Source organism: Lolium perenne, chromosome 3 (genome assembly GCF_019359855.2).
Source record: "Lolium perenne isolate Kyuss_39 chromosome 3, Kyuss_2.0, whole genome shotgun sequence".
In the NCBI taxonomy this organism is placed as follows: domain Eukaryota; kingdom Viridiplantae; phylum Streptophyta; class Magnoliopsida; order Poales; family Poaceae; genus Lolium; species Lolium perenne.
The window spans coordinates 180,831,084-180,903,013 of NC_067246.2; the positions used below are offsets into that span (position 1 = coordinate 180,831,084).

At 43.2% G+C, this 71,930-nt stretch overlaps 2 protein-coding genes and 1 long non-coding RNA gene across 5 annotated transcripts; 2 read left to right on the forward strand and 1 right to left on the reverse strand.

The window, feature by feature from the left end:
- The first annotated feature begins 8,571 nt into the window (after positions 1 to 8,571).
- Positions 8,572 to 24,682, forward strand: LOC127342753 (uncharacterized). 2 transcript variants are annotated; one of them, XM_051368764.2, is made up of 31 exons: positions 8,572 to 8,737; positions 8,833 to 8,955; positions 9,967 to 10,124; positions 10,994 to 11,038; positions 11,184 to 11,262; positions 11,339 to 11,412; positions 11,574 to 11,680; positions 12,682 to 12,867; positions 13,166 to 13,369; positions 13,470 to 13,665; positions 13,758 to 13,832; positions 13,922 to 14,271; positions 14,359 to 14,551; positions 14,652 to 14,886; positions 14,956 to 15,286; positions 15,842 to 16,022; positions 16,115 to 16,255; positions 16,339 to 16,600; positions 16,712 to 17,194; positions 17,538 to 18,001; positions 18,465 to 18,601; positions 18,775 to 18,956; positions 19,065 to 19,463; positions 19,543 to 19,668; positions 19,751 to 19,816; positions 20,267 to 22,050; positions 22,124 to 22,403; positions 22,701 to 22,934; positions 23,279 to 23,791; positions 23,888 to 24,020; positions 24,200 to 24,682. In XM_051368764.2, the coding sequence occupies exons 1-31, from the start codon at positions 8,669 to 8,671 to the stop codon at positions 24,454 to 24,456; spliced, it is 8,067 nt and encodes a 2,688-aa protein (XP_051224724.1). In that variant the 5' UTR covers positions 8,572 to 8,668; the 3' UTR covers positions 24,457 to 24,682. The 2 variants fall into 2 exon arrangements, with proteins under 2 accessions (XP_051224724.1, XP_051224725.1); XM_051368765.2 differs by lacking the exons at positions 8,572 to 8,737; positions 8,833 to 8,955 and adding an exon at positions 9,178 to 9,210.
- A 1,617-nt stretch (positions 24,683 to 26,299) lies between these two features.
- On the forward strand, positions 26,300 to 27,412 carry LOC127342754 (uncharacterized). Its single transcript, XM_051368766.2, has 3 exons — positions 26,300 to 26,723; positions 26,815 to 26,952; positions 27,039 to 27,412. The coding sequence occupies exons 1-3, from the start codon at positions 26,407 to 26,409 to the stop codon at positions 27,313 to 27,315; spliced, it is 732 nt and encodes a 243-aa protein (XP_051224726.1). The 5' UTR covers positions 26,300 to 26,406; the 3' UTR covers positions 27,316 to 27,412.
- An 18,772-nt stretch (positions 27,413 to 46,184) lies between these two features.
- LOC127342755 (uncharacterized) lies at positions 46,185 to 52,822 on the reverse strand. Of its 2 annotated transcripts, none has more exons than XR_011755605.1 (7): positions 49,295 to 52,822; positions 48,521 to 49,050; positions 48,166 to 48,434; positions 47,854 to 48,066; positions 47,665 to 47,771; positions 47,431 to 47,547; positions 46,185 to 47,203 (listed from the first exon to the last, which is right to left on the reverse strand). It is a non-coding gene; the product is annotated as an uncharacterized lncRNA (long non-coding RNA). The 2 variants fall into 2 exon arrangements; XR_007876863.2 differs by having other exon boundaries at positions 47,679 to 47,771; positions 49,295 to 52,821.
- Positions 52,823 to 71,930: the final 19,108 nt, after the last annotated feature.

Consider the following 71,930-nt stretch of genomic DNA (forward strand, 5'->3'; position numbering starts at 1 on the left):
TTGATCCTTGAAAACTTCCTCCACACCAAACTTAGAACAACTCATTAGAGGGTTAGTGCACAATCAAAATATACATGTTCAGAGGTGACATAATCATTATTAACACTTCTGGACATTGCACAAAGCTACTGAAAGTCAATGGAATCGAAATATCCATCGAACATAACAAAACTGGCAATGCGAAATAAAAGGCAGAATCTGTCAAAACAGAACAGTTCGTATTGACGAATTTTATCGAGGCACCAGACTTGCTCAAATGAAAATGCTCAAATTGAATGAAAGTTGCGTACATATCTGAGGATTACTCACGTAAATTGGCATAATTTTCTGAGTTACCTACAGAGAATTTTGCCCAGATTCGTGACAGCAAAGAAATCTGTTTCTGCGCAGTAATCCAAATCTAGTATGAACTTTACTATCAACGACTTTACTTGGCACAACAAAACACTAAACTAAGATAAGGAGAGGTTGCTACAGTAGTAAACAACTTCCAAGACACAAATATAAAACAAAGTACTGTAGTAAAATAAACACATGGGTTATCTCCCAAGAAGTTCTTTCTTTATAGCCATTAAGATGGGCTCAGCAATTTTAATGATGCACTCGCAAGAAATAGTATTTGAAGCAAAAGAGAGCATCAAGAGGCAAATTCAAAACACATTTAAGTCTAACATGCTTCCTACGCATAGGAATCTTGTAAATAAACAAGTTCATGAAGAGCAAAGTGACAAGCATAGGAAGATAAAACAAGTGTAGCTTCAAAAATTTCAGCATATAGAGAGGCATTTTAGTAACATGAAAATTTCTACAACCATATTTTCCTCTCTCATAATAACTTTCAGTAGTATCATGATCAAACTCAACAATATAACTATCACATAAAGCATTCTTATCATGAGTCTCATGCATAAAATTATTACTCTCCACATAAGCATAATCAATTTTATTAGTTGTAGTGGGAGCAAATTCAACAAAGTGGCTATCATCAAATATAGGAGGCATATTGTAATCATAAAAGAAAATTTTCTCCTTAATGCTTGGGGGACTAAAAAGATCATGCTCATCAAAGCCAGCTTCCCCAAGCTTAGAATTTTCCATAGCATTAGCAACAATGGTGTTCAAAGCATTCATAGTAATAACATTCCCATTAACATGCATATAAAGTTCCATGGGTTTTTTAATTCTCTCTTCAAACACATCATGTCCTAATTCAAGATAAAGTTCATAAAGATCCCTCATATTTTTGTTGTTTTCCATTATGCTTAACTAGTGAAATAAAAACATGCATGATATTAAGTAAAGTAAAACAAGTAACTAATTTTTTTGTGTTTTTAATATAGCAAACAAGATAGCAAATAAAGTAAAACTAGCAACTAATTTTTTTGTATTTTGATTTAGTGCAGCAAACAAAGTAGTAAATAAAACTAAGCAAGACAAAAACAAAGTAAAGAGATTGGGATGTGGAGACTCCCCTTGCAGCGTGTCTTGATCTCCCCGGCAACGGCGCCAGAAAAATTGCTTGATGGCGTGTACAGCACACGTCCGTTGGAAACCCCAAGAGGAAGGTGTGATGCGTACAGCGGCAAGTTTTCCCTCAGTATGAAACCAAGGTTTATCGAACCAGTAGGAGCCAAGAAGCACGTTGAAGGTTGATGGCGGCGAGATGTAGTGCGGCGCAACACCAGGGATTCCGGCGCCAACGTGGAACCTGCACAACACAAACCAAGTACTTTGCCCCAACGAAACAGCGAGGTTGTCAATCTCACCGGCTTGCTGTAACAAAGGATTAGATGTATAGTGTGGATGATGATTGTTTGCAGAAAACAGTAGAACAGTTGCAGTAGATTGTATTTCAGTAAAGAGAATTGGACCGGGGTCCACAGTTCACTAGAGGTGTCTCTCCCATAAGATAAACAACATGTTGGGTGAACAAATTACAGTTGGGCAATTGATAAATAAAGAGGGCATGAGCATGCACATACATATTATGATGAGTATAGTGAGATTTAATTGGGCATTACGACAAAGTACATAGACCGCTATCCAGCATGCATCTATGCCTAAAAAGTCCACCTTCAGGTTATCATCCGAACCCCCTCCAGTATTAAGTTGCTAACAACAGACAATTGCATTAAGTATTGCGCGTAATGTAATCAGTAACTACATCCTCGAACATAGCACCAATGTTTTATCCCTAGTGGCAACAGCACATCCATAATCTTAGAGATTTTTGTCACTTCCCCAGATTCACGGAGACATGAACCCACTATCGAGCATAAATACTCCCTCTTGGAGTTACAAGCATCTACTTGGCCAGAGCATCTACTAGTAACGGAGAGCATGCAAGATCATAAACAACACATAGATATAAATTGATAATCAACATAACATAGTATTCTCTATTCATCGGATCCCAACAAACGCAACATATAGAATTACAGATAGATGATCTTGATCATGTTAGGCAGCTCACAAGATCCGACAATTAAGCACAATGAGGAGAAGACAACTATCTAGCTACTGCTATGGACCCATAGTCCAGGGGTAGACTACTCACACATCACTCCGGAGGCGACCATGGCGGCGTAGAGTCCGCCGGGAGATGATTCCCCTCTCCGGCAGGGTGCCGGAGGCGATCTCCTGAATCCCCCGAGATGGGATTGGCGGCGGCGGCGTCTCAGTAAGGTTTTCCGTATCGTGGCTCTCGGTACTGGGGGTTTCGCGACGAAGGCTATTTGTAGGCGGAAGGGCAGGTCAAGGGGCGTCACGAGGGGCCCACACTACAGGCCGGCGCGGCCAGGGCTTGGGCCGCGCCGCCCTATAGTCTGGCCACCTCGTGGCCCCACTTCGTCTCCTCTTCGGTCTTCTGGAAGCTTCGTGGCAAAATAGGACCCTGGGCGTTGATTTCGTCCAATTCCGAGAATATTTCTTTACTAGGATTTCTGAAACCAAAAACAGCAGAACAAAGAATCGGCACTTCGGCATCTTGTTAATAGGTTAGTTCCAGAAAATGCATGAATATGACATAAAGTGTGCATAAAACATGTAGATATCATCAATAATGTGGCATGGAACATAAGAAATTATCGATACGTCGGAGACGTATCAGTGTGCATAAGAAATCATTATTATTTGTGTTTGTGAAGTTACACAACTTAGTATTTTCAGGAGTACCCATTTTCAGGAGTAGATAAAGTAAATACGAGTAACTAATTTTTTGTGTTTTTAATATGGAGATCAAGATAGTAAATAAAGTAAAGCTAGCAACTAATTTTTTTATATTTTGTTTTAGTGCAGCAAACAAAGAAGTAAATAAAAGTAAAGCAAGACAAAAACAAAATAAAGAGATTGGAGGTGGAGACTCCCCTTGCAGCGTGTCTTGATCTCCCCGGCAACGGCGCCAGAAAAAGAGCTTGATACGCGTACAACACGCGTCCGTTGGGAACCCCAAGAGGAAGGTGTGATGCGTATAGCAGCAAGTTTTTCCTCAGTAAGAAACCAAGGTTTTCGAACCAGTAGGAGCCAAGAAGCACGTTGAAGGTTGATGGCGGCGGAGTGTAGTGCGGCGCAACACCAGGGATTCCGGCGCCAACGTGGAACCTGCACAACACAACCAAATTACTTTGCCCCAACGTGACAGTGAGGTTGTCAATCTCACCGGCTTGCTGTAACAAAGGATTAGATGTATAGTGTGGATGATGATGTTTGCAGAGAACAGTAGAACGAGTATTGCAGTAGATTGTATTCGATGTAAAGAATGGACCGGGGTCCACAGTTCACTAGTGGTGTCTATCCCATAAGATAAATAGCATGTTGGGTGAACAAATTACAGTTGGGCAATTGACAAATAAAGAGGGCATGACCATGCACATACATGTTATGATGAGTAGTGTGAGATTTAATTGGGCATTACGACAAAGTACATAGACCACTATCCAGCATGCATCTATGCCTAAAAAGTCCACCTTCAGGTTATCATCCGAACCCCCTCCAGTATTAAGTTGCAAACAACAGACAATTGCATTAAGTATGGTGCGTAATGTAATCAACAAATACATCCTTAGACATTGCATTGATGTTTTATCCCTAGTGGCAACAGCATATCCACAACCTTAGAACTTTCTATCACTGTCCCAGATTTAATGGAGGCATGAACCCACTATCGAGCATAAATACTCCCTCTTGGAGTTACAAGTAATGACTTGGCCAGAGCCTCTACTAATAACGGAGAGCATGCAAGATCATAAACAACACATAGATAGATTGATAATCAACATAGCATAGTATTTTATATTCATCGGATCCCAACAAACGCAACATATAACATTACAAATAGATGATCTTGATCATGTTAGGCAGCTCACAAGATCCAACAATGATAGCACAATTAGGAGAAGACGACCATTTAGCTACTGCTATGGACCCATAGTCCAGGGGTGAACTACTCACACATCACTCCGGAGGCGACCATGGCAGTGAAGAGTCCTCCGGGAGATGATTCCCCTCTCCGGCAGGGTACCGGAGGCGATCTCCTGAATCCCCCGAGATGGGATTGGCGGCGGCGGTGTCTCTGGAAGGTTTTCTGTATCGTGGCTCTCGGTACTGGGGTATTCGCGACGAAGACTTTAAGTAGGCGGAAGGGCGGAGTCGGAGGGCTGACGAGGGCCCTACACGCTAGGGCCGCGCGGGCCCCTCCTGGGCCGCGCCGCCCTAGTGTGGCGGCGCCTCATCGCCCCACTTCGGTTCCCTTTCGGTGTTCTGGAAGCTTCGTGGAAAAATAGGCCCCTGGGCGTTGATTTCGTCCAATTCCGAGAATATTTCCTTACTAGGATTTCTGAAACCAAAAATAGCAGAAAATAGCAACTGGCTCTTCGGCATCTCGTTAATAGGTTAGTGCCGGAAAATGCATAAATATGACATAAAGTATGTATAAAACATGTGTGTATCATCATAAAACAAGCATGGAACATAAGAAATTATCGATACGTTGGAGACGTATCAGTGCTCTATATTCTTGTGCCTATCTTGCTTATCTAAGTTGTTATGTTGCACTTAGTTGAGCCTAACATATTTAGGTTTTGTGCTTGTAAAATAAACGTTAGTTTAATTCCGCATTCTTACAAGCCAAATCCGTAATTGTTTTCAAAACGCCTATTCACACCCTGTACTAATCATTACCACTCACTAATCCTAAATCATCGGGGTTAGATCACGCTTAGACCGATTGCATCTCATACTTATGCATTATTGCATCCTTGCCAATCTTTTAAACATCGTCCTTACCGGACGATGATGCTATTTCAGAATTTGGAATTATTGCGTATCGAAGACCTTGCCTGCATAATCTTCCAGTCAAGAAAGGCAAGTTCATCCCTTGCTCATGTCATTTGAGTATTTTTACCAAATTACTTGCAAAGTACTATGTTTATCACTATTGCATAAAAAGCAAAACCACTATTTTCATAACTATGAATATGACTATGTGGTGGGCAATGGAACCATGGATTGTGTTGATATGGTGGAGGTTCCATTGCAAGGGTTTATATCCATCTAGGATTAAACAACAAATGTCATTCAGTGATTCTTGTGCCGTAATACCCGTGTTAACCATAAGATCTGGAGTGGGACGGAGTAGTCAATTGTATTTCCACCTCTTATACATCAACGGATGCGCTTTACCGTAGACACTTGTATTCCGAGGGACAAGCGGTGAGGTTGGGGAACCCTAAGTCCCCACGGCATAGTCCGTAGACACTTGTATCCCGAGGAGCAAGCGGTGAGGTTGGGGAACCCTAAGTCCCCACGGTTATTGCGGTCTATGATGGGTTGCATCTCCCGGCGAAGGAGTTCATGGTAGATAGCCCAGAACTGTTGTCGTGGTCGGGGGCCATCCTTAATTGGTATAAGTACACCGGCTAGGACCCAGGATCGGAGTTTGCAACAAAGGGTGGGTGTACGAGGTAGCGGAGGAATATGATTGACTAAGACCTTATACCGGGCCTCACACCAAAGGAAGTGTGGACGGGTCGCCCCCGGTTGGCACCAAGGTTAAGATCTCTTATGGGTAAAGCAACACACCTCTGCAGAGTGTAATGAATCGTGACCTGTCACTCCCTGTTCCGGGATATGGAACTGCGAACGCTGCCGGAAAGGAACTCCATGAAGTTCTAGTAAACCGGTGAACGCTGACGGACATAGTTCTTCTGAATAAAAGCAACCTTTTGAAGAAATGGTTATAAAAACCTGCATTGGTATTAGACTTTCTGGTCTAATGCTGTAGCTAGTGCATTAAACACCTCTTTTCTATAATGAACTTGTTGAGTACGCTCGTACTCATCCCACTATTAAATCCCCTGCTTAGATATGGAGGCATCGAAGGAGGATCTACAAAGCAACTCGAAGGCCGAGGAGTCAACAACTACTTCAAGAGACAGGACCCTGTCAGAGGAGTCAGATACCATATCCAACAAGGAGAAAACCTAGATTAGCAATATAAAGGAACTAGCTTCCTAGACCTAGCTCCTACTTAGTTAGAATCTATTCATAGCCTCTATAGCTAGTCAAATACTCTACAAATAGAGTTCGTGATAAGACTAGACTACGAGTCGTTCTTCTGGAGTTTATTGCAGTTTTACCTCATTGTAAAGTAGGAGGCTGTGATGATCTTATGTAACAGAGTCAATGTTGTAATTCTATAGACATGCCTTGGACCCACATATGTTTCTGTTGTACCACTCTGAGTGATGTAATACTAGTAGAACAGTGTTTCATTGGTGTTATGTCAGACTTGCATACTACACCATGCAGTGGTATGTCGGGTCATCACATAGAGCTATTGAACAACCACATTTGTAGATCCGATCGGGGAACTACTAGACTCAGTAGAGGCGTGTCGTCGGAGGTGCCAAAATGCGGCATATTGCAATGGAGGAGGCCTTAACCGAGGTGGTAGGGAAATGGGGAGTTGGAATCCCAAATGGGGAGCTCCTATAGGCCGCTTCACGCGACACATGAGGCTTGTGCCGGCTGAAGGGAACCACTCGTTGGCCGAGCCCATCCACGAGTTCTGCATCACGCCTCCTCATCGATCGTCCACCGTCGTTGTCCTAACCGCCATCCCCCACCGCCCGTGACGCCTCGTCCAGGCCCATCCGCCGCCTTTGTGGCGAGGTGGTCATGTGGCCTCGGCCGCCTCGGGCTAGGGACGTTGCTATGGAGGTCGCGAACCCTCGCCGCGGGCACCCTCGCTACCGCCGCTCACCGTTCGACTCATGGCCAGGGGAAGCGCGCCGTGGTCCTATCTCGGGATGGGCACCGCCGACAATGACCGCCTCACCTACGACATCTCCCGAGCAGAGCACTTACCAATCTGTAGAGTGGGCATGCCGCCGGCGGGGTGCGTTCCACTGCTTGGCCTTGTATGTTGGTTCTTTATATATCGCCGCCCGTGGTGGCCCCACCGCAGCAGAGTGGGGACCAAGCGGAGACGGATACGTCCATGATCTGCTCACCGAGACACGAATCGGTGACATCTCGATGCAGCCATGGTAGGATTCGTGCATCTCACCGCCCTTCGGTTCCACAGGTGGAGGCCTCATGCTCCTGCCTCAGTCAACCTTCCCGGCGAGTTCGCCCATGGACAGATCTCGGAAGTCCCCGGGCAACCAGTTTGCGGGTCAACGGTGAACACCGCCAGTTCAGACTCTTTGTACACATTGTCTCCGCCCCTACATTTCCTGCATATGCCCACCGAAGAAGACCAACATGATGAAAATAATAGAAGATATAAAGGAGATAGATACCGATGGGGGGCCCTATGTCCACCTAACGGCGAAGCGACAATAATTAGGCCACATCATCACCGAGAGTGGGGCCGCACAAGTTCAAACGTTGTGTGTCGATGATGAACGCTATTGTGGTAGAAATATGGTATTTTTTTAAATCAATACCACATATATTCATAGTAGTAATAAATAGTACATGGTAGAGATACATGAACTGACTCCAACGATTAGAAAATAAAATTTAAAAGATAGTAACATATCTTCAAGGTCTTCAAATTCTTTCTTCCTTCAGAACACAATCTTGTACTCTTCTGAAGGCAGCCAAAGATAGATAACGAACCATAGACCTGTAAATACCGATGAAAGTTCTCCCATAATTTTTAGCCGCAATGCCAAGGCTGAGTGCACGCACGCAACCATTAAAGTATTCATTCAACGATGCCATCTCCACCGAGGGAAACCAACAAGAAGATGACTACCAGAATCTTAACATAATCTACTGAAAACACTACTTTTATTGAAAATTCCACGTATACATCGGATTCCCCACTCCTTCTCATGCCGGCGGCCGGAGGAGGGTGGTAGAAATATGGTACTCCGTAGTTCCTTATAATTTACTCACGAGTCTGCTATAAAATGCGAAATCAAACCCCCTGAGGTCCATTTATTTAAAGAAAAAAATCTGTTGTGGTCGGGCAGATAGCCCATGCATTAAAGCCCAGACATAAAGCCCGCGTAGATGCCATCTCGTCTTCTTCCTCACCGCCGCCTCAAAACCCTAGGCAGCTCCTCCTCCTCGTCGCTTAAACCCCCCGCCCCCAAGCGCCTCCCTTCCCCCCTCCTCCTTGTAGCCACCGCCTCGCCCTACCTCGACGGCCGCGGCCATGGCGACCCCGTCGTACGCGGCCGTGAAGTGCCTCAACACCTCTTCATCCAGCCGCAAGCGCTTCGTGGTAAGAGCATTCGCCCCTTCCCTCTTTGGTTCCACTCCCCAGGAAATTCGATGTGTCTTTACGGCTGCTAAGGAGGTATACGTGGCTTTGTGCAGTTCAAGAGCTTCTCGCAGCGGGTGGAGGAGATCGACATCGATGTGTACCGTAGCCTCCACGCGGTCAAGGCGGAGCCCTCGAGCGGCTCCTCGTTTCTCCTCGATGCTCTCGTCGAGTGGAGGGTATGCACTTTCGTCTTCCTCTCGCTTCATTGAATTTATTTCTGAATGTGTGAAATTCTCTCCTGGAGCAACGGGGAAGCTTAATTTGGTGCCTAGAGCATTAGGAAAGCTTAATCACTTTTATTCGTAGTTCATTAAAATCCAAACCATCTTCTTATCTGGACTGCACACAGAAAATTTATTTATATAGTGAGCGAAAATATCCTAGTCCTTATGCCCCTGTTCAATTCCAGATGATGATGCTTGAAACTTCAGGTGTGATTCTGGACTTCCTTATTTCAAAGAGACGTCCTTACTCCTTAATTTCCTAAGCCATTTATGCAAGATGTTCTAATTTCACAGTATGTCCTTAATCTTCCAATCTGTCGATGCCAATATGTTTAAGATTATGCATGTGGCCAATTGAAGTGTGGAGAGCTCAGCTACTTGATTTGTCGGATTGCTTGATGCCTACTATAGAGTTAGCAAGCTGTATGTTGGAATAGAAGGTTTTCATATTCTTGAGCTGTACGGATGTTCGCGGTTTTGAATACTCTTGTGGTTCTTTATCGATAATGAATCTGGAATGCTCAATCCACATCCATATTTTCCATGGGGTGTTGAAGAACTGTACTTAAATTAATTCTTAAGGTTGGTGATATGTTAACTTCATAGGATTCTTTTCAGATCATTTAGAACTGGTGTGATGTGGAGACCATTCCTGAACTTTTTTTCAGCTGCTGGTTGTGTCTTTTAAATGTGTGAAATTCAGGTTTGTATTATTATGAGCGAGAAGTTGCTGTGACGGTGATGTTTGCGCACTCATACTTGGTTGTTGGCTGCTTTCATACTTGTTGTTGGCTGCTCATGGAATGATCTGTAGTGGTCTATAATTGAGTTTCTAATACATGGAAAGGTTTCTGAGTTGTATTGTATCTAGCCTCTGTGGAAGTTTATTCCTTGATGTAAATGTGGAGTGATTCTCAAATGTTCTGTTACCTTTCTAATTTTCCTATTGTTCATGTGACTCAGGAGCTGAATACTGCAGAAGACTTCATCTCTTTTTATGACGAGATGATACCGTTGGTACAGACACTACCACAGATCGTTTTGCACCGTGAAAAAATATTTTCTGCGCTGCTGCAAAGAGTAAACATGGCGGCACGATTATCCCTCGAGCCAATACTCATGTAAGTGGGCCATGGTTTCATGAGTGAGTGATTTCGTGCTACTAAAATATGTGCTGTCGTCGCCTTTCCATGTGAATGTTCGGGTTACAGAATGAATTGACTGGTATCACACTGTCTACATCTCATTTGGCCTCTAAGTTCAGATGTTTCATTTTAGATTTTTTTGGAAAGCTTTCCTCTAATTAAAGAATTTATAAATGAACTCAAGTCGATATCCTAATTGATCACCTGCCAAGAGTTACTACAGTAGAGTTGTTTTGGACCTTTCTGTTTATAGTTTTATCTAGTATGGGTTGTGTATAATATCATGTGTATGCATACTCTGCTATAGAAGTTAGATTGAGTTTCCTTAAGGGCTATGTGACATTTCTGGATCATTTGAACTGTTACAAGCACGAATGTTGCGAGATTTGGATCATGTCTGCTGAATTCCCGCGTCATCAGTGGGTTCGTAGAAATATTGCTGTCCACAGTCAATCAGCCGAACTTTATCCTCTTCCTTATTATGCCAAGTCTAGCAATCAAGGATCTCAAACAGAGTGTCAGCTGGGCTCATACCAAGATTGCAATGTGCTTCTCCTTTTATGATGCAATATAATATTTAAAATTTCCTCATACGCTACACCTCAAGTAAACTTTCACCTAGAGCACCCCTAGTTTGGTTCTGGGCTCATAATTCTGTTTTAATTTTGAAATTTACTGTGGGTATATTTTAATTCGTAGTCTGGACTTCATTATTTTGTACTACTATTAGAGTTAAGTTATTCAAATTCAAATTCTATGTTTTTTCTACGTTCTCATTTTTTCCGGTATTAATTACCATTTTAGCTATTATTTGCGGTCTGAAGTGTTTTGCTCTCCACATGCAGGTTAATTGCAGCTCTCGCCAGGGATATTCTAGAGTATTTTTTGCCGTGAGTTTCTAATTTAAACTAACTGCAGTATTCATCCAGCATGATTGTTTACTTATGGCTTTATACTTGTGTACAGTGTTCACCTTCGTGGGTATTTTTTTTTACTTAACAGGGTTTGAACTTCTCTCCGTTCTGTTGATTGCAGGTTTCTAGCAAGACATGCTGATGCTATATCGGCTCTCCTTGGTGATGGAGGTGATCGTGACCCTGAAATCCTCGAGCAGGTAGAACATCTTATTATTCTGATTTTATCATCTTGTGGTTGAGTAGCAAAAGTCATAATGATATATCGTATTTCAGGTCTTCACATCTTGGTCATGTATAATGATGTACTTGCAGAAGTATCTAGTAAAAGATGTTGTTCAGATTCTCAGGTTAGTTATTTTCTGAAAGAAATGAGGTCTACATATACTTTTTAAATTCTGACTCATTTCGTTATCTCTTTACCATGATAGAGTAAACAAATTGCACTCATCATTTTTCCTTTTCGTTTCCACAATCTACCTTAACTGCAAATTCCTTATCATCTCTGAAGGACCACAGCTCCACTGAGATTTTTCCCGAAGGATTATGTGAGAGAATTTATGGCTGAATCTGTTTCATTTTTGCTGAGGAATGCACCCAGCAGTCAGTTATCACAAGGTATTGTTCTATTCTCACTTCTGTCCTTTTCTGAACTGGATGTTTAACAGAGGGAATACTCCCATCTGGGTCGCTAGTCTTCTTTGCGGCTTTTGAACACTTCATTTGCCATGGTCCAAAGCCATTTGCTTTTGAGGCGTTGCCCAAAACAGACCTTCTCAATAACCTGTCAACGGCTCAAATAGGACTACAGCTTTTGTTTGAATGATTGACTTAGACCAAAACTGAAAGCAATTGCTCAAGCCTAGTGAGTAAAAGAGACTACATAACAGTTGAGGCTTAAAGAAGGCCTTGCCTGAGGTTTCAGATGATCTTGCCCCTTCTCTCAATCACCCTTCTTTTGTGTCACTTTTCAGTCTGTTTCTTTTTTATTTGAATATTTATTCTTCTATGGATTATTTTGCTTGACTGAAGAATATTGGCAATGCATTTGCCTGCCTACACTAGTACACTGCGACTATTAGTCACTGTGACTATTAGTGTGCATGTGCAACACACGATTTTTCTTCTATGAGCTAACAATAATCATTCTCGTGGTTAGTTTTGCTCTCATGTGTCATGACAAACCTCATCGTGGATCCCATGGAGCGACTTGCGATTACATTTGTCAATGCAAGTCCCAAACAATAGAAATAGATTGTTTAATGAGATTGTTTTGCTAAATTTTAAGACCACAAAGAAACACCAGTTGGTATTGACCACATATATTTCCACATCTTCTTTCAAACAAGAAGGCCCACCCACTGTTTGACATCAAATACACTGTCGATTTGGTGAGCTGCAGGACTATTATGTAAGAGTCATATATAGAACATTTTCTCTGTGCAATTCATATGATATGTTTCAACCCACCAGTTCAGCTAGACACTCCAAGTATATATTTTTGGGTTCGGAAGGGGGGAGGTGGGGAATGCTGCCTGCTATAATGGGCAGCCTTGTCTGAGGTATACTATATTCTGTTATATTGACTACCTTCATTTCCCCTCCACTGTGGTTGTTAGGTTTAAGGAAAGCTCTACTTGAGGCTGCTAAAAATTCATCACCTATACGGATAGATGGGGTGACTGCTTTGCTGTGGCACGTCATGAGAGGAACTTACACAAAGCTTCACTCAAGAGCTGGGAAAGTCATGAAGTTCTTGTTGACAAAGTCAGTCCTCACCACAGTCGACGATAAATTCCCAGATGGTCAGACAACTTTTTTAACTGAGATGTACTATTGTAATGTTCATGCCTGTTAGTTGCATTGCCTTTTTTAAAAAAACTTTCATTCAGTACTTCATTCATCCTAGATGTTAATTTTTTTGGCAACCTCATTATCTTCTCAGTTTAACTGAGCAATATGCATCTATTATTGATTCGTTCATCATATTTGTCTATTTTTCTAACCATGATGTGCTAACTAAAATATACTTTTATGGATTGCTTTTTCGTGCATTATCATTATAGTTCAATAATGTAATGATTGCCTTAACACAATATGCAGGTTCTTCTACTATCCGTGAGGTCATAACTGGCGTGATTCAAAGATTATGCAACGAAGTGGATCAGAAAGAGTTGGCACTGGTATATACTTGTTTATTTGAAGAAATCAACAGCTGTATTAAGGATGACTGCTTGGAGCACTTGAAGCACTTGATCAATTTTTTTACATTTACTCTAGAAAACAGCAAGCAGAATGATGCCCTTGGTAGGCATTTGTCTCATCCGTATGCTTTTTTTTTTACTGTTTTGAGTTCTATCGTTATTTCTGATTACAATATCTTACCTGTAATTTATTCTTTTTCCAGATAAGGCTGACATGCTAGAACTTGTTAAGTTGCTAATCTGTAAGTATGTCAGGCCTAGTAGCAGCACAGAAGAGGCTTCTTCATTTGAAGTTCTTGGGAGTATCTTGGACTTCCTTCTTTGTGTTTTGGATGTTCCAGTTATTTCTTGTAACTTATCCATTGTATACGCTCCAGTATTTGAACTAACCAATTTGAGGTAAATTATTGCCTGTAGAACCCATGGTATTTTTTTAAATATTTGCAAATGCAGTCTAGCACCTCTCATGGTTTTAATTCTGATGTTTTCAGTGCGGTTATCTTTATAAAGAAACTTTTGGCAAAAAGCCCACTGATTATACAAGCTTTCGAAAGCAAGATACTGAGGTATGTGTCAGTAGTTGCTGTTACTTTTAAGTGTACTTATGTACAATTTCACACATCAAGGTTTGACCCTTCATTTTGATGAATTGTAGTGCAATGGATAATTTTCTTGAGACTTCACCTGAGGAAGTTCTCTATATCCTTCTGCATTTATTTAAGGGAGCTACCGATGGAATAACTCATGGCATTGATGGTAGTCATCTTGACCGGGAAAAGAAAGTTTACAAGTTCTGTGATTCAAAAATCCGCATGTGGATAGAGTTACTAGATAATATAGTCAAGACTGGTGACCATTCAGGCAATCAAGTCAGTGTAAAGGAAGCTGCTATACTATGGGGATCTATTCGCTGCTACTCAAATGTTAAAGATGCCTCTCAAGATAGTTTAACAATGCTGAATAAGTTAATTTGCAGCCTTGATCAGATTCTTGAAGTGGAAGAAGGTGATTGCACTTGATGATTCCTAGTACTTCCTTACAATAACCATCCGAAGTCTTCTAAAAATGCACATTTTTTTTGTCAACATGCAGATAGCATTAGCGGTCTGCCGAAGGATACCTGGAGCAGTCTACTTGGTGCTGCATTATTAACTTACCATGAGTTACTGTTGGTTAACGGCAGTAAAAATTCAGAATTAAGTCTTTTCTTGCCTCTTGCCAAGAGGCACAGCACATGTCCACAAGTACTCTCTGCTGTAGCTGAATATTTGGATTCCCTACTTGGGTAAAGTTAATTCTTCTCTCTAATTCTTCTTTCTATTTTTTTACTTAATTTGACCATCTGTGATGGTTATTCAGTTCTATTTGTTTCTTTATGTGAGCAGAGCAACTTCCCTGGAGATGACAAAAGAATTCGAGCCACAGAATCTTTTGAATTCATTCTGTATCTTTGGTGCCAACTTGAGCAGTCCAAATAAGAATATCAGGGTTTTAACATTGAGGATTTTATCCTATTACGCGAAGATGGATCAACGCCTAGGCTCAGATGATGAGCGGCCACATAAGAAGCGAAGGACAGAAGATTCTGCAGAGGAAGCTGTTGACACCAAATACACTAACGTATGTTCTGGCAGCTAATATTTTACTTGCTAATTTTTGTTCTTACTCTTACATCTCTCTTGATATCAGGTTGTGGACACTCTGTTCGCTGTTGAATCAACTCCAGTTTCAGTATCTACTAGCCGGAAAATTGCTATCTATGTTTCTCGGATACAAATGAGTCTGTCTTCTAACATGGTTCATGATGACTACATACCTCTTCTCTTGCATGGGATTGTTGGGATCTTATACAATAGATTTAGTGATCTGTGGCCACCAGCACTGGATTGTCTTGGTGTCCTTATTAAGAAGCACAAGGAACTAGTCTGGAGTCAGTTTATCGAGTTTATCGCCATTCACCAATCAGAGGGGCTGACAGTGAGAAGCCAAGAGAAACTGGAAGCTGCAACCCACCCACAGTGTATGTCTCTCAAATGTTATGTTTGTGCTATTCTTCTGCAAACGCACTCCTATGCTCCATTCCATTACATTTGTTCTCATTCACTACATGCCACATTTAAGTTACTCTTGCCCATCTCGTGTACTGCTGTATTTCTGATGCTATTACGTTGAAGAGGACAAATAGCAGGGAGCAACTTTGTATTGCTTGATTTAACTGTTGATGAGTATGTCAACCTTTCTTTAGATTATCTATTTGCGCTCACCCTGCAACTTGCTGTTTTGCTTGCCTTTCGTTGGAACAAATATTGTGCCTGTGTCTTGGTATACTCCACAGACAACTTACTTTTTAAGCTTTCACTTTGCTTTTCCTAGTATTTGGCCTTAGGACACCAAACTTGTGAAATGATGCTTGGTGAATTGATTGAGCATTATGGTCTTTGGATGTGAATGAGCATGTCACAGACTTTTTGTTTGTTATTATGGACCTATGGCTCAGTAATTGTCTTGAAGTCAACTTCATGTACTTCAGCTGATTCTTGTATTGCCATTTCTTACTTCATCTTTGGTTTTGCAGCTATTTTTGACTGCTTCAGCTTATATCTTGCTACGGATTATGATTACACACCTCTTGAGACAATTGCCACACTATTGCTTAAAGCCCTACAGAAGATACCTGATGTTGCGGAGTCTTGCTCTCGACATCTTGTACCATTATTTCTAAATTTCATGGGCTATAGCGATGGCAGCATCACTAGGTATTGATAAAATGCAATTTTTCTGCAGCGCAGACTTGAATATTTAATGTTCAATCCTTGTTGATGCCTTTTTTTAATCATGATTTCGACAGTGTTGATTCATATATGTCTGACAAATGTAAAGGCAAACAATGGAAAATGATTCTAAAAGAATGGCTGAACTTGTTGAGACTAATGCGCAATGCCAGATCGTTGTCCCAGAGCAAGATTATTCAGGAAATATTAACTGAAAGGTTTGTAAATTTGTAGTGCTGCTAATATAATATTAGGTGAGATGTTGCATGATTATTTGTGATTAATTGACATTTATTTCCAGGGTCCTTGATGAGAGTGATCCTGACATACAGGCAAAAGCACTGGATTGCATTTTGAACTGGAAGGATGAATTCCTGACCCCATACAGTCAGAACCTTAAGAATCTGATCGATTTAAAAACTCTCCGTGAAGAACTCACCACGTGGGCAGTTTCACACGATTCTGTATCTATTCAGAATTGCCACAGAAGTCGTGTTGTTCCTTTGGTTATCCGTGTGTTAACACCTAAAGTAAGGAAACTGAAGCTGCTTGGTTCTCGAAAGGTTGGTATCTTAGCTGATTGTCTTGGACCACACTGTTAAGAATAAACAAATACTTTTGTAATTTAACCTATGTGTAAGTTAACTTCTATGTAATTTGCATTGTTTTGCCAGCACACAGGTGTTAGCCATCGAAAGGCAATTCTCCGTTTCCTTCTGCAGTTTGATTCAAATGAGCTTCAGCTCTTTTTCTCGTTGCTTCTGAAGTCCTTGGTCCCTGGGAGCCTTCAACTTGAAAAGTTCTCTTGTCAGTCTGGCAATCTGCTTGGAAGTACTTCTGATATCGTGGGAATGTCAACAGAGATCTGTCTAGAGAATCTTACATGGAAAAGGGCAAATGGTTTTCTTCATTTGGTTGAAGAAATTTTTGGTAGTTTTGGTATGGCACATATAAGTCCATTTCTTAATACTATATTGATCATTGTTGTTCGCTTGCTGGAGAGTTGCATGCGGAATCTCAGAAGGAACAGCGATGAGGAATATCCTCATAAACAATCAAATCACCCTGACAATGAGTGTTCCTTGAGCCAGGACGCTGGCAATTCCATAGACCTGAAAGAATGCTCAAAAGAGATGACAGTAGCAGATGACAGTGAGGTGTGTCACATCATGATAATATCTCCTGAAAACGATACGCAGTTCTCTTACCTTTAAGATTGTTTTAGTTATTGCATATATGTATCATATTGTTTAACAAAACTACCAAATTTATGTGTTCACAGTGATTTGCCTAATTCAAGCTATAGAAGTATCTGAAATTTTAGGAAAAAACTAGTTAAACATATTTAGCAGATCCCACTAAGTGTAGCTACTGTCTGCTTGATGGTTCTATGAAGTCTTATGGGAAGTTCTTATGGTGTTATTATTATTTTTTCAAGGTAATGTTGGCAAGTCGTGCATATCTTCTCTGAACTAATCCCTGTCAATCTCTTTTATGCAGGCAAGTGCCTCAGTCAAGCAATTAAAGGATCTTAGGTCCTTATGTATTAGAATTGTTTCCTTGGCGCTTGGTCAGTATGAAAGTCATGACTTTGGAGAATACTTCTGGAATACGTTTTTCGCTTCTGTGAAACCTCTAATTGACTGCTTCAGACAAGAGGCTTCCAGTAGTGAGAAGCCGAGCTCATTATTTTCGTGTTTCATGGTAATGAGTCAGAGCCCAAAATTAGCACCACTATTGGGGACAAATAACCTTGTACCAGCCATATTTTCTATTTTAACTGTGAGGACTGCATCCGAATCTATCACCTCCTATGCACTTGAGTTCATTGAGAATCTATTGAGGCTGGATAATGATTTGGAGCCACAAGAAGATAACTCGGTGTTGAAAATTCTTGTTCAACATATGGATGTTCTTCTCAGTAGTCTCCATGATTTTGTTAATTATCGCAAAGAGCTTCACAGGTATATGCTTTTGTTTAGGTTGAGTCTGACAAATGGTACTGAATTGCTCACAATGTTATCTGTAAGTAGTTTTATATGCATTAAATGTAAACATTATTGTATCAATCTATCTATTTTATGGTTAAGCATCTCTTGTGAGTGGTTATGGCCTTTAAAGTTATCTTCTCACTTTCTCAGCGGCCTTCCTTCCCTTGATGTGGTTGATTTTTCTTTTTCTTTTGTGAACTCTTCTCTGCTACATCTTATCCTTATTTTTGGAGAGAAACTATGTACTTAAGAAAAAATCATTGTACTGCTAAAGCCATTTTGGTGCAAGCATCTCGTGAGTTCACATGTTAGTGGAAGATAGATATTAGCCACATCAACTTTGCATTGTTTGGGAGATTCTGTTTCTTGCTTGGGGATGCTTCAGACTGAGGTTACACATTTTTGGAGCTTATGTTTTTGAGCTTGTTGTCTACAGGAGATCTGGGAGATGGCTTGGGCAACGTGAACTTAGGCTGTTTAAACTATTGCTAAACTACATCACAGACCCCTTAGCTGCAGAGCATGTTGTAGACCTGGTCCTTCCATTTTTCAGTAAGAAGGATTTGAACTCTGGTAAGCCTATATTCTAGTCAAGTTTGTCCTATGCACACGCCTAATTTGTATTTCAACATGCATAACTGGAACATGATATTACTCATTATTTTTCATCTCGCTTGCAACACTGTAGGCTTCTAGCAACCTAGACACGTTCTGCCCTCTTATGTCTTGTGTCTTTTGTATAACAGATGAGTGTCTCGAAGCTCTACATGTTGTAAGGGGAATAATACCAAATCTACGGCATGGTGTATCGGTAAAGATTGTAAATGCACTCAACCCATTGCTTGCGACTGTTGGACTCGAGCAGCGGCTATGTATCTGTGATATCTATGATGGGCTGTCAACGAATGAGTTCTCGATGCGCTCTCTGGTAATTGTTTTGTTTACTCCTGACGTCGTGTCTTCTGTGTCAACTTTTCCAGTACCCTGTTCCTACCTATCTACAGTCCTCAGTTGTGATATTTGGTCCTTCTTACAGGCTCGGTTACTGCGAGATCTGAATGCGGTTTCAACCTCAGAACTTGGTGAACTGGATTATGATATGAGAATCAAAGCATATGATACGGTTCAGCCGCAGTTGTTTCATGGCATGCAAGAAGAACATATGGGTGCCATATTATCTCACTGTGTGTATGATATGTCATCCGAAGAGTTAATTTTCCGGCAAAGTGCGTCCAGGGCTCTTCAGTCGTTCCTGGGTTTCTCTGCATCAGTTATGAACAACGACCTTGAATGCTCAATTGGAACAACCACTCTTGAACGTGGAGAGAATAATTCCAGCAATGTTTGCACAAAAGGCCGTATTCAACAAATATTAGAGAGGACCTACCTTCATAATATGGGTTCAGCTATGTGTAAAGATATATCAGTTCAAAAGGTGTAAATTCTGTCAAGTTGTTGTACCTTACTATATGCTACTCACCAAAAAGAAGAAATTAATGCTGTTGTAATTTCAGGAGTGGATAATTTTACTTCGCGACATGGTCTATAATTTTGATTGTGTACCATCCTTAAACTCCTTCAGGCCTCTCTGGAAGGAAGATCTGGATGAAGATTTTTTCCACAACATAATTCATTTACAGGTAAATCTACTTAATCCATTCTTCCCCAAGCCCAAATAAAGAACAATTGTTCTTATTTGCATGGTCGTATCCACTAATGCAGGCTGGCAAAAGATCCAAAGCGTTATCTCTTTTCAGGCAGGCAATGAAAGATACCAGCTTTTCAGAGGTAAATACTGTTAAATTATTGCCAACTTTTTGTTTGTGGAATACGTGCCAGATTAAATTAATAACTGCTGTAGAGTTTAAAGTTCAGTCTGCCATTGGCTATATCTTTTGCTATTGATTGCCGCAATATGTGTTTGGTGTTGCATTTCATCCCATTTAGTATGCATCAGCACATTACTCCGTGGTGCAATGTTGCACTCTCTCGCTTGGTACTATCTCGTGGATTATATCTCCTTTGCACATTATTCTTTGGTGCAATGTTGCACTATCTCGCTTGGTACTATCTCGTTGATTATATCTTCTTTGCTTTATCAAGCTAAATATCGTTCGTTAGGTCTCACCCATTGCATCATTCAGTATTAGCTGGCGACCAAACTTAAAATGGATTGAGCATCTGATTCCTGCTCTCCTTTTTTTATTGTTACATTTAATTCTTTTTCTTTCATTTTAGGATGTGACTATGAAAGTATTTGTTCCACTATTTTTTAATATGTTCTTCGACGTCAAAGCTGGGAAGGGTGAACATGTAAGAGATGTATGTTTGGATACACTTTCTTCTATTGCTGCCAAAGTGCAGTGGGAGCATTACCGAACAATACTGATGCGATGCTTCCGTGAGTTGAGTCTCAAGCCTGATAAGCAGAAGGTCATATTGAGACTATTATGTTCTGTATTGGATGCGTTCCACTTCATGAAACCCACAGCTGATGTCTCGAGTAATTCTGATGTTATCAATGAAGATTCTCTTTCTTCCGTTACATTCTCCTCAACTACAGTCTCTTTGGAGAAGCAACACTACCTGCGAAAGGTAGTCTTTCCACAGGTCCAGAAGCTATTAGGATCTGATCCTGAGAAAGTCAATGTGAGCATCAACCTGGTAGCACTCAAGATACTCAAGTTACTACCAGTGGATTATTTCGAGTCACAACTGTCAAGCATCATACATCGAGTCTGCAACTTTCTCAAGAATCGTCTTGAAAGCGTACGTGATGAAGCAAGGTCAGCTTTAGCTGCATCGTTGAAGGAACTTGGGATTGGTTACTTGCAGTTTGTGGTCAAGATATTGAGGGCGATACTGAAAAGGGGTTATGAGCTACATGTTCTGGGCTACACCCTTCATTTCTTATTATCAAAAACTGTAACTGCCGAGATGAATGGTAGCCTTAACTATTGCTTGCAAGATTTGTTGGCTGTAGTTGAGAGTGATATACTTGGAGATATTGCGGAACAAAAGGAAGTTGAAAAGATTGCCTCCAAAATGAAAGAGACAAAGAAGAGGATGTCATTTGAGACTCTTAAGTTGATTGCCCAGAGTATTACATTCAAGACACATTCTTTGAAATTAATCTTGCCCATTTCTGCGCATCTTCGGAAGCACCTCACTCCAAAATTAAGAACGAAACTTGAGGCGATGTTGCACAGTATAGCCTTGGGGGTTGAATGCAATCCATCAACTGAAACATCTAATTTATTTATATTTGTTTATGGTCTTGTTGAGGATACTAGTAAAGAGAATGGTTCTCAGTGCAAAGATAATACGGAATCTGGTCCTGGTCAAGAAAATATTCGCAGAATGGATTTGCTTGGACAGGGTGAGGGTGGCTTACAAAATTGCTATATACTTACAAGGTTTGCACTTACGTTGCTGCGTAATCGTTTGAAGAGCATCAAGCTGCATAAGGAAGATGAGCAACTATTGTCGATGTTGGATCCTTTTGTCAACCTTTTGGGAAAATGCTTGAGTTCCAAGTATGAAAGTGTCCTTTCTATTACCTTTAGGTGTCTTGCCATGTTGGTAAAACTTCCTTTGCCATCTCTCAAGGACAATGCAGATCCTATCAAGAATGTACTGATGGAGATTGCCCAGAGAACTGGAAATTCTAATGGTCATTTGGTCACATCTTGTTTGAAACTACTTGCTCATCTACTTGGAGGCTATAGAATTTCACTATCAGATGATCAGCTTCAGATGCTTGTCCGTTTCCCCATTTTTCTTGATCTCCAGACAAACCCTTCGCCTGTTGCCCTATCCCTTTTGAAGGCAGTAGTCAAAAGAAAATTGGTTTGCCATGAGATTTATGATATTGTAGTTAGGATAGGAGAACTGATGGTAACAACTCAAACAGACTCTACAAGGCAGCAATGCATCCAAATTCTGCTACAGTTTTTTCTAAATTATCCACTCTCTGAGAAGCGCTTACAACAGCATATTGATTTTTTCCTGACAAACCTGAGGTATGAACGAATCTCAAATAGGACCTGCTTTGCCATTGCATGTGTGCTAGAAGCTAACTCTGAAAATTTGCAGTTACGAGCATGCATCGGGAAGAGAAGCTGTGCTTGAAATGCTCCATGACATTCTTACCAGATTTCCCCAGAGAATTATTGATGACCAGGGTCAAACATTTTTTCTTAATCTTGTAGTTGCTTTAGCAAATGAACAGCACCAGAATGTGTCTTCTATGATCCTTAGAACAATCCAGAAGCTGTTAGGACGCATTGGTGACCAGGGAAAGAATTCAATTTTTGAGTACTCTCTTTCGTGGTACACTGGTGACAAACAGAATTTGTGGAGCGCTTCAGCCCAGGTTAATGATTATTTCTGTTTATCCTCCCAAACACTAAATGCAACAAACTTGAATTTATCTACTCTCTGTCCATTAAAGGATGTCGAAGATTTGTCTAAATCCAGATGTATCTATACACTAAAGAGTGTCTAAATACACTTAAATTTAGACAAACTTGCGACATTCTTTTATGTTAAGAGGTAGTATTACAAATGGTCCCCCAATTTGCTTTAACATTTGAGAGCATATAAGCACTTCTATCTGTTATTATTGTATTTCCCCCCCTGAAACTGGAAAAGTGGTCATTGTATTTTGCAGGTTATTGGTTTACTCGCTGGAAATCGTTCGTTAGGAATTGGTAAACATCTTGAAAGTATTTTGGCCGTTGCGAAACAAATAACGGAATATTCCGTCACTGCTTCTAGAGGAGTACAACTATACTTAACCGGTGAAACCAGTCTGCCATTTTGGAAAGAGGCTTACCACTCTATTGCCATGATGGAGAGGTTACTACTACAGTTCCCAGAGTTGTACTTCAAGCAAAATACTGAGGTATACTTACCTTTTTGGCTGTTGCATTGCTCTTATAATTGTTTGTCCAGAAGTATTGTCACATTTTGCAACTGATGTGACCCTATGTTCCTTGACTGAAAGCGAACCTCTTAAATGCAGCTGCAGTACGCATCTTTTCCATCTAGATTGGATCATGATTTTTTTACTAGCTGTTGTAGTTCTCTGATTATTGGTTATGCGGAACTATTGTCACATTCTACAACTAATGTGATGTCGTTCCTTGACTGAAAGTAAACCCTGTCCATGAATAAACAGATATTGATATTGGAGGTATTATGGCTATACTCTTGTTGTGCAACCATGACACCCTTTTTCACATGCAGGCAATGTGGATGACAATTTGCAAGCTGCTGACACATCCCCATTCCAAGTTGCGCAATATGTCCAGCTCTCTGGTGGCCTCATATTTTGCTTCAGTAGAGAAGAGGAAACGTGAGGAGAAGTTGGATGCCACATCATCATTTCTTGTCCAACCAAGCAGGCTATTCATAATAGCTGCTTCTTTCTTGAAACAGTTGAGGATGGAGCTAAGTGATAGTACAGCGAACAATCTGATCATACAAAATCTTGCATACTCAGTCTGTAACTTGCATATGTTGATTAAGCAAACAACCTCATCACATCAGTTTTGGTCTAGCCTTCGCTCTTCTGATCATGTTGCCTTCCTCGAGGGTTTTGAATTGCTTGGTTCAAAAAAATCAAAGAACACATTTCTCCTCTGCACTGCTGATGCAGCTGGATTTGACCTTAACAGAAGTGAAGAACTTACATCTTTGCTGGTTTCTTCTCTGCTAAAGAAGATGGGAAAAATTGCAATGCGGATGGAGGACACACATGTAAGCACCATACCATTAGTTCAGTCATTTTTCATCGTACATACTGTGCCTGTGATTTCAAATACTTACAAAACCGTATTTTTTCTGTGTTCGCAGATGAAGATTGTATTCAGTTGTTTCAGTTTGATTTCATCAAGACTTGGAGCCGAAGTATCACTAACCTATGCTGTTCACCTGTTGGACCCATTGTACAAAGTTGCTGAAGATTTTGCTGGAAAAGTCATTAGTGGTATGATCTTTGTTTTCGTATTGTCCTAAACTGTGGAATGGTTGCTGCGTATTTTTGTATGCATTTCGTATTATTCTGCTCCCTTTATGCTGTTGAGGTTTAGTTTCTAAGCATAAATTTGTGCTGTTGTCAAATTAAACAAACCAAGCTTTATCACTTGTTGATTTTTTGGTTTGTAGATGAGGCTAAGCAATCAGCAGAGGTGGCCAGGGACAAATTGCGTGATCTGATTGGTGTTGAGAAATTTGTGGAAGTTTACAACAGTGTCCGGAAGGAAGTCAAAGCAAAGAGGGAGTTCAGAAAGCAGGCTGAGAAGCTTGTTGCGGTCAATGACCCAGCACGCCACGCTAAGAGGAAGCTGCGAATGGCTTCCAAGCACCGTGATCACAAGAAGCGGAAGATAACAGCGATGAAGATGGGAAGGTGGCTGAGGTAGTTTTGGTGCTAAGGTCACCAGAAGTGAGTTGTATAGCGTTCACATTTGCATGGCATGTTGTTTGTGCTAGACGGCCGGCAGGAAATTTTGTATGCTAGTTATACATACATAGATACACTGTCAAGTTATCGCTTTGTCATTCCAAATCTGAGGACGACATGTATAATCCCGAACGAGCTCCTTTCCGGGTTTTGTGAATGAAATTTGGTAAGAGGCTTCATTTCAAGTTTTATTGAGTTGGAATTCATCAACTTAACATAAGCTTCGACAGAACGGGTTGCCCACTGGAAGCATGGCTTTCTGAGACAGTATTTGATTGCTGTTGGGGCATCTCAATCGGCAGCCCCACTGCCCCCAGAAGCGCTCCCAATAGCCCTACTCTGGCAAAACTAATCCATAGCTCTCTCCCTCACGGTGGCTACAACTCCTCCCAATCACCTCCACTTGCTATGGCGTTGGCCATGGCCCACCCTCTCCCTTCGCTTGCTGCTTCGGTGGCAGCAGGAGGAAGGGGGACCTTGTTCCTCCGTTCTGGCCTAATAGTTAGGGTTAGATTTTTGTCGTGCGTTGTTGGGTGGTGGGAGCGGTGCTCAGGCTAATAAATCCACCTCAATTCTACTCCCACACTAGCGATGATCATCTGCACGGCGTCTTGCAGTTGATGGCGACGTGTGCTTGTTGGTTCTTCAGATCGGTAGCTTGATCTTCTCGCCGTTCTTTAGATCTGATGAGATCAGTTTCTCGGTGGTGTTTGTTGTTGTTATCTGCGATGATATATGCTGGCGGCTGAGGTGAGGTGGTTCTTCTGGAGCGAAGATGTGGTCCGAAGGTGTTGGATATGCCGTTCTTCTCCGACTTCATCGATGGAAGGCGGCGTATCTTGGTCAAAGACAGCACGGGGATGTCCCCCAGTCAACGTGCCACAACTACATGTGCCTCGCTGTTTGCAGCATGCCTGTTCATCAACTCATGAAGCCTTATTGGTGATTGTGCTTTTTTGGTTCTTGCAATTGTGGAGTGTCGGCTGTCTCTTCCCGTGTCCGCCTCGGCGGCGCTCGAGTTGGATGGCGGCCGCTGACTACGGTGGTTGTAGGAAACCATAAGGATTGTTTTGTATTTCTCGAATTTTTTGGATTTTTTCTGTAAATTTGGGATAATCATTTTCCCCGCTTTATCTTAATTAATGAAATATATGATTGCTTAAAAAAAACAGCCCTATTCTGGCATGCACTCCCGTGCTGCCGTTGAACTGCAGGGCCGGTGAGGCGTATTGCTCGCACTGGTTCATTTTGGGTGTCGCTGCTAGCCTGCGAAGGGTGATTTCTAGACGTTCGAGCTTTAGTTAGCCAGCTAGTGGACGCCGAGTGTGTGGCAGGGTGCGTAGCCATCCATTCCTAGCATTCGACCAACCATTCCATGTACTAGCACGCTTGCGCGGTTCGGCTGAAAACGGAAGACCAGCGGCTGTCTCCTCCCTTGACCGCTGGCACCGGGAGCACGGCGTCGCTCTACCTCTGGCCTCCGCGCAGCCAGGCGAGCAGAGAAGAGCAGAGCAGGGGTTCTTGCCGTCAAAGTCGTCGGTCCACGGCGACGACCGGCGCCCTACGTGCCTTCGCAGATGGATCCCACTTGCTGCAGCTAGAGCGGATCGATGGCCGAACAGAAAGCGAGGGTACCACAGCCTCGCCGTCCGTCGCGTACGTCTTGGTCGTTGTCGTTGTCGCGAGTCCGGAGACGCGCGGCAGCGGTCGACATAGCAGCGGGTTTTCCAGGCAAAGTCTTGGCTCGTGTGCTCCCACTGCGCTTCGTGCGTCATCCGTATGAACAGGGAACCGGCTCCCCGTGCGTCATCCTGGTCGATTGCCGTTTTTATAGCTCTGAGCTGATCAACAGGAGTCACTCCATAAAGTGCATCTCAGGCTCTGGTTGGCTGGTGGACTCGCCGTCGCCATGTCCTCGTACTCGTCGCTCCTCTCCATGCGTCCCGTCGATCAGATTGGCGGGTATGTTGACGACGGCTACAACGACGCCGACGACGACTTGGTGCTTGCCGCTAGCTACCTGTCGTCCTTCGACTTCGACCTCGGCGAGGAGTATGTTTCCCTGCCGCGGGCAGCAACCGCAGCCGCCTTCCACGCAGAGCAGCAGGCGCAGGCGCCGGCGACACTCCTCGGCCACTCACCGCAAAACGACGCCGACAGCTACAACAGCGGCAAAGCAGCAAGTACGAGTTCCGATGGACTCTCCTACCAAGACAGTATCAGCAAGTAAGCGATCGAAACTCTGAAGAATCTCTCTGTTCACGAGTTCGTGATTCAGGCAGACTCAACTTGACTGTGCTGTGGTCGAATTCTCCAGGAGCTTCACGAGCGACGGCGCGAGGAGCAAGGGAAGCAGGATCGCGTTCAAGACAAGGTCAGAGGTGGAGGTGCTGGACGACGGCTACCGGTGGAGGAAGTACGGCAAGAAGATGGTCAAGAACAGCCCAAACCCAAGGTACGACTATGACGTATTCCTTACGGGATATGCCAGTTTGGCGGACGCATTTTGGTTCTCTTCTCTGAAACGCCGTTCGATCGAAGGAACTACTACCGCTGCTCCAGCGAGGAGTGCCGCGTGAAGAAGCGGGTGGAGCGGGAGCGGGACGACGCGCGCTTCGTCATCACCACCTACGACGGCGTCCACAACCACCCGGCGCCGCTGCCGCCGCGGGGGTGCGCCGAATACTCGCTGGCGCAGATGCGCGTCGAGGGTCTCGACACCGCGAAGATGCACGCCGTCGGCGCAGGGGATGGCGGCCTGCAGCTGCAGGGCTCCACGCCCGTGACGGCGCCGCGCACTGTGCAGCGTGACGACTGACAGTTAACAGGTGCTTTGATATGTACGAGAGTCAGACTGATTAATACTTACTTGTAATACGGCAGCTTTTATTTTATTCTGCTAAATATTGTATATACGATTGTACGGACGGAACTGGCGGTGGCATCTCCAACGGGAGGACGCGAACGGACCGTTTGTGTTCGTGTTCGTGCATACCGAAAATACGTTGGGCCCTGCTCCGAGGGGCGACGCGTGACCGATCCGTCCACGGCGATGTAAACGCGGCGCCGAGCGTCCTCCTTTTCTTACCCGGTCCCGCACGTGCGGGACAGCGAAATCAACCGTTTTGATTTGCTTTTTTCTCCCTTCTTTGCTACCCTAGTGCCACGCCGCCACCCAACCCCACCCGCCGCACCGTGCAGTACACGTCGTCTGCTCGGTCCTCGCTGCGCCGGAGAACAGGATTTCAGTCGGGGTAGGCCCAGGCGCGCACATGTTGCCTATTTGAGAGCCAAACTTTGCCGATTGGGCCGCCTAGCCCAAGGTGAGCTGGTTGCGGGGCATTATCCTGGAAGGAGTATCTACATATGAATGTAGAAGTCACTGATGAGATCGTGTGCAGATGCCTACATACGGATTCGATTGAGCATCAGTGGATATTGGCTGGCCGTGAAGACCTAGAGGAATACCATCTTATTTTCATGTAGACTTTAATTTTTTTGGATGTAATAACTAAGACTTCTTTGATCTTGTTTATTTTATTGTTTTAAAACATCCCAATTCATGCCGACGCGCAAATGCGTCGATACGCTGGGGGCACCCCCAGGCGTAAACGGACGCGTGAACAAAAACGGTTATTTTCGTGTTCGCCGGGCGAAGCAAACGGACGCGCGCGGATAGTTTAGGCGTTCGAAAAATGTCGCCCATTGGAGATGCCCTAAAAGTAATTGAGAACCAACCGCTGGCTGCTTTCTTCACACTACAAAGAAGCACGCCGTTGGTGCAAGTGTCGATGGATTGTTAGATTGTGATGTATCTAGGATCGGCCCCTCGCAGCCGTGGTAAAGATCTACTCTGCTTGATTGTATTATTGCTTAGATTGGTTACAAGATCGTCGGAGGCAAAGAGTAATTGGCTAAGCTAGGGTTTTGGTAAAACAAAGGTTATGTACGTTCTAAATCCTCTAGCTAGGCCTTATATAGACTACCGGCTCTGGCTAGGGTTTACAAGACGACTACCAAGTTGGTTAGGGTTCCGGGTTCATGGAAATCACAGTTAAGTTATCGACTTGTGCTTAACATTGATCCTTAGGTCTCCAATGGGCCCCGAGCCAGCCCACTATCATGGTATCATTGATGAGTACGTCATATAGGGTGCCTCATGGAGTAGAGAGGGAGAACATGTGTAACCTAGCTGGTGCAAGGGATGACGAGCATGCATTTTACCGAGGTTCAGGATCCACATGGGTGGGGGATCCCTACTTCTGCAATAATTCACTATTGGGCAACAATGTGTCAAGTTACAATTATTATATTGATTGTGCCTTTAGGCTACCCTGAAGCCTGGCTTATTGAAAGAACATCTCTCACATTATGTTTTGGAGTGTTTGATGTCAATATATGTGATACACTAATGTTTGATGAAGTGGTGCAGAGATTATATATATACATGTATATGGGTGTCTTGTGTGGAAAAAACGAGACAAAAAACAGCAGAAAGTTTTTTCACAAGCCGGATAATCCGGGCCGGATATTTTGCAATTATCCGGCCCCCCAAAATCGGCTAAGGACTTTTGGAAAAGTGGCTCAGTAATCCCCTGGACATGGGCCGGATTTTTGCCCGGAATTTCCCAGGGCCAGACTTTTTTGGGGGGGGGGGGGGGGGGGGATTATCCGGCCCCAACTTAGACCGGATTATCCGGCCCTCGAAGATCTCCAACGGTTGGATTTTGAGAGGGGGTATTTATACCCCCCTTCTTCCTCCTTCCAACCTGCTCAATCATTGCACAAAAATCTGCCAAACTTCACCACCATTAGAGCCACCTCAAGAACACAAGATTTGCAAGATCTTCTCCTCCACCCAACCAAAGCTCTTGATCTTTGGAGATTCGAAGGAGAAGACCCCGATCTACATCCTCACCGAAGCGATTTGCTTTTTCCCCTCATATGCTTGAGGGCCCTCTTGCTAGTGTTCCTATTTGGAATCTCTAGTTGTTTGTTGTTGATGTATTCTTATTGATTGTTGTGTTGTTACAGATTTGGGAGCCTCCAATTTGGTTATGGATGTGTGCCCGAGGAAATCCCTTAGTGGAAGTGGGCTAGGCCTTCGTGGCGTTGCTCACAGGAGACCTGAGTGAAGCCTTCGTGGCGTTGGTTTGGATTTTAGCAACCACACTCCTCCAAACATAGACGTACCTTCTTGCAAAGGATGGAAACTACGAGAATCAACTCCGTGTCTCCGCGTGCTCCACTCTCGGTTACCTCTATCCTATTATATCTCCTATATATTGCGTAGCTATATCTTGCTTAGTTGTTAACCTTGTCATATAGGTAAATTCATATAGTTGCATATATAGAGAATTTACCTTTGTGTCAAGCCTAAATTGAAAAATAACTAAAAATTGGTTAGCACCTATTCACCCCCCTCTAGGTGCGGCATACGATCCTTTCAATTGGTATCAGATCCTCGGCTCTTATTTCGGGCTTAACCGCCTAAGAGTATGCCGGACGATACTATTACGGAAGGAGCCGCAAATCCGGTTTCTATGGATGATCTCAAGTCGATGGAAACATCCTTGAGATCCTCCATGGAAGATCAAATGGAAAGCATGAGAAAAATGATTTCCGAGATTTTGCCGCGGGCTCCCTCCGTCATCCCAGTCATAGAGGGAAGGGACAAGAGTGGGTTAGAAAAGGGAGATGCTTCGGGCTCACCCTCCTCTACCACACCCTTGGAGAGTGATCACTTAGAAAATAGTAAAAACCCCACTACTTCTCCTAGAGCAACAAGTGAGGGTGGGAGCTACCATAATGTGCCTCCATCTTTCCGCCCCCCCTGACATTCTGGTTCCCCATCCTCATATAAACATTTGGGGCGACCCACCTAAGTTTAATGATAAATATTTCGATACCTGGAAATTTGAGTTTCAGTCTCATGTTCGCAGTGCCTCCAATGAACTTCGGAGAATCATCTTGGAAATCTTCAAGCCTTACAACCCCGACAAGTTGACTAGAAGAGAAGAGGTTGATAATCAACTCAACGACATTGCCTTGCACATGATTCAAACTAGTGTGGGGACAAAGGACTTGTCTCTTGTTCGGAATTTCTCCACCGCCAAGGAAGCTTGGGATGGTTTGGCCGCTAGTTGCATGGGAAGTGAAAGCATGAGAAGGAACAAGTATAATGCCCTTTGGAATCAAGCCGAAGGATTCATGAGGCTACCGGATGAAGATCATCAAGTCATGTATAGAAGACTTATCACCGTTGCCGATGCTTTCCAGAATGTGGGTGCCAAACACATTGATGACTCTTGGATCAAAGATAAGTATATTGATTGCATGATGTCGTTTGAACCCGTTGATGTCAAGACTCTTGTTGGGAGAGAATGCTTTTCCTCTCTCACTTCTCAACAAGCGGTGCACAAGTTGCAAGCTCTCGAGGTGCTCGAGCAAAACTCTCATGATTCTCGCAATCGAGCTATTGGGATATCAAGAGGGACCAACCTTGCCTTGGCGGTCAATTCCGTGGAAGAAGTGAACCCTCAAGAACCATATAGGACATCTTGGAGTATGTCCTATCCGGATGATTTGGAATACCACTACAATGACCACATGGCATTCCATGCAAAAACCTTTTGGGTTGATCCATCCAAGGCCAAGGAAGACAATATCAAGAGAAACAACTCAAGTGGGTTCAAGGGTTTGGGCCCAAAAACAAGAAATTGCTACAATTGTGGTGAAAAGAACCATTTCATCGCCCAATGCCCTTATGAGCATAGGGAAACTCGTGGTGGAAGGCTCATTCCCAAGGACAAGAGCAAAGTTTCAAAAGCTCCCAACAAGAAATTCTACAACAAGGGTAAGAAGGACAAGAGGCCTTTAAGGATTGTGCTAATGACCAAGGAAGAGTATTCTTCCGATGAAGTTGAGATTAGTAGTGATGAAGAAGAAACCTCAAAGGAAGTGGCCGCCATTGCCACCACCAATATTCCCTCTTCATCTCTCTTTGAATCCCCCAATGAGAACCCTCACATCAAGAATGCACATTGCTTCATGGCTAGGTCCTCCTTGGACACATCTATTGTGCTATCAACTCAGGAATAATATACCTCCGGTGATGATGATGAAGAAGATGAAACTTTGAATGGATTGGTTGCTCTTGCTTCTCTCTCCACCAACTCTTCATCACCAAATGAATCCCCCAATGAAGAAATTCACTTGGAGGAAGAAAGTTGCCTCATGGCTAAATCTTCCGAGGTATCATCCCCTAACCCCTCTATGCCTATCATATCAAATGATCTAGGAGTTGATCTTGCTAGTTTAAAAGTGAAACAGGAAATGCTTGACTTTGATGAGTTCATTATTAACTTGAAAGGTGACACTAAAAAGTATGTTTCAAACCTCATGGTTCGGCTAGCACAACTAGATGATATTCTTGAGAAAAAATGTCAAATAGAGAGAGAGGACTCTCTTGAAATTCATGCTCTTAAAAATGCCCTTGAGGAAGGACAAGAAACTATAACTTCTCTTGAAGAGAGGCTAGAAATTCTTGAAGAACCTCAAGATGAAATTAATAAGCTTACTAAAGAAAGAGATCTTGCTAGGGCTAAAGCAAAAGTGCTTAAAAAGGAAAAAAGCAAAATTTGTTGTTGATCATGAGAAACTTTTGAAGGATCTAGATGATCTAGACAAGGCTCACAAAGCCTTGAAGAGTGAATACTCACTCCTCTCCAAGTCTAATGAGCAGCTTCAAATTAGGCTTGCTAAATATGATGTGCCTAGCTCTTATACCTCTACTTGTGATCATGCAAACATTATTGAGGAAAATTCTAGGTTAAAGGATGAACTCACTAAGGCCTCCTCTCCCCAAAGTAAACTTTCTTTGGATGACCTTTTGAGTAAGCAAAGGTCAAACAATAGGAAGGAGGGCATTGGCTATAAGGCCAAGGCAAAGAATGGAAACAAGAAGAAAGCCAAGCCCTCACAAAAGAAGTTTATCACTAATGACGAAGCCCCTAAGGCCAACATCATTAATGATGATGATGCGGGAATTGCTAACCCTCACAATGTTTTATTTAAAGATTATTATGGTGATGTTTATGCAAAATATGTTGGTCCATATGATGGTTATGTTGCTTGTTCTATTTGGGTCCCAAAGACCCTTGTTGCTAACAAAAGAGGACCCATTGAAAAATGGGTACCTAAATCCAAGAATTGATCTCATGTAGGACTATGCCGCCGGAGGGTCAAAATGGGTACTTGATAGTGGATGTACAAGTCATATGACCGACGATAAGAACCTCGTCAAGGAGTTGAGGCTCAACATAAATCATATCACCGTCTCCTTTGGCGATAATTCTACATCTGAGGTATTGGGTTTTGGAAAGATTGTGGTTGCACACAACATTACTCTTGTGGATGTCATGCTTGTCAAAACCCTTGGTTACAATTTAATTTCCGTTTCCGCCCTTGGCAAGATGGGTTTCGCCGTCTTTATTGATAATGATATTGTGGTCCTCTTGTGGAGTAAGACCCTAAAAGTCGCTTTCGTTGGGTATCGCGAACATAACTTGTATGTGGTGGACTTCTCAGGGACCACCACGACAAGTGCGATGTGCCTATTCAGAAAGGCGGATGTGGGTTGGTTGTGGCATCGCCGCTTGGCCCATGTCAACATGAGAACTTTGCAAAGTCTTCACAAGGGGAACCATATTGTGGGACTAATGGAAAATGTGTCTTTTGCCAAAGATCGTGTTTGTAGGGCTTGTGTTGAAGGCAAAACTATTATCTCTTCCAAGGGGATCTTGGAGCTCCTTCATGTGGATCTCTTTGGTCCCACTACTCATGAAGTCTTGGTGCGAAGAAACATTGCTTGGTGATTGTTGATGACTACTCAAGATATACTTGGGTCTACTTTCTCAAAAAGAAACATGAGACTCAACAAATCTTCATTGACTTTGCCACCGACGTGCAACGCCAACACAACCTCCTCATAATGGCAATAAGAAGTGACAACGACTCCGAGTTCAAGAACTATACACTCAATGATTTTCTTAGTGATGAGGGGATAAGACATCAATATTCCGCTGCATATACCCCTCAACAAAATGGTGTTGCGGAGAGGAAGAACCGGACTCTTATGGATATGGCAAGATCTATGATGGCGGAGTATAAATCCCGCTATAACTTTTGGGCCGAAGCCATCTCCACCGTTTGCCACTCTTCTAACCGGCTCTATCTCCGCAAGGGCTTGAACAAGACTCCATATGAAATACTCACCGGGAACAAGCCTAATATATCATACTTCAAGGTGTTCGGGTGTAAGTGTTTCTACAAAATCAAAGGAGTTCGTTTATCTAAATTCGCCACTAAAGCTTTGGAGGGTATATTTGTTGGTTACACTGCCGAATCTCACACTTATAGAGTCTTTGATATATCCTCTGGGATTATCATCGAATCTTGTAGTGTGAAGTTCGAAGAAAATGATGGCTCCCAAGTGGGGAAAGTTGATGTATGTGCAGGTGATGAAATACCTCAAGATGCCATAGTAAGAATGGGTGTGGGATTTTTCCGCCCCATTGAGGGACACGGTATGGCGTCTCGGGAAGAACTATGCTCTACCACGGTGGAGCCCTCATCTTCTCAACATCAACAAACTCCATCTCTCGAAGCTAATGATGCACCAACCCAAGAACAAGAACAAGACCCTCCCTCTAGTGTGCAAGATCAAGGACAAGATCAACCAAGTATCCATTTGATATTTGCTCCTCACCGAATGATGTCCAAGATCAAGCACATGATGTTGAGCACTCTCAATAAATTGAGGAAGCTCAAGTTGAAGGTCAAGACGGGAACCCAAATGATCAAGTTGATCAAGTGATACCTCCAAGGCCAAGAAGAACCAAGGAGGAGATCGAGACCCGTCGTCTAGCAAGAAGAGAGAGGCAACTCGAGCGTCTTGAACACACACATGACAAGGTCCTTGGTGATGTAAGAGCAAGTGTTTCCACAAGAAGGCAATTGGATAACTTTAGCAATCATCATGCTTATATCTCCTTAGTGGAACCCAAGAAAGTATTTGAGGCTCTTGAAGATTCGGATTGGTTGGAAGCTATGCACGAGGAACTCAACAACTTCAAGCGCAATAAAGTATGGACCTTAGTGGAGAAGACAAAGGAGTGTCGCAATGTTATATGCACTAAATGGATTTTCAAGAACAAGCAAGATGAGTTTGGAAATGTTGTGAGGAACAAGGCAAGATTGGTAGCTCAAGGTTTCTCTCAAATTGAAGGATTTGACTTTGGAGAAACTTATGCTCCCGTGGCTCGCCTTGAGTCCATCCGTATCCTTCTTGCTTATGCTTCGCATCATAACTTTAAGTTACAACAAATGGATGTGAAAAGTGCATTTCTTAATGGTCCTTTGCATGAAGAGGTTTATGTTAAGCAACCCCTGGGGTTTGAGGATCTCAACTTTCCTAACCATGTCTATAAGCTTGATAAAGCACATTATGGTCTCAAACAAGCTCCTAGAGCTTGGTACGAGCACCTTAAAGAATTATTGATAGACCGTGGGTTTCATGTTGGGCTAATCGATCCCACTCTTTTTACTAAGAGGGTCAATGGGGAGCTTTTCGTTTGCCAATTATATGTTGATGATGTTATCTTTGGCTCTACTAACAAAGCTTTCAATGATGAATTTTCAAAGCTTATGACCAATAGGTTTGAGATGTCTATGATGGGAGAGATGAGGTTCTTTCTTGGTTTTGAGATCAAGCAATTGAGATAAGGGACTTTCATCAATCAAGAAAAATATCTCCAAGACATGCTCAAGAAGTTCAAGATGACCGAGATGAAGGGTGTAGCCACTCCTATGGTTTCTAAATGTCATCTTGCACTAGATCCCAATGGTAAATAGGTGGATCAAAAGGTATATCACTCCATGATTGGATCCTTGCTTTACCTTTGTGCATCTAGACCGGACATAGTGTTGAGTGTTCGTGTGTGTGCAAGATATCAAGCTTCTCCTAAGGAAAGTCACATGATGGCTATCAAAAGAATCTTTCGATATTTAGTTGATACCCCAAGATATGGTCTTTGGTATCCTAAAGGCTCAAGTGTCTTTCTCAATGGATACACCGATGCGGATTGGGTGGGGGACAAGGATGATAGGAAATCAACCTCCGGGGCTTGCCAATTCCTTGGTAGGTCCTTGGTGTGTTGGTCGTCTAAGAAGCAAAATTGTATATCTCTCTCCACCGCCGAAGCCAAATATGTTGCCGCCGCAAGTGGATGCACTCAATTGTTATGGATGAGGCAAACTTTAAAGGAATACGGTGTCACTTGTGACAAAGTGCCTCTATTATGTGACAATGAAAGTGCTATCAAGATTGCCTATAATCCGGTGCAACATTCAAGAACGAAGCATATTGAGATCCGGAATCATTTTATTAGGTATCATGTTGCCCGTGGTGATATTGAGCTATTCTATGTTCCTACCAAAGATCAACTTGCCGATATATTCACGAAGCCTCTTAATGAAGCAAGGTTTTGCTATTTAAGGAATGAGCTAAATATCATTGATTCAAGGAGTATAGCTTGACCATCTTGCAAACACACCTTTGTCTCAAAACTTTATTTGGTCTAGATGTGGGCATGGAAATAGGGGGAGTGCGGTTTAAACTATTGAGCTATCCCTCCCCCATAATGCCGATAGTAAGAAATCATTCTCTTTATATCATATGCTGATATGTGATATTCAATGACGATTATTGGTTTTGGGCCCAAGATATATCTTCGCGGTGCCAAACCATATCACTCCTACATGGTGTCCTAGGCCACCACACTCTTCTTTGTGAAGAGTTTGAGTTATTTGGATCTTAATTGGATTTTATTTGACATCTCCTTGTTCTTATGGGAAATCACTCTAGTTTGGCCTTATTTGCTCATATCTTGCAAACATGAGTGATCATGTATCATTAACAGTTCGATCATTCTAAACCCAAGCCTACACTCATCTATAAGCCATTTCCATCTTGCTCCTATGTCATGTTTTGGTAGAAACTTGGAGTTTGAGGAGTTTTGGTCGGATGATCTCGGTTGTCCCATCTTATTGGTTAATTTGCTTCTTATATGTCACGTGATATATTATTGCATCACATATGGGTTCATGGAAATAACCAACAAAAGATAGGCAGGATTTCCGGTGTTCTGGAATTTTCCAGAAAACCGGATAATCCGGCCTCTGGGCACTCCGGAAAATCCGGCCCGGCCGGATTATCCGCCCCAACTTTGGGCCGGATTATCCGGCCTGAGCAGGTTTCGATGGGATTTGAGGAGAGGCCGCGGGGTGAACGGTTCCAGAACCAGTTCCCCCATGCGCCTCTCTCTCTGCCCTCAACTCGCCAGAGCTCCTCCTCCTTGCCGGAGCCGTCCCGTCCGCTCCCTCTCGGAGTTCTTGGGTGGATCGGGTACTCCTCCTCCCTAGCTTTCATCCCCTCCAAGCGGCTCCTCCAATGGATGAGGGTATGGCTCACAATCCCTAACCCTAGGTGTTGTGATTTATATGTGCTATTTTCTTAATGGGGATGTTGTCTAGTTGTTCCAAATCATGTGTAGTATACTCAATTTGCATGTTATGAGGCCGATCTGGTTCTAGACAAGTTTTTGCTTGAGATTTCTGCAAATTCGCAGGGCCGGATAATCCGGCCCCCGCGCTAGCCGGATTATCCGGCCAGGCCGGATTATCCGCCCCTCGGGGACCCCGGATTATCCGGCCTGGAGCTATGTTGCTGCTGCAGTTTTGATTCAATCTATCATGTCTAAACTTTTACCGACTCATAGTATGTTTCTAGAGCACACTACTGTATCAATACATGACTTATGAGCATTATCTTCTCTTTGCTATCCATCTTTGTCTATAACAGGTGGTTCTCGGAGGTGCTCTAGGACTTCAAGGTCGAGTGATGAGTTTGCTCAGAATGCTCCTCGTAAGTCCACCACTCTGAGGCGGAAAGGCAAGGCAACTAGGGAGAACTACAAGTCCATGGATAGTATCTCTTATGCTGCTATCCGACAGAAGAACTGGTATGAAGACATTGAGAGGGATGATGATATTGAGGACAAGCGCTTCTGGTGCATGGAGCAGGAGTACATCTTCAAGGATATATATGAACCTATGAAGAAAGTGAGACCTATGCAAGCAATTAATGTGGACCTTCTGGCTGTGAATAATCACTTTGAGGATGCCATTTGGGTCACTGGAAGGATGGGTTTGCAGGATCTTATGAAGATACAGTGTGACTACATTCCTGATTTGATCAAGCAATTCCTTGCTACACTTGCCTTCAAGAAGGATGCAGGGCGCACTATGCAGTGGATGACTGGCTTCACCCAATGTGAGGCAACCTTACGCCGTTTTGCTTCGATTCTTGGTCTTCCCGAGGAAGGTGGTCACCGCCTTCATGGCCCTCAGAAGACGGATAAGATGGTGCTATTTGATCTCTATGACGAGTCTGGAGCTGTTGGTTATACCATGGGGCTTCTTCCTATCTATGGTCAGCTGCTCCGGTTCTTTAGAGCCACCATTGCTCCAAGTGGTGGAAACAATGATGCTATCCGTGGAGCTCTTGTGGACCTTATGCATCACGCTTTTGTGCTCGTGATGGTGATGAGGAATTGGATTTCACTCTTGATATCACGGACTTCATCTTCAATGAGATTCATGATGCCATGGTCTCCCGGACCACTATGCCCTATGCTCCATATATTCAGCTTCTCATCAACAATAATGTTGCCCTTACTGAAGACTTGGGTCGATTCCCTGCAGAGAGTCACACTGTCAAGAAAGCCTACAAGAAGAAGTCAGTTCCCTGTGCTGCACCTGCTTCTGATCTTTTTATGGGAGATGCCCGCTCTAGTGGCTATGCACCCGGTCGCCCTGTTGCTACCCCTGTGATTCAGAAGAATGTGAAGAAGCTTACTTGGTTTCAGCGCAATGTTCTGTGCATGAACATTGAGATTCACAAGGAAAACTATGAGGCCAGCCGTCAGCGCTCAGGGATTCCGCATACTCAGGCGGTCATTCTTCACAGGCTCAGTGGTGAGCAAGGACCTCTGCCTCAGCCTCCAGTTCACCCCTCTTACAGTGGGTGGCACTCTTCCCAGGTTCCATGGACTGGTCTTGAGCAGAGTATTCAGAGGGCCAGCATCGCTCGCGACTCTCCTCCAGCTGCTGACAGCGATGATGAGTATGTCTCCGAGGCGGACTCCAAGTGATCTCCATGGGGCACGTAGCATCGCGCTTTTACCCTTTTTGGCATCTCGATGCCAAAGGGGGAGAAGTGTTCTATTAGGCCTTCTCTACGGGATTTGCTTGGGTAGGGCACAAGCATATGCGTTTACCATTCCTTTATCGCTTGTGTCCTCTTTTATGTCATTTATTTGAACTATTTGGCTTGGTTTGTTCGTTCAAAACTATGTGTTATGTGTGGTTGTGAGACATTATGTTAAGGTTTTCAGAATTCTATATGTTGAGACCAAGGTTTATGATATGGTGTGGTATTTACATATATCCGGTATTATATATCTCCATATGGGTATGATCTCTTTCACCTTGTCTCATCTATATATTTGCCTATGTCTCTTGTTTGAGCTCATGTTAGATATCTCTTGTGTTGAGGCACCTCACACCTATATGTTGTGCATTTGTATTCAAATGCAAATTACTTGTATGCACACATGTAGGGAGAGTGCCTCTATGTTTTGCCAACATGCTTGTTCTCTATAGTGTTTTTTCTTGCAAATCCATATATTGTCATCAAACACCAAAAAGGGGGAGATTCACTACAAGAAAAGTTCAAATACACAATGTCCCAAAATGGTCCAGTAAGGCTCATTTTTCGTCGCCTATGGGCCTAACCCGACGATATGGGATCTGTGGTCGAAATTGCGTCAGGAAAAGTCCTACCACGTTTTTTTCGGCCATCGCGTTCGGGCGCCCTTCCGCCACGGAAAATCGGACCGTTGCAGAAGTGTTTTCAGGAGCCCGTTGAATGTTGATGTCATGCAACCTGACACGTGGCAGACGCCGTTAACTGGCAGTTAACGGCATTAACTGGTTGAAACCCCGTGGTAGATGGTAGGCCCACACGAGGCCTGCCACGCCTTAAGCGGGCCAACCCATTTAGTTTGCGGGTCGGGATAGCTCACTTAGTTTGACCGGTCAACTATATAGCTGGGCTGGTCCATTAGTTATATGGGCCAGGCCTAACCTCTAAAGTTGACTGGTCAAAATTTAAATGGGCCAGCCCACTAAGCATGTGGGCCAGGCCGAATGCACTCCTTTGACCGGTCAATAGGCAAAAGGGCCGGCCCACTAGACATGTGGGCCCCACTTTCCTGTTACCGGGCCAACCCATTTACCATGTGGGGTCCACCATAAAGCAAATGGGCCGGCCCAAGAAGTTAGTGGGCCAACCCAATTAGCATGTGGGTCCCACTTTCATGTTATCGGGCCGGCCCATTTACTAAGTGGGGTCCACCATAGATCAAATAGGATGGCCCAACAAGCTAGTGGGCCGGCCCACAAAACACAGGTGGGTCCCACTTTCCTGTTGAAGGGCCGGCCTAGTTAGTATGTGGGGTCCGCCATATAGCAAGTGGGCTGGCCCAACAAGATAGTGGGCCAACCCAATAAGCAGGTGGGTCCCACTTTCATGTAACCGGGCCAGCCCAGTTAGTAAGTGGGGTCCACCATAAAGAAAGTGGGCTGGCCCAACAGGTTGGCGGGCCGGCCCAATAAACATGTGGGGCCCTATTTCCAGCTGAGGGGCCGGCCCAGTTAGTAAGTGGGGTCCACCACAAAAGCAATTGGGCTGGCCCAACAAGTTAGTGGGTCGGCCCAATAAGTTTGTGGGGGCCACTATCGTGCTAACGGGCCGGCCCAGTTAGTATGCGGGGTCCACTATAAAGCAGGTGGGCTGGCCCAACGAGTTAGCGGGCCGGCCCAATAAGCTTGTGGGGTCCACTTTCTTGCTAACGGGCCGGCCCAGTTACCAAATGGGCTGGCCCAATAAGCACGTGGGCCCACTTTTCTGTTATAGGGCCAACCTAGTTAGTGGGTGGGGTCCACCTTAAAGCAAGTGCGCTGGCCCAATAAGTAAGCGCGCCAGCCCGTTTAGTTGCTGTTTATATGCCGGCATGATAGGCGCTTTAGGATTTTGCGGGCCGGCACATATGTGATTTCGCTTAATTGGGCCGTTTAAGGGATGAGAATTTGTGATTTAGATTGCGCACAACATAGAAAGATACTAAGAATATTTACGCAGCACATGATTTTTGTCGGATAGCCTCACTTACCACAAGCACCATAGAAAAAATGCGCGAAAGAACTATAAAAACTAACTAAATATTACATCAGCTGCAAGGCTTTGAAAAAATATTACAGAACCTGGAGAAATTGAATGGTAATTAAACCTAGCAATACAATGAAGCGATTCAGCAATCTTTTAAGTTGTCCATGCACCACCTATAACTAAAACAAAGATATTACAAGTTAAGACAACAACAATGGAAAGGCAAAGACACTACAATATTGTTTGCCAAAGAATTTGGAACTCATCATTTCCTCGTTATAACAAGATCATTGTAATGCGCACAATAAGCAAACAAAGAGTGCATGCCGCATACCAACAGTCAATATAACAGAGCACGTTAGAATGAAACAACAGACTTACTACTGTCGAGTCCCATGCAAACCAACATGTTCAGGGAGTACAATATCGGCATGAACAACATAGTAGTATGTTATAAATTTTGTAACAACGACTGAGCAAGATGAAGTTATGATGGCTACATCTACAGAGCAGGGAATGTAAACCAAAAATAGAAGTTACGATGGCAAAAGATAAAGAGGAGGGAATTGGAACCAACATGTGCCAAGTGCAATTACTTCAAATTGGCCGTGAACTAAATAATACTCCTGAACTTATAGTGAAGGGGATGCAAATCAAGATGTTTCGGGATATAAACTTATAATGAGCAACACATAGAGGATAGTTAATGCTGGAGCTTAGGATGGACCAGATATAGAATATAGTGGGATCACCTGTGAACTTGTATAAGAGGGAATGCAAACCAATATGTTCAGCATTCCATATGTGAGCGTCATGCCAAGTCATAAAACAAGTCAATAATGCAACTTTTGAAGAACAAGATGGCACACAAAATTATTATCTAGTAGTATGACAAGTTTATTTGTACTATAGGCTAGATAGCAGAGTGATAGCATGCCAAACTAAGTCCTTACTTTGTTAGCTTACAATGAACTAGATACAAAACAATGGCATCACCTGTAGTACAGGGAATGCAAGTCAACATGTTCATGGAGTAAAAAATTGGCACAAACAACATAGTAGCAGGCCATAATTTTTGTAACAACGACTGAGCAAGATAAAGTTATGATGGCTAGATCTACAAAGCAGAGAATGTAAACCAAATATAGAAGTTACGATGCCAAAAGCTATAGAGCAAGGAATGCGAACCAACATGTGCAATTACTTAAAATTGGCCATGAACTAAATAATAGCAGGATGTTACTATAATAGCTAGGAATAAAAAGATAGGAGTTATAATGGCATCACTCATAAACTTGTAGATAAGGGAAACAAATCAATTTGTTTCGGGATATAAAGTTGTAATGAGCAACACATAGAGGATAGTTAATGCTACGGCTTAGGATGGACCAGAAACGGAATATAGTGGGATCACCTGTGAACTTGTAGAAGAGGGAATGCACACCAATATGTTCACCATTCTATATGTGAGCGCCATGCCAATTAAGAGAAACAAGTTAATATTGTAGCTTTTGAAGAATCAGATGGCAGAAAAAATTATGATGGAAGTAGTTGTTGTCACGAGTTCAAATAAATTTGTACTGCAGGATGGCAGAGCGATAGCATGCAGGAACTAATAGCAGACAGTTACTTTGTTAGCTTACGACGAAGTAGATAGAAATAACAATGGCATCACCTGTAGTACAGGGAATGCAAACCAACATGTTCAGGGAGAACAAGATTGGCATGAACAAAATAGTAGCAGCCTATAATTTATGTAACAACGACTGAGCAAGATAGAAGTTATGATGGCTACATCTACAGAGCAGGGAATGCAAACTGAAATGTTCAATCGCTTAAAGTTAGCAATAAACTATAAAATAGCAACGGTCATAGCTAGGAATGAACTAAAAGAGCTTCAGACAAACAAGCATCTGAACCCAGAACATGGCGCTAAAACAAGGGACTTACATTAGGAGAACCATATGTGGGAGTCACAGCAGATCTTCCTGGGGTTGATAGATCTGGTGATGAAGTACACTACATGTGCTACTTGGGGTTGGAGACACGGCCATTACACTTCATGGTTACTCATCTCATCTGCAAAAACGTAACGGCGCGTCGTTAGCACAAACAGGTTCCCCCAAGATTAAACAAGAACTTGCAGTCAAGCAATATAAAAGCGACAGTAGAAGAGCTTAGATCATGCACGGCGCCGGTGAAGCAGATCCGGTTCATGCACAGCGGTGTCGGTGAGCAAGATCCGATGCGGTGGACGATGGATCTGGCAAAGAGGCTCTGGTGGGGTGGACGATACCGCAGCTGAAGCGACTGCGATAGACTGCTGGATGAGTATATGGTTTCGAGGTTCGGCGGGGATGATCCGGTCCGGTTGATGACAGCATTGATGAAGCGGCTCCGGCAGCCGGATGACGAGGATCGCGAGGCCTCGGGTAGGCCAGGGAAGTCCGGCGGGGATGTTCCGGTGCGGTGGTCATGGAGGTGGGACAGAGAGGGACTTGAGAAGTTCAGGTGGGTGGTCTCAGAGGAGAGACTGAAGGAAATGTATTTTTGGGAGGCTTTCCGGGGCTAGGGAGGTGGTGATCGAAAAAATGACGGGCAGACCCTCCCCACCAACCGACTTTGATGTCATCTCCATAGGGGTAGAATGGGAATTTGGAAGCGTGTGAAATTTTTGTATTTTATGGGCGGGAAATTTTGCCGCTATGAGATTTTGAATTTGGCTAAGGTCCAAGTATAATGATAAAAAATAGTCAGATCGTACTAGTACCTCTGTTCAAGGCCGAGTGCAAAATCAAATCATCATCACATTAAATATCAGTTACTATCATCGTGATCTATCTTCTTATCCCATTAAAAAACACGTCTGAAATATTTCAGGATTGGCGGGAGATTTTGCCGCCCGACTGAGATTTGATTTTGAATATGGCTATGGTCAAGTAATATAATATAATACTAATATAAAGACGATACACCTGGTTAAGTACTAATTGCTCTGCTCCGGCAGTTAAGGCTAGCAGGCACATCAAGCCATCATCATTACAAACAAAACCAGTCAAATCTAGAAGCTAGTATAGGATAAATTCACAGCAGCAAAATAAATCCAGAAAACTAAGTATAATACATAAACTGTATACAACAGCCAAAAGCAGCCAATAACAATGTTAATGTTCACGACAAACTAATCTGAAAATAATACAAGACGCAATGTATGGCCAACATGAAGATTAGGATACCCCAGGATGAATGAATATGTTCTTCATTCAACATATATTTCTTCGTCACTCCATTCTCTGATCTGAAGGAAATATTCATTGAACTCCTTCCGTCTGCAGTGTGCAGCCAATACATCCTCCAAATGGTATGACCTTTGTTCATTTCTCATACCGTAGTTTCCTAATCTATCCACACGTATTGGCCACTCATCCCAGGCCTTTATATCATCAAAGTACTCTTTGATATAACCCAAATCTGCGTAGTAGATGCAGCCAGGTCGAAGTGTTGGGTGCACTCTGGTGTTGACGGACATACACCGGATATAATGGACGAACAAGGCATGACTGCCAATGTTATTGACGGCATGGAGAGAGCGGCTCTCAGTGTCCACACGGTACACCAATGGTTGACCTTCCTCCAAATACTTGTTGTCCAACAACACAAGCAGCAGAGCACCATCCGACTTCACAAGGTAGAACTTGTTATTTCCAAGTTCTGGAAATGAAAATAGTGTATCCATGTTGACAGTGCTCGCGCGCTGCTCCAACTGGACATTGTTGGTGCACACTAATTTTCCGAACTCAAAATTGTTCACAGCTATTGCATACAATTCACCATTGAACGGGGTAATGCAACGCAGAGAATGGTGCTCGATCGAAAATCTTCCTTCTCCCCAATCTTCATCTATACCCTTAGTTGGAGTGCTCTCATCGACCCAAGCAATTTCCGCCGGGTAATCTTTGGAAACGAAGACCATAGTCAGGGACTTCATTACAGCGACTGACTTCAAAATAACATATGGCATATGCGCCTCAAACATAGTATTCAATGTCTTTGTGAGTGGGTTCAGAAGCCGTATCTTGTGCGGCTGGTTCTTCTGGGCAAGCACGATGACGCCACGGCAAAAGCTGACAAAGTAGTATCTAAGATATATTGATGAAGATAACATTCAGCACTAAGATGTTTACGATTGAAAATAAAAATAAATTAACTCTATAGATATGGAGGAATTTGAACCTTGCATGAACTTCCGTTAGATTGATGGTGACGTAGCGGGATGTGCGGAGGTGGAGGAAGGTGAAATCAGCAGCGCATGGAAGGGTGTGTTCTACCATGATCCATTCGTGCAGGTGCACGTCGTGCTCAGGTAAACCTGAGCGCCAATTTTTACAAACTTGCCTCGAAGCAGAGTATGTGTCCATGTACTCCCCGTTCGCCAGTAAGCAGTCCCCGATCTTGTGAAGTGGTCCATCAGCCCTGAGAGAGGCCCAGTTCACGGAGGAGCCGCGCTTGGATGCGCCGCCCTCGGAGGCGATGGGCTCGGGGGCGACGGCCGCCGACGCATTCTTCTTGTACATCGCCGGCAGGGAGCGCGCGTAGGGTGGTTGGTGTTTTTTCCTTCGATTTGGAGAAGTTGATGGGACGTGAGAGGCGTGGTTGCGTGCGTGAGTGAGAATGAGACTGTGTGCAGAGGGAGGGACATAAGGGCTCTGTACAGGCAACGTGACGGTTGGTCTCAGCAATTTCTCAAAAAATCTAGACGTTTGGTCTCAACACGTGCACCGCCTAACCACTGCGCACCGCGACATGCGTCTGTGGTACTACACGTCTGCACCGTTACGTGTACTCAGTTCTACCGTCGAGCCTTACACTGGAAAAATATTTGTACTCAGTTTTTCCCTTGAGTACTAATACTGGCTAGTGCAATATACTCAGTTTTACCCTCAAGTGGCTGGTCAACAGAGAATCAACAAATGGGATTAAGCTATCTAATTGAGTAATTTCATGCGCAAAAAAATAAAATCATAGTGCCTCCTACTCATGGAGTCTTGTTAAGAAGAGGAGGTCTAACACGTGGAAAACATAATAGCACACCACAAGTCCAAAATGATGGAAAGGGCTAGGCAATCCACTTAGGGCAAGTCCAACAGCTCCCCAATATTTCTCCCCCTATATCTTCCTGTAGGGGCTTCCCCTATAAATATTCTTCCCCTAAATTTTGTTCATCTCCAACAGCTCCCATGTACTATCTTCCCTATACTACATTCACCTATATTTTAAGAATATTTTGTACCTAACTTCACAAATAATAGAGCATAAATGATCTAAGTAGGCACTAACTCTATTATTACTTGTATAGGGGAGGCTTCCACCACCCCAATGTATAGGGAAGAAGGAGGGGTGGGTTGGGGATGCAGATTTATTGGGGGCATGTGTAGGGGGGCTATTGGAGGGTGTTTTCTCCTATTTCTCCCCTATATTTAGGATTGGGGAGGCTATAGGGTGCCTCTTGGACTTTCTCTTATAGATCTCAACAAAAACCACATGGAACTATATTAAACTTATGCAGTAGCCAACGCAACCAGAAGTCAGAAGTGCAGGCTGAGTCCCAAAGGCACAACACAATAAGGAAACTTGCAACCTTATATAAAAGGGGCTATGCAACCCACTTATACACACATTAACAGCCATCCTCGTGTGTGACAAGAGAAATTCAACACTGGATTCGGAGGTAGGCACATGAAGATTTACAAGGGCCAATGGGGCACCAACAATTTAAGGATGAATTGAACCACACCGTCAACAATTCAAACTCGAGACCTTGGCTCTAATACCATTTAAGTTCGAACTGATTGAAAAGGCTAGGCAACCAATTTATAAAACATCCATAGGAACAACTACCAAGTTGATCCCAGCCGCAGATAAATGCATCCACCAACAAAATAGGAAGAGTGCCTCGGTCTCAGGAAACATTTCACAATACCAAGGTACTCACATGTCAATGTCAGTGTTCATCTCCAATTATCTATGGCATTTTATTAGTCTTTGAGAGATTATAACGAACTTGATTGGCCTCCTGCAGTAGGGCATCACATGCTTCAGATCTCGATCTCAACATGTCAATTTGGTTTCTTAACACATCTGCTGCAGCTCGTTCTATTTGGAGTTGTTCCTACAGAACTTGTGCAGAGAAAGACTTGGACTTGGACTTGGACTGCAAAAACCCAACATTTCGCAGGAAAGTGTTTTTGGTGATATCTTTATTTTTAAGTATCATGGTAAATGTCTCCATACATTCTTCTAGAGTTTTTTCCATACCGTCTTTCCCGGGTTTTGCCATCTCCAATTTCATATTTGCCTGAAAAGTTTTTAGTCGTGTAAAAATAAAAGTTATTACAGAGAAACATGCAGACGGTAGATTTAATGTGTATGAACTACTTCTAATCCTACAAGTTGGTATGCCTGATTACACATCAAATACATTTTCACAAAAAACGCCTACGAGATCATATTGACATGCCCATTATTGCTCCTACAAATTGGCAAGTGTGTCGTTAAAAAATTTAAATCATAAAGAAGACTTACAATAACACTTTTTGCGAGTTCTCCTATCACATTATGTTTGTTTCTCTAGCATGCTTTGAACTGCTCTGCCAGAGTCATCTCTTTGTCTGGTCGCATCTTGTTTGCATGATCTACTTTCTGCATTTTTGTACAATCATATAGAAATCAAATAACGTGGTTGAAATGGAGGATGGAAATATAACATGCACACAGAGTTCTACACAGTTTACGAGTAACATATGTAGCAGTACAGACCAGCGGGGCATTACTTTTTGCCAGAGATGCCCAACCAAGTGAAGAGATCATGTACGGCTTGGTAAACGTTGTTTCAAGCGGTTAGCATGGTTCCTTTTAGACAACATCTGCAAAAGGAGACTAGTGAGACACTGGCGCAAAATAAGTATTCGGAATTTAATCTGGTTTCACGGTCCTCATAAGCCATACCACATTCTTTGGATCAGACCAGTGCTTGACAAGATCTCCCCACTGCTCGTCATTCATAAAGGGTGCAGGAGACGTTGTTCGAACATTGGCAGTAATCTGGCCAGTGAAGTATGTCGCCTTAAGCTTATAGCGGTCCTGGCGCAACAATTCTTTGAATATGGAAGCGATGACAAACTTAACATCCTCATTATCCTCATCAAATTCAAACCTTAACTGCTCACAATGGTCGAATGATTGGTGAGTTATATAGCATAGAAACAATAGTAAGCTACAAGAAATGGGACAAATCAATGTGGAATAATTTATCATTACCAGGAGAAGCATGAGTTACATGTAAATTATGCACTAAACTCTCGAACTGTGAAGGGGTTTCAACGTGCCGCTTCCACAATGGGAAGGTAAGAAGTTCATTCCTGATAAAATAGCCAACCTGTGATACAAGATATGAAGATTCATGCGGATGAAGTGGCCTTCTGCCACCTACAATAGATGTGATGCAAAATATTGAACCCATTCCGGAAATCTTAGCTGCAAGTTTTCTTCTACCGTTGGCCCCCTCGTTTTTATTGATCGTGGCGAACCTACCAAGTTAAGCATTACATCAAGCTATCATGGTATATAGATACATAAGGGAGCATTAAACTACAAGTCTTGAAAAAAGTATTACCATTTTTGGCGTGGGTCTCATCATCGGGAGAGGAGTTGTCTTTCGCAGGACTAAGGGTTGGAGGGAGATCATCACCACTTTGCTGGTGTTGTGGCAGCACTATTTGGACATTTGAGGATGTATCATCTGGGACTAGCATCATGTTTCCTTGGCCATTATTACCTACCACCACTCCCGATGGTGCCAATTGTTGGCTAGAATTTGCTGTGGAAACTGGTTCTGTTGGCAATTGTTGCTGAGAAACAGTATTGGCAACTGGTGGTTGTGGAATATGTGGGCTGGTACATGCTGGGGCTACTTCTGTCTGATTCGATGGTTTGTGGTTTTTACGATACCTTTACTGTTATCATTCTTGGCCTGTTCGCCACCTCGTGTCAGTGTCTTGTTAGACCTTGTAATAGGAGGAGCAGCACGAGCATCAGGCTTAACCCTTTTTTTATTACGCACTGTCACCCATCCTCCGGTATCAGCCTGAGGTTCCCGTTGAGTGTTCTTCCTCCTGTTTATTCTTGAAAAGTTCTTGCCCGAATCTGCAGATGCCTATCACACATTAGTGATATTTAAATGTACAATATTATATGATGATGATGATATGCAGATGGAATGGAAAAACAGTAAGGCAACATATGCCAAAACATATATGATGCGTTAACTAAGAAGGAAAAATTGTAGTAATGTGATTGAATATGGCATGGGTAACATATTTGGTAGGACTGGGATACAACAAATGGAAGTTGGGACAAATAATTCGATGACAGGACAGAGAAAACTCACCTTGTTGTGTTGCAGAGGATAGTCGACCAGGGCATCTTCCTGAGTCAGCTCGCCATCACAATCAGCAGGATAAAATTCTGAATCAGAGGAATGTTCTGTATCCTTTGTTAGGTAGGTGGGTGGCGTTTTTTTCACTAGACCTTGTAGAATGATGTAGTGTTAGGCCCAACGAGGCTGCAACTCGGATATTATGCAGGATAGTTTGCCTCCGTTGCTCTTCGTACTCAATCTCGAGTGGAAGACCTAACATGCATTGGCGAGAAATGCAGATGAGATTTATCATGGAACTGTGCATATAAGAACAAATTAATAGTAGCAGTGAGACTGCTCAAAAGGTGTAATGATAAACAAACTATGGCTCAAAAATAATTGATGTTCATATTGTCAAGCTTCATGCACTAGCCAACGCAACCGAAAGTCCAAACTGATGAAAAGGGCAAACAAATTATGGCTCAAAAATAATTTATGTTGGGCAACAGAGGGAAGCAGCAACAATTTTTAGGATAAGTATGAATGTCATGCTTCATGCAGTAGCCAACGCAACCAAAAGTCTGAACTGATAGAAAGGGCTAAGCAATCCACATATAGACTCAAACACATATAAGTGTTATTTCATGCCAATGGTTAACCATATGGAATGGCGTATGCTTAATATAATTGCCTAGGGTCTTACAAGTTCCAACATATCGGTCTATTGGATGAACTTGCTAGAGCATGCAATTCGAAATGGTATCAGACAAGGTCATGAGTTCAAATCCTAGCAAGTAGCAACACAGTATTCAAAATAAATATTTGCAGCCTTCCTAAAAAATATCTAATGATACATGCCTAAGGCTCGGTCTATTGAATGAGTGGTTTTATCACTTAGCACTACAAGTTGGGGATTTTTTTTATCACAAAACACCAACATTTAGGGAAATTATTTCACATAACACATTATTTGTCATTAGTTGGCTTGACAAGAGCATGACCCTACAGCGTGACACCAATTTACAGTACGTGAGCATGTTTGCTACAAACAAATGAATTTTGGTGTGAAATTTTGTAGACACTATGTGGAAATGAGAATATGAGTCACACTTGTTACATATGGTACACACAAATGAATTACCATATGAAAAATATCCATTGAAATTATAACCACACAAGAACATGAGATCTGGGTAATATATTATGTACCAGCATAAGGTTTTGATAATGTGTACCAATACAACTACCCTGGACAAAAGATTTTTTTTGAACTGTCTAGACATAAGATTTAACAACTAGTGTTGACAAACAGCTTTGTATTTAGCGTTTAACAGCAAATACCACAAAATAAAGTCTAATTGTGTTTCTCCTACTGTCACTCTTAAATTGACGGTTGCCGGAAGTCACTAATGGGCTATCAAACAGAGATCATGTATTCTGCGAAACAATTACCCCAAATGTTGGTGTTTTGTGATACAAATTTCTAGGGTTGTGGTTCTGTGATAAAAAAATCTCGAACTTTGGTGTTAAGTGATAAAACCTCATTGGATGAACCGGCTAGAGCATGCAATTCCACATGGCGCACACAGAGTTGCAAATAGAAAAAAATACAGGCAGTTTAATACTATCAATAAATTGCTCTGCTAGCTTGACTGCTATCATAACCTTTGTAAAACGTATTACCACCATCCCGAAGTTTTTACCAAAAATCATTAACATGCAAAATAACAATTTAATATCATTAAATAGATAACGAATATATTTTCGTACGGTATCTACAGAATATTATATTTCTTGATAGATTGTTCTGAAAGTTTGGTCAAACTTTACTTGGTTTGACTTTTATAAATAAGCCTTCAGGTTTGGGGTGGAGGTAGTATACTTCAAACCCCAAAAAAGTACCGCACATAAGTGATATTTGGAAAAGAAATGCGTAACGAAAGCGGACATAAGCTCTGCCTCTCCATCAGCAGATGTAAGGTTATGATCAGCAGAGTTCCGAGATAAAAAAAATACTGGCAGTTTAATACTATCAACAAATTGCTCTGCTAGCTTGACTGCTATCATAACCTTTGTAAAATGCATACTTCAAACCCCCAAAACATATCACAAAGAAGTGATTCTCGGAAAACAAATGCATAACGAAAGCTGACATAACCTCGATCTTCCTCTCGATCAGCAGATGTAAGGTTAAGATCACATATAGCTACGCGGCAAACAACTATCTACACTGATCTAATAACAGCAAGAATGCATTGCAAGAAAGCAATGAAAACTAGTGTCAGAAATCAAATGCATATAACAAAAGTGGACATGTAAATTATTCATCAACATTCGTCTGAGGCCAGGGTGGATTTACTCTTTGGTTGGGGGTGGTCGACTTTGGGGCCGCGTTTTTTGCCCATGTCGATCTCCGATGAGGTGGACTATAGAGTTGGGGAAGCGGATCCGGAGCAGATATGGCGCAGTCAACATCGGCATCGAGGAAGCTAATCCAGCTTGCTAGATAGCAAGGGAGCCGGTAAAACGTGGTCGGTCACTACGGTGGCCGGTGAGGAGGCAGTGATGGTGAGGAGGGGCGATGGGGCACAGCCGTCGTCGTGGGAGTGTGCCTGGTAGAAGCATGAGAAAGATGTGGTGTTCGAATTGTGCTCGACAGGGAAGTATCCTCTGTGGACCGATATTTATTGTGGGGCCCCGGACTAGCTGTCCGAAACACCCGTTATGCATACACATTCATGATCCCATGATCAGTGTGTCGTGAAAGCATAACCGAACTGGTATCAAATACATCATCCATTACAGTACCGAATAAAAAGATTACAACAGGTCACATGACCAATACTTACATAAGAGCCATAATGGCAGGAGATCAACAATCACAGAGCGGAAATACTTCAGACGAAAGCGTTCGCATGGCCCAAGTCATGCCATAACCCTACAGGCAACTGACTGGGAAGACGTTCCTAGCTCGCATAGACGTCGTCGACTCCTTCTTCATCTGTCGGATTCCACCAAGTCTGGCCAAGTAAATAGCCAGGGACAAAGCCATGAGTACATTATGAATTGTACTCGCAAACCACCTTAGAGAGAAGTAAAGGATATGCAATTTGGCAGTAGCAAGGAACGGGCACTATTCAAAGGTTACAAGGAGTGAGAGATAGTTTCTCTCGAGAGTATTGTAAGGGTACATTGCCCCTATGTGTGGTTTTGGTAATTAATGACAACCCCTATGGACTAATGTTTTCATTGAGTTTATATGAAGGAATACTCCATAGGTACTACTTGCTCTCCATGTGTTGGATTCAAGTATGGATGCCATGAAGATAAAGGTATACCTTGTGTATTGGCATCAAGATCATCGGCATGAATATATATATGTGATATGATCAAGAAGAAGAAACGTAAGATGGAGTTCTTATGTGGAACTCAATATTAGCCATGCTCTATCTTATGTGAGTATGAGAAGATACAAGGTTGAGTTGGGCAAGTTCAAGATGAGCATCTCAAGTGAATCATATTCTTGAAGCTTGCCATCCATTTTGTGATAATGGACTAGTGAAGATGTGCATCAATGGAGCTTTCCCATCATAGTGTATGGGGGAGCATTTGTGAGTCTTCACGAAGCAACATTGGTCAAGTGAGGTATTCCGGCTTGAGTGAGGCTTGAAGAGTTATCATCAAGATCAAGCGGGATGCACAAGGCAAAGGTATGGCCTTGCTAGGTTTTCCTTTTACCGGTCTCAAGGTGGATGTTGGGAGACCGGATTATAGGATAGATAGCCGCACTATTAAGAGGGGCTTTCGGTTGAGTAACTTGATCACATCGTCTTAGGGAGCTCAATCCTTTGCATACTTTGCATATCCTTATTGCCTCTTGGTGTTTCTCTATGTGAGGTTCTTGAGCTTGTTGCTAGCTTTACAACAAGCCCAAGTTCATCGAAAACGGAGTTCGCATGCATCTTCTATTGCGTTTTCGAGGTTGGGTGATTTTACCGGTTATTCATGATATAAGGTTCTACACTTTTATATTCATGATAAAATCCCCTCCTACAGTTTCTTGAGTTTGCACTTTCTATTGGATGGCATTTGTTATTATCTTTCCAACGAAATTTGTTTCATGTCAATCGGAGTTCGGGAGCAATAGTTATTAAAGAAAAGGTAAAAGAAGAAAAAGAAAAAGAAAAGAAAAAAGGGGACGGCTGCCGGTTGCCGTCGGCCTCTTGGGCCGCACGCCGGCCCACCTGGTCCGCACCGGCACCAACCGGACCGGGCGGCCACCGACCCACGCGCCGGCCAGCCCAGCTTCCTCCGGTCCAACCGGAAGCCGCACCGGGCCGCCTCTCCGCCTTCGGCCCGTCACGCTGCTGGCGCGCGCCGCGCGGCTCGTGGACCGGCCTTGGGCCAGGTCCACGACCGGCCGCCTGCTGCTCCTCCGGTCCAGCCAGGATCCGCACTGGGCCGCGTCCACGCGCCAAGGCCCACGCGGCCTGGCCTCTCCCCCGCGCGGCCTGAAGCATTTCGCCGCCTGTGCGCGTCATCTGCCCGCCCGATTGCTGGGCCGGTCGGACCGGGCAGGCCGCCGGCCTCCCCAGCCCAGGCTCCGGTCAACCGGCCTGGCAGCCGGCCTGGGCACTTTTTTAGCCCGATTTTAATGCGATTTTCACCCTGCTTTTTCCCCAACGGTTATTTTTCTCCTTAGACTATAAATAGCCCTTCTTCCACCTTGAACAACAACTTCTTCCCCTTTCTCTCACCTCCATTGTTGCATTTGAAGAAGTTGCTCTCTCCCTTGATTCCTCCAACCATTCTTGCTCATACTTGAGGATTTGAGAGAGGAGATCTAGATCTACACTTCCACCAAACCATTTCTTCTCTAAGTGAGGGAATCTCTTGGGATCTAGATCTTGGAGTCTTTGGTTGACTTTCCCCCTTGTTCTTCCTCTCCAATCTCATCCTAGCATTCGTTGCTTTGGTGGGATTTGAGTGTGAAGGACTTGAACACCTCCGGTGTTCTTGCTTTGCATCATTGCATAGTGTTGAGCTCTCCACCACGATTTGTTCGAGTGAGAGACCGTGAGCTTGTTACTCTTGGAGGGTGACCTCCTAGTTGGCTTGGTTGGTGTCTCGGTGATCTCTTCGTGGAAGATTGTGAAGGGACTCGGGCTTCTCCTTCGTGGAGCTTGTGAAGTGGTTGTGGAGCTTGCCATCTCCGGAGCGGAGGAAAAGCTAACCATAAGGAAAGGGCCATTATCCTTCGTGGGTGTGGTTCGGAGAATAGGGTGAGCCTTCGTGGCGCGGGGAATCCTTCGTGGGACCTCCACTCCTCCAAACGTGACATACCTTGTTGCAAAGCAAGGGAACACGGGAATACATCCTCGTCTCCGCGTGCCTCGGTTATTTCTATACCCGAGCTCTCTTTCCTTGTGATAGCCATCGTGCTTGAAGTACATATATCTTGCTATCACTTGTGCTACATATATCTTGTGCCTATCTTGCTTAGCTCTAGTTGCTATTGTTACACTTAGTTGAGCTTAGCATATTTAGGGTTTGTGCTTGTAAACTAAACGATAGTTTAATTCCGCATTCTTACAAGACAAATCCGCAAGAGTTTGTAATTGCCTATTCACCCCCCCCCCTCTAGGCGACATCTCGATCTTTCAATTGGTATCAGAGCAAGGTCTCTCCTTGTTTGAGGCTTCACCGCCTTGAGAGTAAAGATGTCGGCTAGTATAGTGCACAATGACACAATTGTCTTTAATGGCACAAATTATCTTTTGTGGAGAAATTGCTTGCTTTGTAATCTTCGGACCTTGTGTCCACATATAGAGCAATTTCTAGATGTCGGTTTTTCTCCTCCGGTGGATTCTCAAAATCTATCTTTAGAGGATGAGAAAAACTTACATCTTGAAGCTCAAGTATCTAATGAGCTTTTATTCTCCTTGAGACCCGATTTTCGTAGGTTCTTGATATATATAAAGCGAAAATCATCTCATGAGATGTGGATCAAGCTTAAGGAAATGTTTGGTGGATCCACTTCTCAATTTGTCGGTGGTGACTCCGAGGAGCTCTCTTCCCCTTCACATCATGAAGAGCTCCAAGTTGCTTCCACCTCCGGTCGTGATGAGTTATCATCTTCTTCCACTTCACCAACGTGTAGCAAGACACGAGGTAATGATATGGTGAGTGGTGAGGAAAATTGCAATGTTGATATTGTGCTCAATAGTGATGATTCTTCATCTCTATCCCATTGTAATGCTTCCTCTTTGGACTTAAACACATCTAGCATTGAAAATAACCTACATGCTTGTGTTGATAGTCCTTGCATATCATGTGTAAATTGCTTACATAAATCTCATGATGATATGCTTGCCTTGTCTTGCTCCCATAATCAAAATGCTTCTATTTCCTCTAGTTGCTTGTTGACTAACAATGTAGAGGAAACCGAACACTCTATGGATCAAGACATGTTTTCAAATAAGGATTCAAGAATATCTTCATCTTCATCCTCCGGTATGCACATGTGCCTTATGGCAAATGGATCAAAGGTATCTCCTACTTTGACTCCTAACACGACCTCTAATGATGAGAATGATGATGATGATAATGATGAAGAATATAATACCTTGGTGCATGATATGGCAATGGTTTATGCTTCTCTTCGTGGTAATAAAGAAGCTCGTGCTAATCTCGAACACTCTATGGATACCTTGTATAAATATAGGGAAACCATAGTGGAGTTGGAGTCCCATGTTGAAAATGGGGAAATGAGATTCACTCTCCTCAAGCATGAGCTTAAAGATGAGAAGCATACTAATTTTATGCTTACACAAAAAATTGAATCCTATATGCATGAAAATGAGAAAACTATTGTTGATGCTTGTGCTACTAACTCTAATTCTTGTGAAGCATCTACCTTAGAGGAGAATGTTGAGCTAAGGGCTCAACTTGAGTTGCTAACTAGCAATTATAGGGAATTGGAAGAAAGTCATAAAAAGCGCTCACGCTCTCATGATGATCTTCTAATTTCCTATGATGGGCTAAAGTTAGCTCATGAGGCAAGTATCACTAAGGTAACATCTTGTGAGCCTCATATGGATGTTAGCACAATCTCTACTACAAATGTTATATTGCCATGTGCTAGTCCTTGTAATCCATCTAGTCAAACTAGTGATACTCCTTGTGTTGGATTACTCACTTTGCCTTGTTGCTCTAACAATGAAGCTTCTACTTCCTCTAGTACTTGTATTTCTACTAACCATATAGAGGAAATCAAAGAGCTCGAGGCCCAAGTCCTTTCTTTGAAGAAAGACTTGGAAAAGCGTCATGAAGGGAAATCCGCACTTGACAAGATGCTAAGTGTGCAACAATCCCCCAATGACAAAAGTGGACTCGGATTCAACTCCAATAACAAGAACAAGTCCAAGAGCAAGAGCAACAAGAAGAAGGGCCAAGACAAAGTCAAGGATCCGGCCAAGTTGGTTTGTTTCAAGTGCAAGGTTGAAGGGCATCATGTTAGATCATGCCCATTGAAGAAGAAGAAGCACTTGAGTGAGAAACAACAAGGGAAACAGCCACAAGGTCAAGGTCAAGCTCATGCTCGACCTCAAGTTGAAGATAGGCCACTTCCCAAGAAGAATCAAGATATTGTTCCCCAAGAGAAGAAATCAATAAAGAAGAGAAAGGGGAACACTTGCTACTTATGCCGTGAGAAGGGGCACTTTGCTTCTTCTTGCTTAGGTGGTACCTTATCTAACCCTATAATTGTTGATGATGATTATTCTCTAGGGAAGGATAAGGATGGCAATGTGTTTGCCAAGTTTGTTGGAACTCAAAGTGGTTTCAAGAAAAGAACCATTTGGGTTGCCAAGCCTATTGTGACTAACCTCTTAGGACCCAACTTGGTTGGGGACCAAGAAGCTCAAATTTGATCAATAGGTGTATGTGGAGGGCATTGGAGACTTGGCTACTTCATGAAGAATTAAGGGATCTTCATACATTATATTTTTACCAAGCCAAGTCGTATGGATTATCATCTATATCTTATATCCAATGTTCCTCTTTGCGGTAACTTATACTTCAACTCTTCATATTTATTGTAAGTTACTTGCCCCTTTGCATGTTTGGTTTTGTACCAAATATTTGTGTGTATGTGTTGTGTCTTACTTACCTATCTTGTGTATTCAAGTATGTTTGTTTGACTCATCATATACTTGTGTATTGTTTTGGAGCCTAATGCATCTTGATGATATCTTATTTGGCTCTCTTTGAAGTGATTAATGGAACATCCCATTTTGGGGGAGTGATATGCTTTGTGCATCTCTCTTTCTTTAAAATGTGTGTACATGAGTACCACCACTTAGTATTGATATTGTAAGATTATCTAGTCACTATGTGGTGTGTCATACTCATGAGAAATTCAAATTCAAAATATCCATTAATCATCTCTAGTTGAATTTTATTTGCCTCTTATTTAGAAGAAATGTTTTATCACATTATGGGGGAGTAATATGTTTTGTACATATCACAAGCCTAGAAAATGTGAACATATGAGGTTATGCCACTTAGAGTTGATGCTCTTAACTATCTTGTTCCTAGGTGGCATGTTTGCTCAAACAAGCTCCATTCCTAATAAAAATCTTTTATTACTCATCTTGTGAATTCTTGTTTGAATAAGAAATTCTTGGTACGGTTTTTCCTCAAATACACATCTCTATATCTTATTTGGGACACCGCTTGCTTCAAGTTATTCTAATCATTGCCGTGCGTGATTGTTTGACTAGTTGAAGCTATCAAGAATCTTCATCCATGCATAGTGCTTAATTCTATATACTTATCCTATGCCTTTTGTTGTGAAGTTGATCCTTACTATCTTTGTCAATTCACCACCGGAAATTAGTTCCAATATACTCATTGTCTTTGACAATTGATAACCTTATATGTGGTTGAATTTATGGATCACCTTCACCTTGGATTGCTTCTTACTTTCTTATTTTATTTCCAAGAAACCTTTGTTGCTCCCATATGTCTTCCTTGTCCCTTTGAAAAATCTTTTGATAAATCCCCTTGATTCATATCAAGTGTTTGTTTTGGAATACATACCTTTTCTTTACAGTACATTGTACCATTGTGAAAAGTGAGGGTTTGGTTTATTTGTTCGAACCTTGCTCTTTTGGGGAGTTTGCTATCTCATTCCTTCTTACATATTTTATTAGCTTGAATGAGATAAATCTTTGAGCATGTTTGCTTTATTTCATCATTTATGCTCAATGGTTTCTTCTTAGTTCATTTGTTGAACTTTGTTGAACAAATCTTTTGAGATTTGCTTCTTAGATATAATTTGGACAACAAATTTGTTTTGCAACACCTCTATGCCTTATTTAATTCTTTTGGTGTTTTGTCCAAAGTATATCTTTCTTGGATCTTTAAAAGTTTTGGTGCATGCTTATATGTAATTTGTTTATACTTGTAGCATGCTTGCTTTCTTTTGATCCATTATGTAGGATATACTCCATCAAATCCTAAATGGCTAAGATGTGCATGAAATTCAAATTTCATCTAAATATGCACATGTTTATATGGAGTGTGTCCTATATATTGTGGTTAGTCTAACCATGTGGATCCAATAAGTTTGGGGACCAAGATGTACTTGAATGATGTTTTAGGTACATTGGAGATGCAATGGAGGCTTGTCTCATCTATAAGGAAGGTGTTGTCACCATATGATAATTGGAGTCAAGATAGGATGATCGATGAACTCTTATCTACTACATCAAGCCATTGCTATCTCGGTAACAAGTATCTTATTCATGCATTCTCATATAGCATCCAACCTCTTGTAGGTTGTATCTTGGCATGAAATTATTTATTTCAAAAAAATATTGCGGTTCTTGAAAACTCATTTTTAAAGTAAAACTTTTATTGTACATTTGAGTAATTTGAGAAGATGCATATGTTGGGAATATATATACATCATGTTTATGATTCACCCACCCAAATATGCCCTCTAGCAATTTATTGCATATCAATTCCTCAAAGAGCTCTTATGTGCAATATTGATGAAATTGCGAAATAAATCCATATTTATGATACTTTTTGCCTTTCTCAAAACACTCCAACTAGCTCTATTTTCCTTATTGTTAGTTGTGATGTTTTTGAGGTTTAACTTGGTTGAAGTTCATTCATATACCATAAGTGAAAATTGGAGCCATAGGCTATATATGCTTCTTAAGCAAACATCCTTTGGTATATTTTATGACTTCATCTTGGATATCTTGTCTTATCTATTTTGTTAACCTCTTGTGTGTGCATGTTTCTTTATGGATCACTTTGTCCACTTTAGAAACTCATATGCATAAGAGCGTTAATCCATCATCTTGATATCCTTGTTCTTTGCCGACCATCTTTTACCCCTTTTGTTTTTAGTGGGTTGGTAAAGAAAATTTATGAGTGCTTGGTTTATTTATTTTCTTCATGCACTCATATCTCGTAATTGTTGGACTAAAGTTGTTCTTGATAAGCATACTCTCTTTATCTTAGTTGTGTTCTAAATGATATATAGGGAGTGAGGATTCCATGTTTGTGCATATTGTATTCAAATGCAAACATTATAAATTGTGCACGAACCTTGGGGAGCTTTCTTATTTTTAGAAGCACTATATCTCTCTTATCATGATATCTTTGTTTGTCCAATTGGATCTTTGATTGCTTGCTTTATTTGTTGAAGCTCACTTCACCATGTTATCTTTATGCAATCTTTGATCCTCAATATAGTTTGACTTCCTTCAAGTATTCATCATTGGATATGTGCACTTGATTCCACTCAAATTATGAGAAGTGCACACTTTGGGGAGGAACTCACATTATATTGGCCTTCTAAATTTTTCACCCATTTTGACAATCGATGCCAATGGGGGAGAAGTTTAGAGGGTTTAAGGGAACGGTTTTATACTTAAGTTTGGTTTGTGCTTAAGTGTTTTGCCTCTCATGCATTCCATATTTATATGTCTTGCATGGTTGTATATATATAGTGGAAACTATCCCAAAGGTTAATCTTGACAATGTATGCAATGAATTCATGTTCATCACACGTGCATACATTGTGGGGGAGTTTTCTCTATATATATTGGTTCTACTCACATTCATTGAATTTGCTGTAGTTGTATGAGTAGAGCCGGTTTTGATATGGGCTAGTAGCTTTGTGTTACTGAAAGAACATTTCCCGCCCTTTTGGGTTTTGTATGTTTGACGTCAACACTATGTATATTTTTATGTGTGTTGATGTAGACAGGTACAAGCTATCAAAAATTATGTTGGATCGGTGAATTGCTTTAGCTGTTCTGAAGTTCTGCAGTTTTTCTGTGACTGGCGGAAGTTCCGGCCCCAGCAGGCGGAAGTTCCGCCCTGGCTTATTCAGCAGAAGCTCCTCAGCGCAGTTTGGCCACAGCTCCTTTCTTCCTGACCGGAAGTTCCGGTGAAGTTGGCCAGAAGTTCCGCCCAGCGGAACTTCCGCCCAACTTCCGGACAAGTTCCGGAATTCCGAGTTTGTGGCTCAGTATAGTCCAGTAAGGTTTTCGCAAGTTTTCGGAACTTGGCCGGAACTTGGCCGGAACTTCCGGTCACCGGAAGTTCCGCCCAAGTTCCGCCCCTTCTTTTGTTTTGCAGGAATCTTATCGAAGGCGGAAGTTCCGGCCCGAACGGCCGGTACTTCCGGTGGAAGCCGGAACTTCCGGCCATCCTGGCCGGAACTTCCGGTGTAAGTGAAATTCGTCCCAAACGGCCAGATCTGAAAGCTCCACCCATATAAATAGCTTTCTTCTCCAAAGGGACAAGTTGCTCAATCATTGCAAGAAAAATCTGCCAAGCTTCACCACCATTAGAGCCACCTCAAGAATACAAGATTTGCAAGATCTCCTTCCTCCCCCAACCAAAGCTCTTGATCTTTGGAGATTCGAAGGAGAAGACACCGATCTACATCCTCACCGAAGCGTTCTTCATTTCCCCCTCTCTTGTTTGAGGGATCTCATGCTAGTGTTCCTATTTGGTTCCCTAGTTGATTTGTGTTGATGTATTGTTGTTGATTGTTGTGTTGTAACAGATTTGGGAGCCTCCAATTTGGTTGTGGATGTGTGCCCCAAGAACCTTGTAAATGCCCGGTTTCCGCCTCGAGGAAATCCCTTAGTGGAAGTGGGCTAGGCCTTCGTGGCGTTGCTCACCGGAGATTTGAGTGAAGCCTTTGTGGCTGTTGGTTTGGCTTTCGTAGCAACCACACTCCTCCAAACGTAGACGTACCTTCTTGCAAAGGAAGGGAACTACGGGAATCATCTCCGTGTCATCGCGTGCTCCACTCTCGGTTACCTCTATCCTATTCTATCTCTTATATTGCCTAGCTATATCTTGCCTAGTTGTTAGCCTTGTCATATAGGTAAATTCACTTAGTTGCATATCTAGAGAATTTACCTTTTGTGTCAAGCCTAAATTGAAAAAGAACTAAAAATTGGTTAGCACCTATTCACCCCCCCCTCTAGGTGCGCGGCATACGATCCTTTCAATTGGTATCAGAGCCTCGGCTCTTATTTCGGGCTTAACCGCCTAAGAGTATGCCGGACGATGGACCATCGGAAGGGGAGACTAGGCCGGTCACCATGGAGGATATCAACTCGTTGAAATCATCCATGGATGCTCAAATGGAAAGCATGAGAAAAATGATTTCCGAGCTTTTGGCTCCTCCCCGTCCCGTGGCTCCCACCATAGAGGTTAATATCACGGATGCGGTTGTAGAGGGTGATACTTCGGTATTACCCTCCGCTACCACACCCATGGATGGTGATAACTCAAACACTGACAAACCCCCCATTGCATCTCCCAAGGGAACTAGTGGAAGTGAGAGCTACAATCGAGTACCTCCACCTTTCCAATCACCCGATATACCGGTTCCCCATCCTCATATAAACATCCGGGGCGACCCACCTAAGTTTTCCGTTAATGATTACGATACTTGGCAATTTGAGTTTAGCTCTCATGTTCGCAGTGCCTCCAATGAACTTTGGAGAATCATCGAGGAAGGCTTCAATCCTTACAACCCCAAGAAGTTGACTAGAATAGAAGCGGTTGATAGTCAACTCAACAACACCGCCTTGCACATGATTCAAACCGCCGTGGGGACAAAGGAGTTGTCTCGTGTTCGGCAATTCACCACCGCCAAGGATGCTTGGGATGCTTTGGCCTCGGGTTGCATTGGAAGCGAGAGCACAAGAAGGAACAAGTATAATGCTCTTCGGAATAAAGCCGAAGGATTCATGAGGCTTCCGGATGAAGATCATGAAGACATGTATGGAAGACTTCTCACCGTTGCCGACGCCTTCCGGATTGTTGGTGCCTCTCACATTAATGACTCTTGGATCAAGGAGAAGTACATTGAGTGCATGATGCCGTTCGAGCCTATTGATGTTAAGACTCTTGTCGGAAGAGAATGCTATGCCTCTCTCACCTCTCAACAAGCCGTGCACGAGATGCAAGCTCTCAAGGTCCTTGAGCAAAACTCTCATGATTCCCACAATCGTGCCATTGGGATGACAAAAGGGTCCAACCTTGCCTTGATGGTCAACCCCGTGCAAGAAGTGATTCCTCAAGAATCTTATAGGGCATCTTGGAGCATGACCTACCCGGAAGACTTGGAACACCACTACCATGACCACATGGCATTCCATGCAAACACCTTTTGGATTGATCCGTCCAAGGCCAAGGAGGACAACATCAAGAGAAACAACTCAAGGGGTCCCTCAAGCTCGGGCCCAAGAACAAGATCTTGCTACAATTGCAATGACAAGCGCCATTTCATAGCTGAATGTCCCTATGAGAATAGGGAGACTAATGGTGGAAGGCTCATCCCCAAGGACAAGAGCAAAGACTCAAAGGGCAAATATTCAAAGCCCCCCAACAAGAAATTCTATAACAAGAACAAGAAGGGCAAGAGGCCCTCAAGGATTGTGCTAGTGGCTAATGAAGAATACTCTTCCGATGAGATTGCAAGTGCTAGTGATGATGAAGAGGAAAGCTCAAGAGAAGTGGCCGCCATTGTCACCACCAACATTCCCTCTTCATCTCTCTTTGATTCACCCAATGAGAACCCTCAACGCAAGAATGCACATTGCTTCATGGCAAGGTCCACCTTGGACACATCTATTGTGCTATCAACTCAAGAAGAGTATACCTCCGGAGATGAAGATGTTGATGATGAAGAAGATGCAACCTCAAATGGATTGGTTGCCCTTGCCTCCCTCGCTACTAACTCTTCATCAACAAGTGAATCTCCCAATGAGGTCATTCATGTGGAGGAAGAAAGTTGCCTCATGGCTAAATCTTCCGAGGTATCATCTCCTAACCCCTCTATGCCTAACATTGCTAATGATCTAGGGGTTGATCCCGCTAGTCTAAAAGTGAAACAAGAAATGCTAGAGTTTGATGATTTCATTAGTAACCTACAAGGTAACACTAAGAAGCATGTTTCAAGTCTCATGGTTCGTATGGCTCAACTAAATGATACTCTTGAGAAAAAGTGCCAAATAGAGAGAGAAGACTCTCTAGAAATACATGCTCTTAAAAATGCTCTTGAGGAATGTCAAGAAACTATAGCATCTCTTGAAGAGAAGCTAGAAAGTCTTGAAGAACCTCAAGATAAACTTAACAAGCTCACTAAAGCTATAGATCTTGCTAGAGCTAAGACTAAAGTGCTTATAAAGGAAAAGGCCAAATTTGGTGTTGATCATGAGAAACTTGTGAAGGATCTAGATGAACTAGACAAGGCTCACAAAGCCTTGAAGAGTGAATACTCTCTCCTCTCTGAGTCTTATGAGCAACTTCAAATTAGGTTAGCTTCATATGACATACCTAGTACCTCTACTCCTTCATGTGATCATGCAAATATTATTGAGGAAAATGCTAGGTTGAAGGATGAACTTGCTAAGGCCTCCTCTCCCCAAAGTAAACTTTCCTTGGATGACCTTTTGAGTAAGAAAAGGTGAAACAATGGGAAGGAGGGACTTGGTTATAATACCAAGGCTAAAAAGGCAAACAAGAAAAAGACCAAGCCCGCACATGAGAAAGCTAATGGTGAAACCCGTAAGGGCAATACCATTAATGATGATGGTGCGGGAATAGATAACCCTCACTATGTTCTCTTTAAAGATTATTATGGCGATGTTTATGCTAAATATGTTGGTCCATATGATGGTTATGTTGCTTGGTCTATTTGGGTTCCAAAGACCCTTGTTGCTAACAAAAGAGGACCCATTGAAAAATGGGTACCTAAATCCAAGAATTGATATCATGTAGGACTATGCCGCCGGAGGTTCAAAATGGGTACTTGATAGTGGATGTACAAGTCATATGACCGGAGGCAAGAACCTCGTCAAGGAGTTGAGGCCCAACATAAATCATATTACCGTCTCCTTTGGCGATAATTCTACATCCGAGGTATTGGGTTTTGGCAAGGTTGTGGTTGCACACAACATTACTCTTGTGGATGTCATGCTTGTCAAAACCCTTGGTTACAATTTGCTTTCCGTTTCCGCCCTTGGCAAGATGGGTTTCGCCGTCTTTATTGATAAAGATATTGTGGTCCTCTTGTGGAGCAAGACTCTAAAAGTCGCATTCGTTGGGTATCGCGAACACAATTTGTATGTGGTGGACTTCTCGGGGACCACCACGACAAGTGCGATGTGCCTATTCGGAAAGGCGGACGTGGGTTGGTTGTGGCATCGCCGCCTAGCCCATGTCAACATGATAACTTTGCAAAGTCTTCACAAGGGGAACCATATTGTGGGACTAATGGAAAATGTGTCTTTTGCCAAAGATCGTGTTTGTAGGGCTTGTGTTGAAGGCAAAATGCATGACTCTCCGCATCCAAGCAAGACCATTATCTCTTCCAAGAGGATCTTGGAGCTCCTTCATGTGGATCTCTTTGGTCCCGTTACTCATGCAAGTCTTGGTGCGAAGAAACATTGCTTGGTGATTGTCGATGACTACTCAAGATACACTTGGGTCTACTTTCTCAAGACGAAAGATGAGACTCAACAAATATTCATTGACTTTGCTACCGAGGTGCAACGCCAACACAACCTCCTCATTATGGCAATAAGAAGTGACAACGGCTCCGAGTTCAAGAACTACACACTCAATGATTTTCTTAGTGATGAGGGGATTCGTCATCAATATTCCACTGCTTACACCCCTCAACAAAATGGTGTTGCGGAGAGGAAGAACCGGACTCTTATGGATATGGCAAGGTCTATGATGGCGGAGTATAAATCCCGCTATAACTTTTGGGCCGAAGCCATCTCCACCGCTTGTCACTCCTCCAACCGGCTCTATCTCCGCAAGGGCTTGAACAAGACTCCATATGAAATACTCACCGGGAACAAGCCTAATATCTCATACTTCAAGGTGTTCGGGTGTAAGTGTTTCTACAAAATCAAAGGAGTTCGTTTATCTAAATTCGCTCCTAAAGCTTTGGAGGGTATATTTGTTGGTTACGGTGCCGAGTCTCACACTTATAGAATCTTTGATATAGCCTCCGGGATTATCATTGAATCTTGTAGTGTGAGGTTCGAAGAAAATGATGGCTCCCAAGTGGGGCAAGTTGATGTTTGTGCAGGTGATGAAATACCTCAAGATGCCATAGTAAGAATGGGTGTGGGATTTTTCCGCCCCATTGAGGGACACGGTGTGGCGTCTCGGGAAGGACTATGCTCTACCACGGTGGAGCCCTCATCTTCTCAACATCAACAAACCCCATAAAGTGAAGCAAATGATGCACCAACCCAAGAACAAGAACAAAACCCTCCCTCTAGTGTGCAAGATCAAGGACAAGATCAAGGGCAAGATCAAGGACAAGATCAAGGACAAGATCAAAGTCAAGATCAACCAAGAATTCATGATGGTTCCGACGAGTATCCATTTGATATTTGCTCCGCACCAAATGATGTCCAAGATCAAGCACATGATGTTGAGCACCCACAAGAAATTGTAGTTGCTCAAGTTGAAGGTCAAGACGGGGACCCAAAAGATCAAGTTGATCAAGTGATACCTCCAAGGCCAAGAAGAACCAAGGAGGAGATCGAGGCCCGTCGTCTAGCAAGAAGAGAAAGGAACCTTGAGCTTCGTGATCACACTCATGATAAGGTTCTTGGTGATATAAGGGCAAAGGTTTCCACAAGAAGGCAATTGGCTAATTTTAGCAACCATCATGCTTATATCTCCTTAGTGGAACCCAAGAAAGTATTTGAGGCCCTTGAAGATTCGGATTGGATGGAAGCTATGCACGAAGAACTCAACAACTTCAAGCGCAACAAAGTGTGGACCTTAGTAGAGAAGCCAAAGGAGTGCCGCAATGTTATTGGCACTAAATGGATATTCAAGAATAAGCAAGATGAGTTTGGCAATGTTGCGAGGAACAAGGCAAGATTGTTGGCTCAAGGGTTCTCTCAAGTTGAGGGAATTGACTTTGGAGAAACCTATGCTCCCGTGGCTCGCCTTGAGTCCATCCGTATCCTTCTTGCTTATGCATCGCATCATAACTTTAAGTTACAACAAATGGATGTGAAAAGTGCATTTCTTAATGGTCCTTTGCATGAAGAGGTTTATGTTAAGCAACCCCCGGGGTTCGAGGATCTCAACTTCCCTAACCATGTCTACAAGCTCGATAAAGCTCTTTATGGTCTCAAACAAGCTCCTAGAGCTTGGTATGAGCACCTTAAGGAATTATTGGTAGACCGTGGGTTTGATGTTGGGCTAATCGATCCCACTCTTTTTACTAAGAGGGTCAATGGGGAGCTTTTCGTTTGCCAATTATATGTTGATGATATTATCTTTGGCTCTACTAACAAAGCTTTCAATGATGAATTCTCAAAGCTTATGACCGATAGGTTTGAGATGTCTATGATGGGAGAGATGAAGTTCTTCCTTGGTTTTGAGATCAAGCAATTGAGAGGAGGAACCTTCATCAACCAAGCAAAATATCTCCAAGACATGCTCAAGAGGTTCAAGATGACCGAGATGAAAGGTGTTGCCACTCCTATGGTTACCAAATGTCATCTTGCACTTGATCCCAATGGTAAAGAGGTGGATCAAAAGGTATATCGCTCCATGATTGGATCCTTGCTTTACCTTTGTGCATCTAGACCGGACATAGTGTTGAGTGTTGGTGTGTGTGCAAGGTATCAAGCTTCTCCTAAGGAGAGCCACATGATAGCTCTCAAGAGAATCTTTCGATATTTGGTTGATACCCCAAGATATGGTATTTGGTACCCCAAAGGCTCAAGTTTTATTCTCAATGGGTACACCGATGCGGATTGGGCGGGAGACAAGGATGATAGGAAATCAACCTCCGGGCTTGCCAATTTCTTGGTAGGTCCTTGGAGTGTTGGTCATCTAAGAAGCAAAATTGTATATCTCTCTCCACCGCCGAAGCCGAATATGTTGCCGCCGCAAGTGGATGCACTCAATTGTTATGGATGAGGCAAACTTTAAAGGAATACGGTGTCATTTGTGACAAAGTGCCTCTATTATGTGACAATGAAAGTGCTATCAAGATTGCCTATAATCCAGTGCAACATTCAAGAACGAAGCATATTGAGATCCGGAATCATTTCATTAGGGATCATGTTGCCCGTGGTGATATTGAGCTCATCTATGTTCCTACCAAAGATCAACTTGCCGATATATTCACGAAGCCTCTTGATGAAGCAAGGTTCACTTATTTGAGGAATGAGCTAAATATCATTGATTCAAGGAGTATAGCTTGACCATCTTGCAAACACACCTTCGTCTCAAAACTTTATTTGGTTTAGATGTGGGCATGGAGATAGGGGGAGTGCGGTTTAAATTATTGAGCTATCCCTCCCCCCATAATGCCAACATTAAAGATTTCATTCTCGTTATATCATATGTTGATATGTGAGCTTAAATGATGAGTATTGGTTTGGACCCAAGATATATCTTCGCGGTGCCATATCATAACACTCATATATGGTGGCCTAGGCCACCGCACTCTTCTTCGTGAAGAGTTGGAGTTGTTTGGATTTTCATTGGATTTTATTGACATCTCCTTGTTTATGGGAAATCACTCATTTTTGGCCTTCATTTGCATTATTTGCAAAAATGAGTGATCATGTACCATCTCACAGTTTGGCGTATCTGTCCTAAGCCTATCTCATCTAAGACATATCCTTCACCTTCTCCAAGTGCACCTTTGTTCGTGTCAAAATCCTGTTTTTGGGCACAGTTTCCTGTTCCACCGGAAGTTTCGGTCGTTTCGATCGGTACTTCCGGCTGGTATCCTTTGCGCCTGTTCAGCCCATTGCTCGTCCAGCAGTGTGAAGCCTGCGAGACCGAAAGTTCCGGCTCCAACGAGCGGAACTTCCGGCCTTAAGTGGCCACTATATAACTGGGCCGAACGGGTTGGCAGTTCTATCCTCCTCACTTTTCCCCTTTCCAAGATCTATTTGGTGGTGCTCCTCCCCTGTGACGGCTGCTGCTCCTCCGGCCGGATCTCCCTCCTCCGGCGTTCCCCGCCGGATCGTCTCCGTGGATCGGCATCCTCTCCCTCTTCTCCTCCATGGCTCCCCCCGGTTTGTGCCCTCTCCCTCTCTATGTGTGGGTAGACCTCACTAGATGAAATATAGGGCATACTCTAGGCAAAGCTATGGTAGAAAACCTCTAGATGCGTTTCCTCTACTAGATCGTGCTTAGGATGTCGTGGTAATGCGGTTCACTTAGCCATTGGCTCAGATCTGGTGAGAAACTGCCGCTGTTTTCGAACAGCCGGAAGTTCCGGCCCCTCACGCCGGAACTTCCGCCCCGGGGCGGAACTTCCGCCGGTTCTCACCGGAACTTCCGGTCTGGCGATTTTTGCTGCTGTTACCCAATATCCTGTGCATGCTCTGGTTTTTGGCCTCCTAGCTTATGTGCACTCATTCATCATTCCTATCATATTGATTCCTTTACCAGGTGGTTCCAAGAAGAGAGGCAAGGATCATGTGGATGAGGTTGAGGAAGAACTTGAGCAAACCCGACCATCCAAGCTCACCGCCGCCAAAGAAGCTGCAGTGCTCGAGAGGCTCAAGTCACCGGCTGTTCGTGGGAAGAACATACATATATCCGTGAAGGGCATGCAATATAATGAGTACAAGGAGCTCCGTGACATGAACCCTTACCTCACCCCTCGGAACAATAGGGTTGGGGATAAGCGGTTCCACAACAAGACCCAAGAGGAGATATTCTATGAGATCTACATACCATTCAAGAAGGGGGTAGCCCCTCAACATGCTATTGATACCGGGAAGATGGCCGCTAATAAGTACTTTGAAGAAGCCTATGCCATGTGTGGAGAGTTTGGGCTCTATCCCATTATGGAGCTCAACAAGGACTATGATGTTGGGTTGATTCAACAATTCTATGCCACCGTCCACTTTGAGCAAGATGAAGCAAGAACATTTCGGTGGATGACTCATGAGAGGCTCCTTGAGTCTAACTTGGCAAAGTTTGGAGCCGCCCTTGGATACCCTCGCTACCCGGGTGTTGATGCAAATGGTTGGAGGTGCCATGATAGTTCATGGGCTCAAACAAGGGAAGTCTTGGAGAACCTCTACATCCCCGGTTGGGGTGTACCGGGCAAGAGTGCGGATCTTCTCCCTACTTGGGATATTATGCTTAGAGTCTACCGGGAAACCATTGGACCAAATGGTGGCAACCTTGATGAGCTACATCTTTATGAAGTGGATCTAATGGCAAACTCTTTTGCTAAGAAGGGCACCGGTGAGAAGCTTGATGTGATGGACTACATCTATCATGAGATGTGGTCATGTGTGATGGAGAAGAAGCTTCCCGCCTTTGCTCCGTACATTATGAAGCTCATTGAGGACACTTGGGTTGATACTTGCAATGCTAGACTCGTTCAATCCATTCCACTCACTCTCACATCCCATGAAGTGAAGTCATTGAGGGCCAAGCGCCACAACTCTCCTCTTGAAGATGTTAACCCCATGGATGAGAAGCCACCTAGCTGGGCTTCCAAGCTAGCACGCCGCATGAGACAGATCTTTTGCCTCACCTCTGCAGTCAACCAACGTCAGTATCAGCAGCATGTTGAAGCCAAGAAGTCAAGGGTTCGTCAGAAGAGCATCATGAGGGCACTTGAGGTGGAAGTATCTCCCCCCGGATCCGAGGAGAATGTCACTCCGGAAGCTGAGTGGGTCTCTCGTTATGGTGTCCCTCTTCCTCCGGATGGCCTTGAGATCGAGTCTCCTCCTCACACTCCTCCCTACCCCGGCGCTTCATCGAACCTCCCTCCCGGCTGGGCTAACGCCGACCCTTGGGGCGCGTAGATTCTCCTTTTCCTTTTTGGTGCTTTGGTGCCAAAGGGGGAGAGTGAGACCTTATTAGGTTGCTCTTCGGTGGGTATTTGCATGGGGGAGTCACAAGCTCGTGTTGGCTTTGGTTTTTATTGCTTGTGATTCTATTTATCTTTATGGTGTCGAACTTTGTCTTAGCTATTTGGTTTGTAAACTCTATCTATGTGCTTGGAACCTTATTTGTGTATGGTAAACTCCGTATGTGAGTCTTCCATGGTTATCTATGTGTGCATGATCTTATTATCCATATGCTTATCACTATGTTGTATTGCTAACCCTTGGAAGACGGATGCAAGATATAGGGGGAGCTTCTTATGTACCATTGCTCATATCTAGGGGGAGCTCCTCTATATCTCTCACATTGTTGTTTACATTATCCATTCCTTGCAAATACTTGTGTTGTCATCAAACACCAAAAAGGGGGAGATTGAAAGAACATTTCCCGCCCTTTTGGGTTTTGTGTGTTTGATGTCAACACTATGTATATTTTTATGTGTGTTGATGTAGACAGGTACAAGCTATCAAAAATTATGTTGGATCGGTGAATTGCTTTAGCTGTTCTGAAGTTCTGCAGTTTTTCTGTGACTGGCGGAAGTTCCGGCCCCAGCAGGCGGAAGTTCCGCCCTGGCTTATTCAGCAGAAGCTCCTCAGCGCAGTTTGGCCACAGCTCCTTTCTTCCTGACCGGAAGTTCCGGTGAAGTTGGCCGGAAGTTCCGCCCAGCGGAACTTCCGCCCAACTTCCGGACAGTTCCGGAATTCCGAGTTTGTGGCTCAGTATAGTCCAGTAAGGTTTTCGCAAGTTTCCGGAACTTGGCCGGAACTTGGCCGGAACTTCCGGTCACCGGAAGTTCCGCCCAAGTTCCGCCCCTTCTTTTGTTTTGCAGGAATCTTATCGAAGGCGGAAGTTCCGGCCCGAACGGCCGGTACTTCCGGTGGAAGCCGGAACTTCCGGCCATCCTGGCCGGAACTTCCGGTGTAAGTGAAATTCGTCCCCAACGGTCAGATCTGAAAGCTCCACCCATATAAATAGCTTTCTTCTCCAAAGGGACAAGTTGCTCAATCATTGCAAGAAAAATCTGTCAAGCTTCACCACCATTAGAGCCACCTCAAGAATACAAGATTTGCAAGATCTCCTTCCTCCCCCAACCAAAGCTCTTGATCTTTGGAGATTTGAAGGAGAAGACACCGATCTACATCCTCACCGAAGCGTTCTTCATTTCCCCCTCTCTTGTTTGAGGGATCTCATGCTAGTGTTC

Excerpts from the sequence above, each read along its gene's own strand:
- LOC127342753 (XM_051368764.2), top strand. The coding sequence starts at position 8,669 with ATGGCGACCCCGTCGTACGCGGCCGTGAAGTGCCTCAACACCTCTTCA. Across the intron at positions 11,263-11,338 it reads ACCCTGAAATCCTCGAGCAG|GTCTTCACATCTTGGTCATG; the intron begins GTAGAACATCTT and ends ATCGTATTTCAG. Across the intron at positions 13,833-13,921 it reads TTCGAAAGCAAGATACTGAG|TGCAATGGATAATTTTCTTG; the intron begins GTATGTGTCAGT and ends GATGAATTGTAG.
- LOC127342754 (XM_051368766.2), top strand. The coding sequence starts at position 26,407 with ATGTCCTCGTACTCGTCGCTCCTCTCCATGCGTCCCGTCGATCAGATT. Across the intron at positions 26,724-26,814 it reads TACCAAGACAGTATCAGCAA|GAGCTTCACGAGCGACGGCG; the intron begins GTAAGCGATCGA and ends CGAATTCTCCAG. Across the intron at positions 26,953-27,038 it reads AAGAACAGCCCAAACCCAAG|GAACTACTACCGCTGCTCCA; the intron begins GTACGACTATGA and ends GTTCGATCGAAG.